A 72089-nucleotide genomic window follows, 5' to 3' on the forward strand; every position below is an offset into this window, starting at 1 on the left:
TGACCAGTTAAAATAATCAAGAGTTTTATACATTTCAGACAGCATGAACGACAGTTATGCAGTTAGTACAACATTATTCGAACAGCTCCCCGCAAAGGGAGGTGACATGTGCTCATACGTTAGCAGAAGTGTTGTCTGCTTTGAGATTATCTTGATGTAAATATTGATTAAAAGCAGTTTTCGTAATATTTCCATTGCTTTAAAGTTAGGTTTTCTAGTCATAGCTTCAATTCTATATGTTTGTTTTAATAACACAATGTTGATGAGTTATTGACGAATTTATTGTTGCGAAAACACTGTTATCGCGATATCGAAAGTAGAATTCATTTACAGCAAATAGCCATGAATAAAAATCGGAAATCGAAAGTAGACGTATTTTCGCAAAATCAACATCAAAAAATGTCTCTTTTTAAAGTTATTCTTTATCTAACACATTAAACGTTTTTGCTAATGGGCTTAGTTTATTGAGATTCCTTAATTAATAACACAATCAAAAGTACAGGGCGAATTGGTATTTCTCTTAACTTCTTATTACATTTTGAACCCTCAGTTTACTCAATTAGACACTTTATAGTACTAGTGAATTTGACTCCGGAAGCGAACTCGAGAGTGTTTGGAATAAATTGTTAGCTTTCTGAACAACCGAGCTTATAATGGTATAAACGAACCAACCTGAATTATATTCAGAAGCAAATAACTTCCTTGTTGAAAAATCTACTTTCTATTTTGAAGGTTTAAAACACTTTTATTTCATCCTTTAAAGCACATCTATCTATACACTGAACACACTCAAACATATTCTCCTTTTTTACCCTATCGAAAAACATAATTACGTTAAAAACACAAACAAAGTCAATTTAATAATACTTCACTGAAACCAAATGCTTCTGCATCGATCTTATTCTATATATAAAATGCTTTTACGAAAATCCTAACGTTTGCACAAGTCATTTAGTTGTCACAGCTAGCGAAATATATTTAAGTCTGAATTTAAAATGTTAAAACATAATATTAGTAATCAATAGAAAAGAGTGGAATTCAAAATTGTAACAATCCTTAAATCTCTGAAGACCGGGGAAAACCAACCTGCATTATATTCAGAAGTTAATTACTTCCTTGTTTAAGTCAGACCTTTTTTGATGGAATGATACGCTTCAATCACTTACTTGATATCTTTTAAACACACATGTATCCAAACATTGCACAAACTATAAAATATTATCTTTTTAAACCCTATTGTACAATCATTCTTACGGCTTTAACACATCGATATTAACAACGAAGGTCAATTGCTGAGGGAGCAGTCAACAGTTTTGATAAGAGATAATAATCAGTGTCTACTTGACTTTAAATGAATGCTTATATATATTTTGCAAAGGCTTTGGACAGTAAACTGCATTTGTATTGTTAGTTTATTCAATGTATGTTTTAAAGATATAGATCAAAGAAAGCATGAACTAAAGCTTTAGTATTTGTTTATATTGAAGGATTACTGTTTTGATACATCTAAGTACAATCTCGCTTTGTGAGAACACGTCTGAAGAGCAATATAATGAAACAATAAATAGCCAATGCCTCCGATGAAGGAAAGTAGAAAACAATTGTAATTAACTATGTGTCTAGGCGGATATAACTATAATGCCGTTTTTGAGGACAATGAATCGAAACATTAAAAGTTGAAATTCAGGCAATCGAGCTTCAAAATAGCCATAATCATGAATCACGATTTGATTCTTAGTAACATTACTCATTTAACTGTTGGAACGCAGTGCTGTGAACGGCCAATGTAGATGGTACACACTAACCTTGAAGCCAAAGGTCTCCGCGTCTAATCCAGTTTGCAACGTTTGACTATATATTGCACTTGTTCTGGAAATAAAAGGAATTAAAAATTTGTAAAAACACATATTATTTTTATAAATATTTTTGTCGATTCACGCTTTCACGTTTGGTCTTTGGGTGGTCGAAACACAAGCATAATAAGTCTAAAGTAACTGATCACAAGTGTCCTATGAAGGACAACGCAACAGCAGTGGATATAAATCTGTATCTGGCAAGGATACGAAATCATAATGCGATTCACCTGTTCCTTGCTTGCAGAGAGAAGCAGTTTGTCCCGAACGAAGGATTTAGTCTTGTGTGTTTTCTTCTTGGTCCGCCAAAATACATGTAGAGTAGTTCCTCTGAGAATAATGCCCATTACATTTTCACAGGCTATGGTCAAATAGTCATATACATAAACGATGTTCAAATGTCTTAAATATAGACAGTCATGTAACTCGAACACGTAAAACATCTTACAAGTTTACATTTTGTTAGTACGACAAGTTTAAATAATCATACGTTTTAAACTTGTCACACAGCAGAAAACGCCGGTTATACGCTACTAAAATATTGATCGAACAGGAAAGGTAACAATTGCTTCATACGTAAACCAAAGTGTTGTCTGCTTCTAGTCTATTCCTGCTGTAAATATTGACTTGTTTTTCGTAATATTTTAAGTGTTTGATAGTACTGTATTGCTAGTTATAGTTTGTACTATTATGTTTGAGTAACACAAATTCGATGAATTGTTCGCGAATTCGTTACCGGTATGTCGAAAGTGTAACGTTGATTTACAGTAAAAAGCCAAGAATGTAAACCGAAAGTAGGCGTATTTTCTGAAAGTCGACAATAAAAAAGGGTTTCTTATGGATTTAAGATATTGACTTATGAATGTAGTTTATTGAGCTTCCTTTAATATTAGTACAATAAAAACTGAGGGAGTATTGTTACTTTTTTGCTTCTTATAACATTATAGTTTCTTACAAAAATATGCGTTACCTTATAAAATTTACACAATTAAAGGATGACGTCATAAACGTACAATGAACGTTCGTTCTCTGTCGTTAAGGCCTAGTTTAAGCCTTCTATAAGTGACCCCCCAAAATCTGTGTATAGTACACAACCTCTGTTAATTGATCTTAATCTACTTGCATTGATCCCTCTTATCAGATCTCCGATCTGAGTATCCTGCTGTGCAGCTTTGGAAGTTTTATTATAAAAATGGACCCTAAATGGCCCTGAGCCAATAAACGAATACACAGGAAATTGGCCCCTACTGTGACACCAGTGCAATTATCAGGATATGCACAGCAGGGGATTATCATGCCAAACATTCCTTAAACTAGGCCTTATAACGACCAATCCATTTACGCTTTTAACGTGATTCGACAATCTACAATCTGTTAAGCAGAACTTAAGCTTTATAATGTTACGATATTCATGTTCATAGAACTGATGGTTTAAGAACCCCACTGCAGGTAAAGTTTTAAAACTGAGGCTTAAGAACAACACGCAAGAGAGTTTCGATGGGTGAATGCGAAACGGTTCTAAGTGACATTAAATAAAGAAGCAGAATAGAACCTTTTTCGCTTTCACTCTTCGGTTTGAAACAATGGAAGCTTACATATGTTAAGCAATGATGTTCCATATTACTTATGTTTTAGAAGGGTACGACATAAGTTTAATGAGTCTGCGGTTTAGGTAACGTCATAATAAATATAATAACTGAGTTTTTTAAAATGGTACGTATGGAAGCTTTAAAGAAAATGTGCTTTAGAACCTGATGTAGCAATATAGCTTTGATTCGCATGAATAAGCATGACAGAAAGAAGGCTTCGTAATGTAAAGCAGGAAAGTAAATTATGGATAAAGACCCATAGAACTGAGACTTAAGAACCGTACACATGATATTGTCATCAAAGTGTAGCTTTAAAATGTCTAGCGTGACCGTTGCATATGACCGAGGCTTTAGAACGTTACAATAGAGATGTTTGTAGAAACTTTGCGAACTAGTTTTATAAAACTGAGGCTTAATATTGTTACGCAATACAGTTTTATATAACTTAGCTTTAGAACACCACGTGAGACAATTGCATTGAAGTATGGGTTTAGAAAATAACAAAAAAAACATTAAACTATGGAGTTTAATTTCTTCCAGTATAATTTAAACATCTGGATCTATATAAAAAAATGATATTTAAAACCATTTAAACAAATGTGATTGAGGTCTACAATGTAAAAATAAATCGCCTCATAAATAAAGACCGCCTCTGCGCTCTAGCTAACTGCAATGCGGTTTTCATGCAAAGATAAAACTCTATTATTAAGTGTATTCGTCAGTCTTTGATTTTCAAATGCTCGATCTATTGAATAGCGAGAACAATAGTATTGCTCGGGTATACTGTACATAAACTAAATAATTTGAAAGGCATTCGACCTAGGAGAACGCTTGAGTACACTTGCATTCAGGCAAGTGCAGATTTTACGATGGCGATTTGAACAGCAGTGTTCAATATAAAATACAGAGGCAAATCGCACAATCAATTGCTCACAGCAATATGTTTTACAGCGTAAAGTATTTAATAGCATCAAGATTTCCCGTTATACATGATACAAATTTCCCTTAAATTCTATTTCTGCATACATATTGACAGCAAGTTTTATATTGACATTGACAATTTCCGATATACTAAAACTGATTTCTGTTGAAAACACTCGTGTCATATTCTATGTCAAAATCTCAGGACAGCAGCCGGTTGTAACCTATTCTGATGTGTGTTTTTCATTTTGGTCGAAATAAGAAATGTACAAGATTTACTCTCCGTACAATGGTCATTACATTTCTACAAGTTTAGCCAACAGTCATATATATACAACGATTTGCTTAAGTACTGCCTAAACCATAGGCAGCATGTCATGAATTACAGACACATTATACTTTTTACAAACGTGTCAACTTGTAAGTAGGACCAGCTAAAATAATCAAGAGCTTTATACATTTAAGACAGCAGGAACGACAGTTATTGCAGTTAGTACAACATTTATCGAACAGCTCCCCGCAAATGGAGGTGACCAGTGCGTATACGTTAGCAGAAGTGTTGTCTGCGTCGAGTCTATCTTGATGTAAATATTAATTAAAAAGCGTTTTTCGTAGTATTTCTATTGTTTTAGAATTAGATTTGCTAGTAATAGCTGCAATTCTATATGTTTGTTTTAGTAACACAATGCTGATGAGTCTTTGACGAATTTACCTGTTGCGAAAACACTATTATACGCGATATCGAAAGTAGAATTCATTTTCAGCAAATAGACAAGAATTAAAATAGGAAATCGAAAGTAGACGTATTTTCGGAAAGTCCACATCAAAAAGGTCTCTTTTTATAGTTATTCTTTATTTAACACATTAAACGTTTTTGCTTATGGGCTTAGTTTATTGAGATTCCTTTATTGATTACTTCGTAAAATTATTACTTCTCTAACTTCTTATAACATTTTGCACCCTCAGTTTGCTCTCACTAGACACTCAGTACTAGTGAATTTGACTCAGGAAGCGGACTCCAGAGTGTTTAAAATAAATTGTTAGCTTTCTGAACAACCGAGCTTTTAATGGTATAAACGAACAAACTTGAATTATATTCAGAAGCAAATCACTTCCTTGTTGAAAAATCTACTTTCTCTTTTGAAGGCTTAAAACACTTATATTTCATCCTCTAAAACACATCTATCTAAACACTGAACACATCCAAACATATTCTCCTTTTTAAACTATCGAAAAAAATAATTACGTTTAAAACACAAAAAAAGAGCATTTTAAAAATACTTCACCGAAACCAATGCTCCTGCATCGATCTTATTATTATATATAAAATGCTTTTACCTAAATCCTAACGTTTGCACAAGTCATTTAGTTGTCACAGCTAGCAAAAATAAGTTTGAATATAAAATGTTAACAAAATCTCATTAATCAATAGAAAAGAGTGGCTTTCAAAATTATTATAACCCTTTAATCTCTGAAGACCGGGGAAAACCAACCTGCATTATATTCAGAAGTAAATTACTTCCTTGGTTAAGTCAGATCTTTTTGATGAAATGATACGCTTGAAACACTTACTTGATATCGTTTAAACACACATGTATCCAAACATTGCATACACTCTAAAATATCGTCTTTTTAAAACCAATTTACAATCATTCTTACGGTTAAACACATCAATATAAGCAAGGAAGGTCATTTGCTGAGGGAGCAGTCAACAGTTTTAGTAAGAGAGAATATTCAGTGTCTACATTACATTAAAGGAATGCTTTTAGATAGTTTTACAAAGGCTTTGGATTGTAGATTGCATTTGTATTGCTAGTGAGTTCAATGTATCTTAATAATTATAGATCATAGAAAGCATTGAACTAAAGATGTATTATTTGTTTAAATTGAAGGATTTCTGTGTTGATACTTTTCAATTTAGTTTTTGTTAGGTACACGTCTGAAGAGAAACAAAATGAAACAAGAAATATCATATGCAACCGATGAAAGAGGGTAGAATCGAATATTATTTAATATGTGTCTGGCGGATAAAACTACAATGCTGTTCTTGAGGACAATAAATCGAAACATTGAAGGTTGAATTTTAGGCATTCGAGCTTCAAAATTGCCAGAATAACCGATTCACGATTTCATTCTTGGAACATTACTCATTTAACTGTCGGGACACAGTGCTATGGACGGCCAATGTAGATGTTACATACTAACCTTGATGTCAATGGTCCCCGCATTTGATCCAGTTTGCAACGTTTGACTATACTTTGCATTTGTTTTAAAAATAAAAGGAAATATCAACATTGTAGAAACACATGTTATGTTTATAAATATTTTTTGTCGATTTCACGTTTGGTCTTTTGGGTGGTTGAAATACAAACATATATGCATCTGAAGTAACTGATCACAAGTGTCCTATGAAGGACAACGCAACAGCAGTGGATAGTATCCTGTATCTGGCAAGGATACAAAATCATGCAATTCGCCTGTTCCTTCGTGCAGAGAGAAGCAGTTTGTCCAAATTGAAGGGTTTATTCGTGTGTGTTTTGTTCTTGGTCGGCCATAATAAATGTAGAAGATTTCCTCTGAGAACAATACCCATAACATTATCACAAGTTATGGTCAAACAGTCATATACATAAAACGATGTTCAAACGTCTTAAAATATAGACAGTCATGAAACTCGGACACAGGTAAAAAGTCTTACAAGTTTACATTTTGTTAGTACCGACAAGTTTAAATAAGCATTAGTTTTATACTTGTCACACAGCAGACACGCAGTTTATACGCCACTACAATATTGATTTAACAGCTCCCCGCAAAGGGAAGTAATAATTGCTGATACATAAACAAAAGTGTGTTCTGCTTCTAGTCTATCCTGCTGTAAATATTAACATGTTTTTCGTACTATTATAAGTGTTTGATAGTACGGTATTGTTAGTTAACAGTTTGTATTATACAAGTGTGAGTAACACAGCAAGTATGTTTGAGTTACACAGATTTGATGAATTGTTGACGAATTAGTTACCGGTATATCGAAAGTGTAACTTTCATTCTCAGCAAAAAAGCCAAGAATATAAACCGAAAGTAGACTTTTTTTCTGAAAGTCGACAATATACATTGCTAGTCTAATTAACTTAAGTGACACTCTGATTCAAATTCCATACATACAAATGTATTACAAACCTAAATTTGAGTGATAAAACTTCAACTACTTAAAAATGCATTTAACAGAAAAATGTAATTACTGAAAACAAGTGTATTTTAAAACTGAATAAACAACAACAAATATATGAAATGATTGGTGATGCTAAAATGTTTACTGTGATCTTCTATCGTTTTATAAGGTAGAAATACCGTGTGTGTTCGTCACCGTTCTTTCAATTTAAAATCGGTATCCGTCATAAAAATCATTCTTTTCGACATTTCCACATCGTTTTAATATATAACACAATTGTATTCATTGTTGTAAATCTTAAGATTTAACATTATTTTAAACTATTAAAACAAGCACATATAATCAATGTCTACAGTGTAAATAATTATCGCCGCATCAATAAAGAAAGCCTCGTTTACACGATCCTCATAACTCTAGACGGCTTTCATTCTAAGATGAATTTCTATTAAGTGTGTGACTTCCAATACATGCTTGATCTATTAAATAAATAGGATAGTATACTCGCTCGGGTGTACTGCACATACACTCAATAATTTAAAAGACAGTCGACCTGGATGAACGCTTGAGTACATTGAATTAAAGTCAGTGCAGATTTTTACGATGTATATTTAAGAGCAGGAAACAATATAAATTACATAAGCAAAACGCACAACCATTTGATTACAGCAAGATGTCTTACAGCGGAAAGTAATTAAAGGCGTCAAGATTACCCATAATACATGATAAGTATTTCCCTTATAGTATGGTACTTTATACATATTAACAGCAAAGTTTTTATTGACATGGACATTTTCCGATTTACTAAATTGATTTCTGTTGGAAACACTCGTGTAATACTCTAAGTTCTGTTGGAAATACTCGTGTAATACTCTATGTCAAAATCTTAGGTAAATGAGAGCAGTTATGTAATATTATACCGTTCTTTTTGAGTGTATGTTACTCTTACTATATCTCAAGTTCATGTCCTTTTGTGCAACATATAATTAAAATAATACTGATGAAATACCTAACGGTTTTATTTGCAATCTCAATTTCTCTTGATACATTTGATTGAATTAAAAAAATTGCTTAATAAAATAATATTATAATTAAAATAATGTATATAACTACCGGGCTTACTTGTTTGATTGATGACAATGTGACCGGCAATCGAACAGTTCAATGATCACGAAATACTCAATGCATAAAAACACTCAATAATATTGCAAATAATAAAATATAGACGGACGCATAATTAACAGTTTAACATGTAAAACAGGATAACTGATTATCAAAATTTATAACAAAACATATTAAATAATGTTTTATGTTTATCATACATTTAAATACAAGTAAATAACATTTGCTTTAATACTATATTGATATATTTTTGCTTACAATTTGAAACCTCTTCAGAAATACACACATTTGTAAAAATTCTATGCTTGGAAGTATACTAGAAAAGTTGAATGAAACGCGTTTTGATTATTATTTTATGAACTGCCATTATAGTCATATTTCTATACTTAAATTAATTTTAAACATATCATTGCATGAACTTGTTTGAAATAAGTAAAGGAATATCAATTGTTAGGAATCATTTTGACACTATTGTATGGTTAAAATTAATAAAAAATACTTTTTATTGGATGATCATATATATTTATGTAGTCTGTATTTATGGGCAGACGATTCACCAATTAACTCTGTATATGATGTAGATATATTCGATATTGTAAGTGATGATATGTATCATTTTGAAAATCAAGGGAAAGTATTGCTAGTTGGAGACTGGAATTGTAGAGTAGGTGATAGGCCAGATCATATTTTGCACGATAATGTAATATCTGATTTAGACTCGGAGGACTATTTACCTGACGAAACTAGAGTACGGGCCTCTCAAGATCAAAGAGAGGAGGAAAACCGGTCGCAATACTTAATCTGCCGGCATAATATTCACGGTACATTCTAAAGGAGGTGTTCACGCAACGAAACCCGCCGCATGTTGATCCAGTCCACTTAATTGATGACCCAGCCGTCAGAACCACGACACTCAGTGGCAAGCAGCAACCCATGCTCTACGCAAAGTGATACCAATTTCCGGCCTGCGTCAGCCGCCGACATCCAGCAATTCGCCACCGGTCCTTCAAAACAATGCGAGAGCTAAGCAAGACCACGGGCAAGGTATAATAACTCCCCATCATTATTAAATACGTCGATCATTCTATGCCTAACCCACACAACACGCGATAACTTCTTCAAAACGTCAGTCTTGGTAAAGCGAATAGTGGCAGAGTTTATCTCTCGCTACGCTTGACCACCCGTAAACAGTTACGGTGTATAAGTACTGTTATTGGGTAAACTTGCATGCAAATATGGGTTATCATGAGATGCTTCTGTTAAAGGTATAAACTACCTCAGCTAGTAATCTACGCTCTGGCTATTATAGTTTAAAGTGTTAATGAATGCATTGCAAGTTAAATTGCAGATGGGACAAATGTTAATATAAAACACAGTTATAGATGCTACTGTTTATTTAAATGGTTACGTTTAACATTCATTTCGGTTAAAATTCCACTGCGACAGATTTAACATTACAATAAATGTGAATAATGAATTGTTGCAAAACTCGTGAACACAATATTCGCGAAAACGCCGTTATTTGCATAATGTAATCAGACAACACTTTGGTGTTCTTTTAACCGACTACACACTATATACCGCAGTTCTTTATCCGCTTTATATATTGAATGTCAATAATGGATAACCGTTTAAAGTGAATGGAAAGGTTCTGACAGTGCATTTTCAGTAATGTTACATCCTGTTGAAAAGGTTCTGACAGTGCATGTTCAGTAATGTTTACATCCAGTTCAACAACGTCACTGACGATCATCGTTTTAAGGCAATGTATACGCAAACAAGTTAGACCCCTTTATTGTACATACACATGTTCAGAAAGTTTCAGAATGTGTCTGTAGAAGTGTGTCTTCAGTTTCGAAGCATACACTTATATCCCCTTTTTACCGTTGCTATCAGAAATCTTGTACAATCGAACCTGATGGATCGAACTCCTAGGTACCGGCCAAAATACATCGAGTCTCGAAAATTTCGAACCAAGTGGAATTTTTTTGCCTTAAGTATAAATAAATCGGTCATTAACATCTTGTTCGATCCATCGATGAGTTCGAGAATGCGTGTTCGAGCCAACGGGGTTCGACTGTATATCATCGCAGGTGCTAAGAACGGACGTAATACTAGAAGGTCACTGAAAAATTCATCCTGTGAAGTGTTAGAAGACCGCAGATCTGACTCCTTTTGCCATTATAAGGTGTTTATTATTATTTTACCATTTGAATTTAACTAAAGCCTCTATACCATCAACTTAGTTATGCAGCATAAATGAGCAAAACATGTAAGCATGCGTTATGTTTCACTTTTAATGATAATTACTTGAAATATACCCACTATATACCCAATGCCATAACTTTGGTACTGTATGTACTGTATAACACGTGTACATATGTTAACACTTGTAATATAATAATAACTATTTAGACTTTACATCGGCAAACACATGTAGCTCTTTGAACGTTGTAAAACCTATTTTGTAATTATCATTTAAGTGTCCTGAAAAGGCTTATTTAAATATTTATAACGACTGAGGTTCTCAAGCACCTTCAGGAGAACGGACTTCTTAATTAAAAACTTACTCAGTGCATCTTGTTATACTTGCGATCGATTGGGTGACTGGGGCAAAAAAACTTGGCATTTGTATGGTTGATAGGCAGGAAAAAGTGATTGACCAATTCACTTTTACAACTACATCTATGTATATTTCTGCTTTCAACAACCTTAGCTACACTATAACTTGATACATTGTTGAAATAACTGGATGATTCATCGTGATACTTTATCCACATCAGTGCCTGCAAAATGACAAATATTTATACATGCTATGTTTTTCGTATTTCTAGAATCCTATCATTGTTCCACAAGCTGACCTCAACCGCGAGACAGTTTAACTATTATATCCGAATTATTTGAAATTACATTCTTCGCTGATTCCCATCATCATTCAGCACAAGCAGATCAATAGTATTTTCAAATGTATACGCAGCTACTAATACGTGTGTATACTCTGATCCTCTTGTATCAATACATACGTTTTTAAACCAGTGTATTTAATTAATGTAATTTATCTGTCATTTTAACGATGACAATATTTGGCTCATTCGTTAGTAGATCTTGGCCATTGCTGCAACCATTTTGATTCTTTTTTGAGCACAGTTTCTTTTATTTATTCACAAATTGACGTCACAATTATACACCGGGCTGATTTTTGTTTGAAGATAAGCGATTCTTATATATAACTAAATTGTATACAGGCGTGTATTAACCACGAAATACATATATTTAAAGATTATCTGTATTTAAAAAGGTAATGTTAAAGTATAAAGATCATAGCTCAATGCAGAACTTAACCCATATTAAAATATTTATACACCGCACGTGCGCTACTGCCGGGGATATTAACAAGTTTAGTCGGCAGGCATCTATCCGGTCTTCAGAGGGCGTGATAGTTAGATAGAGTACTGAATGATTAATACATGTAAACAAATCATAGCCACTAGGTTTAATAATTCGATCATTAGTAAGTATTATATGCATTCTACGTTCTAAGCACCAAATCAGTTTTCGGCATTTTGTTTTTGGTTCGCGTCAATCTTCAATAGCTTAGGACTTAGTTATGTAAAATACGCGTACCACATATAATTTTTACCTCATGAAACACTGCAGAAAACTATATATTTTAATGAAAAAAAAACACGTTATAATTTAAAATTAGTTTCATATTATGACAGTTTGATAGGGTGCACATTAGATCCAATTTTGTTTTCCACCACTTACGGACAAAAATATGATATAAAGGAAACTTTTTTTGATATGGGGCATTTCAATGACCTGAATTTCGCGAGATTTTTGAGAGAAACTGTATAAGGCAATAGTAAAATAAAGCTTCGAATTGAATAATCGAATCAACCTTCGAGTTACTGATGTGATCAAAGGAACTAGCAACAACTTAATATTAATTTGTATGCCTATGTTGTTAAGCACAGGACTACAAATCGTTTGATGGTGTCATGGCAGCGGTACAAATCGATTCAGAAGCATCTTTCAATCTTTTTGTTTATCTTTTATTTTTTCCTTAACTTACACTTTTTTTACAGAGCTTTATATAGTATTTTCATTAAAAATGTAATTACATTGATACATATAAATATTAGCGTCTTAACAAATGTTCTTACTTGCAGTCTAGGCTGATATAGGTGTTTGATTGTACATATTCTTGCAAAATGTTGAAAGTTATATAGCAATTAGATAAAGTCATACAACAGTTAAACATCATTTTTCGCACAAATAAACAAAGTCATTTTATGTTTTGCGTTGAGTCGTCCTGTTCTCCCTCACATATTTTAAACGTTTATTGATTTAACAAGTCCTTTGTACCTGCAATAATTGTTTGCATACCTAGAAACATATTCCACCGATTTGATATGCATAACTATAACTATGTTTGGACTCAAGCTCAACGATGTCATTTTCGAAATGACGTTACGTTCTAATACAAAGTAGTGCGTTTCAAAAACTACAATTAAATATTTCAATGTCTATCGTTTAAACACTTATCATAAAAAAGTATCAATAGCTATTTGTCATCACAGTTATATGATTTATTTATATCTGATAGCATAAATGTAGATCAGATATACTATGAAAACTTCGATATTACAAAATGGAAATTTAAAAACGAGTGGCGAAACCGGTTATTACAGCTTTTTTTGTTCATGATTATTGGCACTGGGTATGTAAAAAATAAGTATACAATTTATATGAATTTGTTTCGCACAATTAAGATGGATACAATTGATTTAAGGTTGTAAGACCAACTTCATTGAAACAATATAGTACAGTAATCATTTATAAGATATCTTGTGTGAGAAGCTGTCAAAATTATCAGCAAACCACTCCTAAGATATCACTATATACTCAGGCATCAACCCGATGACTTTCAGGTATAAGAGTAACATATGAAGGGAATAACATTGCGATGTTTATACTTTTTTTAATACACATTTGTATTATAATTCATTGAAAAGTTGTTCTTACCAGAACATAGTTTGCCCAGTCTTAGTTTGTTGCACTCGACAGCAAAATGAGTGTTTTTGTTATTGTCGTTGATACGAGCTGCTTTTTATTGGGAATTATAGCCTATACCTTTGGTTTTGGACGCCTTACAACGGAGGCATACGGGCGATTTTAATTGCATGTACATATGTTTATAAGAAACAGAGGAGAGAGAAATGACAAACCGTTTAGATATAGAGCTAACAAGTTTGAAACAAGGTGTTGGGGATGCTAGGTCAAGTTGGTACACAAACATGCATTCTATGTCCGTCTTTATTTTCCGATTAATATGTAAATTTAAAATACAGATATGATATCGACTAATACAAGTATGACAATTTTTAACATTCAGAGATTGTAGTATGATACGGCTACACATTGAATACAATAGCATGGTATTATACGATTGCAATGGATACTTGCAGTTCTTTCAAAACAAAACTGTTTCATTGTAAGATAGAATACGACAATATAAGATTTTACATGAAACGTTCGTGTATATACAATTCATATATATCGTATTAAACTGCATAGCATTACTTTTGTTTTGATTAACACAGTTTATCACGTTTGTATTACATTTACCTCACAATCATTTACTAGTATCACTTCCAAACTGTTTATTGCAGTACTATGATTGGTCGTAGATGATAAAGGTATAGAACACCTAACGTTAAACGATATAGGCTTACGAATGCACAAAATATCATTACCTAGATAATTAACGTATGCACTAACGGTTGCAAGTGATATGCATGTTAATACCTGTATTGCTCTAAGTTTTAATGATTTATTTTACATAAAAACACATTGCTTCACACAATATCGCTGAAAATGTAAGAACTAATATCGCTCTAACCTGTGACGTATCTTATCTTTAAATTTGTATTCAGTTTATGACTACTGCGGGTTGTACTAAATACAAAATTTTGATCATTTTTTTCAAATACAATGGAAACTGCATGGTCAAGCCCGGTAGTCAAACACTTAAGTAACAATTGTCTTTAGTTGCAAAGCGCTAGGACCCAAAATACACAAACAACACAGTTGGAACAAAGAGGCATGACAAATATTTATTTATACCAGTTACAATTACCGACCTAAAACGGTCAATGAGAGATAAACTATTTAAGGGTTTACGCTCACCTGTATGCACACAACCTCACTTTGACTTAAAGGGACACTCTTATTCAAATTTAATACATTCACGTGTATAACAAACATGAGTGATAAACCTTTAAATACTTACCAAATACTGCATTGATGGATAATAATAATTACTGATAAAATGATTGTAATCGTGTATTCAATAGCTGAAAACGCAAACAAACAAATAAATGATGGTGAGTGCTAAAAGATGAACTATGATCTACCATCGTCTCATGAGAAATATTGTGTTTTCTGCTACTTTCTTTTAAATTAAACTCGGTGTCCTTCTAAAGAACGACCTGATTCATCATTTTTAGTATATGAAAAACAATAGTAGAAGTTGTGGTAAATTTTATTCGGTAGTACGGGTGCATCTTTAAATAAACATAATAATACCAAGCGCCTGTCAAGGGCGTTATTGGTACCAAATACGTCAACACATTTATGACTCGGTAGGGCATTAAATCGTAATTTTCTTCATCCGAATGCTAACGTAAATAAAACAAACTAGCACATTATGTACGAGTTTGTTAAGGTCGAGCATTCAAAAGATTGGCTTAACCCCCATGGAAAAAAAGCGTTTCATATTTTACTGAATTCTAAACAAATGATAAGCTTGATTTTATTTCTTATGTGAACATTTCGCTTTGGTGCGATGTGTTAATGTTGTTGGGGATGATTTAAGTATGTTGTATTGCAATTTTGAACATTGTCATAGATAAAGTATTGCATGTTTGTATCTGTTTCATGACCATTTATTGCTGCTTTATTAAAATGTGAGCATTCTTATCAGAACAATATAAACCTATAAGATATAGTTGTATTTAATTATATATTCTATATAGGTAGGTATCAGACTTCTTTTATTTTATTTAAAGTTTAATGAAAAGTACATACCGTTTTCAATAAAGCACATCTTCATATATATTAAGCAAGATTTATATTTAAAAATGAAATAGATTATCCTAACGCACTTTTGGAACTATTTTTACGTGAACAGTGATCCGAAATCACTACACGTCATCATTTCAGTAAGCAACAACACTCGCGCTTTTTCAGTAAACGTTTACACACATGAGTTATCTACGTCTGTTTTTCCACACATTGGTAATTGTAGGTATGTAATAAATATATATAATGTTTTACTCGCACGGAAAAAAACGCTGAGTGTAGCCTCGAAACCAGCTCACGCGTGGGTCCTCGGTTCGCATTTTTCTATCCGGACTCGGAGAAATATGATATAAAATATTTTCATGACTTAGATGCAAACTGGTCATTTCTAACTGACATTTAACGAGGGACAGACAACAGAGCATCCTAAAACAGCCGCACAAAACAAGTGTCTAAAATGTCTAAGAAGTACATATAGTGGATTGACAATGTTATTAAAATTAATTACATTAACAAAGCAATTTGAAATCATAAAATTCAGTATGAACAAAATGTGATCAAAACAAATGATATATGACGATTAACATTATAAACATGGTTCACGCTTAGCCAATATGTCTGTCATATAGCTTCCATGTTTATCATCTTATGGAATATAACTTATCTGAAAGTGTATTTAATGACAAAAAAAAATCATAAAGAGTAATAAATTGTAATTTCGATTTAAAACAATAAATATTATCTGATTTGATTTTAGAACATCTTTAGATAAACATCTCCCTTAAATATCCTTTATAACACGTTTTAAACATTACAATACGTTAAATATTTTTAACAATTATACTTTAATAATAAATTAATCCACAGACGACCATGGACAATAGACAGACGACCATGAACGTTTGTTTTTAATATTCAAGTTATACATTCGTCTCTGTTATTCTTTCGTCTGTAAATTCCGCTTATACCGCATACTATAACTCAGCGCAGCTTCGAGCACATTTGAACTTGAAATAATTAACCATATTTAATGTACTACAGTGCTTAAAGTAATATGTATATGTATATATGTATACATGTAGAAATACTCATCATGTTACTGGATATCACATTTAATTCTATAAAATATAAAACGATATGAAAACTACATCAATTATACAATATTGAGACATTGAGAAACAAAATTGTCTAGATGAACAAAATACTGTCACGATCTGACTAATTTTAATACACTTTATAATAATAGCCTACATGCAAATAGCCAAAAACGTATATATTACATATATTACATATATTGATTTAATTTCTAAAAGATGATATTTAATAAAAAAAAAGTTCGATTAAGTTTTCATAAAAAGACTCATGTAGTTGGTAGTAAAGTAATAATTATTTGTATATCTTATGTAAACATGACAAAACAGTTAATAGAAAGAAATCGATGCCGTAATGAAGAGTTCAGTTTTAAATCAACTCTCCCTCTTTTCGACAAGCATTTCAAAACAAAGTTCACTAAATGCACAAAGCAATTTCGATTTTTGGGAGATCGAATCTAGATTGGCATATCATGTTATACACAATCTATATACAATAACAACATGCACCTTTTTAATATATGCCATAATCCTTTGCAGTGGGTGTTTCGACAACATAACACTGATGCAAGTTACCGACCGTCAACTGTCTATGTCTCGTACAGCTCCTCCGTCTGATCTATATTCGCCTCTGTGATACCTTTGGCTGATAGCTCCGCTTTCAATGTATCTGTGTATACATTGTATGACTTCAACCATCTAAAAATAATTTAACTACATATATACAGGTATTCAACGTAATGCGAAGGTGATCCGCAACTTTGTAAGATTCACGGTAGACTATACAGACACTATTTATTTTACATCTGAGGTCACACTCATATAGGAAAGACTCGCGAGTCACATTAGTTGGATAGTAGCGTTAATCATATACAAATACATGTAACTCGTACTTACAACGTATTATATGATAATTTGAACTTTGTTTCAAATGCAACGTATAAATAAAAAAAGCAAACTGGTTCTTCTGTACACATATAGTTGTTCCTTACATCTTTAAATCTGTCTACATTCTACATTATATATAAATATACAATTATAGTGTGTAATTAAAAAGTTTAAATAAACAATATAAATCAGTAACTTGTACAGCTTGAGTACTGGGGGAATATTTGAGGAATTTAAACAAAAGAGCTGCATTGCAGTTTATTTATTTTTTGAAAATTCTTGAATTAAGTGCTGCAGTGTTCAACAATGTTAAATTTCACGGCAACTGTGACAGTGAGATACAGGATGTTTGTTCAATTCAATATAAGATCGTAATTTATTTCATGAGCTTCATGGAAAAACATATCTGTACGAGTGGCGAATCCACGAGTAAAACTATAGTATTTCTTTGATCAATGGTAAAATTAAATAACATGTTACAATAAAATGAAATAAAAAGTTTCTTTTCAGAGTTAAATTAGTATTTTTTTCTAAATATTCATTTCAAAAACGATTTTTCCCTGCCGCTACCCAACGGACGGGGTAAACGCACTTAACGCACTTTTGTATAGTTTATAATTCAGTCTTTTTTGTTTGTGCATTTTTTTTATGAAAACTAACTATTGAACGTTTATTAATGCATCAAATAATAACGAAAACAGTTTTAAATTAGACAGGGCATTAGTACATAACCAAATTACTACGCGGCCAATTATTGAGCTAACATTTAAAAGGTCGTTTTTAACATTTTTGATATTTGGTAACATTGATACAACATCCTATTTATGTTCGAGCTGTTGTTTTTGTCGGTTTTAATGCAAGCAAATGTTCGCACATTCAGCTTGATAGTTTATGAAAAAGTGAAAAACATAGTTACCATTTTTCTAATAAACGGTAAGTTGTTTATTTCCAAATATATCTTTATTTAAACTTATGCAACCTCTTCCAAATCTTAAATGGTTTTGGCAATATTTTGTGGTTCGAAGCTGACATAATAAGATTTGTTAAAGAGCAAGTACCTAAAATGAAATTTTATATAAGTCTTAAAAGTTAATATTTTGAATCCTAATTTTGCAATTTTTTTTCAATGATAAAACTCCGTATTTCATCGAGAGGCATAACATTAAGTATGTTAATCCGCATTTTCTTTACACATAATGTATGTTAAATATGAAATTATTCGCCTCCGTTTTAATGAATAGAGCTTTCTTAATGATTTGGTGACTTGACCGTATTGTATTTGCATTATGATATTTCACTCCTTGAATATCTTGCGTGAAGATAGCCCATAATTAAAATGTTATATTTTAAAAAGATGCAATGCCATAATTTCTGCTATTTTAAAAAACATATCCAGCTGATCATTAAACACACATGATATAAGTCGTAGACATACGGACGGTATACAAGCAATATAAACATTTAACAAGAGTACCATGATGGGATGCTCAACGCTCCCCCGTTTGTGTTCACTATATCAGAGGGCATAACTTAAACGCTATGTGATGAATGGACTTCTAACCCAAGTTAAGAATCTTTATGTGAGTAAGTGTACAGATTTTTGTGCTCATAATATCTACGGTTTTGATATTAAGACTAACGATAAAATATGCATTTAACTCAATCTTAATATTTCGCATGAAACAAAACACATATTTAAAGTTTCATATAATGAGTAAAGAATTGAAAGTGATATTTTTTATCAACAGGTCTTCTTTCTTTAAAAAAAGTTTTTTTAAATGTTTGCAAATATGTAATATTATCAGATTCTGCACTTGATTGTAGAAAGTAACCCTGTGAGTTTGTTTTTAAATTTTAAATAATTAAATTAATTCTGACAGGGTTAATTGGAATCAGAGTTGTAAAATTTGACCAACGGTTTTTGCAATTAAACTGGGATTTAAGATCCCACGGCGCATGCAAAAATTTGTCATTTACGCAATATTCTATTATAACGTATTGTATATTACCAACTGCTACTAAAGAAACAATTTTTGTATGATTATATAAGAATATCAAATTTCATTTAAAGCTCATGTCTTTATATTTAGAACTTGACAAACACACTTAAGAATCTATGGCGTCAGTTATATGACGTCAGCACTTCCGAGCTTATCGTGCGCCTTTTATTTATAGGAGTTCACTGACTGAAAAAAATAATTAATTACAAAAAAACTCATTTGATGAAATGGGTTTGTTTCTCTCACTGATTCGTTTCGCGTAATTACTATGAAATTGGTGGAAAACACGTCCATATTGTTAATGCAGGAAAATCAGGAAATGATTCTTTAACTGACGTTACACAGTGAATGTTACGTTACGAATATGGTCTTCATTTTAAACGAAGTCTACATTCTTTTTAAACCTCATGGACGGTGACGTCGTGCTCCGTGATCCTCGTACATTGATTTTGTATACTATAGATTCCATTATAAACAAAACATGTTGAAAAAAACATTGCATTCAATTACAAGATCATTTGCGATATGTTTTTCGATAAAAATAATTATATTGTATGAATATTGTATTCATAATTATATATCTATGCCTAATACTGAATATTACATAAGAAATTATTCAGTCCGTCATTTTTATAAGAGCCGTAGCTAATATTTTTTTGGTATGAACCAAATCGTATTAATTTTATTCCCGTAATGAGCAATATGTTATCAAGACTTCTAAACGCTGTATTCTACCAAAGAACTATATTGCATGTTTCGGAATCCTTATTTTACATTCTGCACCATTGATAATATATTGAGTGTATACATGCTATACCATTGAAGTAATGTTAAGTAAAAGGAAATGTTTTGAAACAAATACGTTCGACAATTGAGAATTGACACTTCCCTAATGAGCCATCAGTTGTGTTTATTTCTAAAAACATCTTCAGTGAAACATATGCAACTGTCTTTACGATCAATTATTATTTGTCATCATTTACAGATTCTAAAGTGCCGTATTTATTCAGTTGAAAGGGAAGTGAATGCAATTGCTTTAAAAAAAAGTTGATAATTTCACCCCTTAGTTTGAAGTTCAATATCAAATTTATATTTTAACTGCGGTTATTACACTAATAAAACTCCTTAGTTTACCGAAAAACATGAAAATAGCATTCATACGCTGCTTTAGTTATACGTCATGTAAAAATAACTTACTTTACCTATTTTGAACTCCACAACTGACTTATTGAAACGTTATATGCTATTAAAAATGGCTTAACCTAACAATCACTTACAACAGGCTTTGTACATGTGATGTATATAATTATTGTACTTTTAAAAAAAAAGTAATACTAGCCCAAAAAGTTCATACATGGGCCCCTTTAGTCCTTCACGGGCCCCTTTAGTCCTACATGGGCCCCTTTAGTCCTACATGGGCTCCTTTAACGAGATGGCACTCAGAAAATAGTTCTCCTACATTAAAACAGTTAACACCAATGCCTTCATGAACGCTCTTAATTGACTCTTATTTTACATATTATAACATTTACCGGTAATTATACACTAATCCTTCATACAATGAAATGCCATCCAGGACAACCTTTCCTTCCTTTCCCAAGTTGAACATCAGCCCTTTCCTGAACGCCGCCTTTAACATCCTACATAGCAGCTCACCCTTAGTGCCGGTCCTCAAGTATCCTTTGAACGTATGGCCTTTATACGAGCTTCCCGGGCACGGATGATGCGCCTGCGAGAAGGGAAGACAAACGTTGTGTTAGACGTGATGGAATGGATTTAACTACTTAGAACACATTTACCACAGAATGCATTGAATTTGAACAATAATTTGACAGGAAAATATATTGCCAGAAACAACGGAACAATTCTGATTTTAATATAAGCATCCATGATATTTCTGTTCTAAAAGCATGCTTTTCGGCATATAATAATCCCTAAAGTGTACAAATAAGACGGGAGGATAAAAGGAAAAATATAAAAGATGACATTAAAAGCAAAAGTACGGGCATTGTTATATACATTAAAATATAATTTGCGTATGTGGAATAAATTATCAGATATCTACAGGTTAAAGAGTTTTAAGAAAAGTAAACGCAAAACAATCATATAACGTTACTGCATATAGGTTACACTATTTTTTTTTCAATTACCGAAAACAAAGAAAATTGCCATTATGAATTACAAAGCTAATTCGTGTATATGATAGATGCGTAGAGTGAAATACCAATTTTGTGATCGTAGCTTATTATTTGGTTCTACGGAGAAATGAAATGATTTATTCCCGACTTAATAATATATTCTTACTAAAGTTAGAAAATAAAATTTCGGTGATGTAATAAGTATGCTGGTGTTTAATTTATTTTTAAGTAAAATAGAACATATATCTAGTGACATCTATACAACAATAGATTGGACTGTAATACATTATCATGTGTGTTTAAAAAATAAACTCGATTGCGCATTATCACGCATGGGACAAAGATTCCTTTTTTCTACAATATATCCAAATGTTCTACCAGAAAAGAACAATTTGATTCAGTCAGTTTGTGCATCGTTATTTTCCCGCGGCAAAACAGTTGTATTGCAGGTCGATTTTATCAATGTATATTTCCCCTAAAAGCTTTAAATGCATAGCAATAAAATACTTGCATTCCTGATGACATCAACAAATATGACGTACGAGGCAAAATCGTATACTTGTGACATAGATTATGCTTAGTGTGTTGTGTCTTCTACTGTCTTCTTAGTGTAATCTTCCACACTTTCCTAAATATCTTGATTAATGATTATTCAATAAAATTAGTTAATTGTATCACATCTTTTCCCTTTTTGCTTTCAATATAAACATATAATCCATTTAGTATTATGCTAATGAAATTTTCTGTATACCACAGCAATACACTTACATAGATAGAAATTCGTTTGAGGATCATAATGATTGTTTTAATTTATAATTCCCCTTTTCTTATAAACAAATATTTTCGGAAGGCTCCGACTCCATACTCGACATAAAGCGCTTTAACATTAGCCATTTCAAAAATAAAATACGATGTATGATGTTTGCGTGTCATCACATTAAGATAAAAACTATACCTGTTTTAGCTTATGATTTAAAACACTTTTGCTGTATGTTTAGCCATTGAAATACGTTATTTTGCGTTCAGTGTATTGTATAATGTTTATATTCATGTTTGAATGCACATAATGTTTTAAATGGAAACAAACAAACATTTAATAACGATATTGCAAACACGTTATATAATTGTCTACGTTTGAGTTAAATGAATTAGAAGAAAATTATTTTGTCTTGGCTATAAAGGAATAACCTCCAGGTGGCGCTTTATAAGCACGAGTGATTCATACGCACGAGCATTTTGTGCGCATATGGATGTAAAGGCAATCAGCTTTGAGGTACCGATACGTTCAAAACGATAAAATTGCTTGTTAAAATTGAGGTCGTACCGGGCAGAAGGCAGTAGTCCGTGTATATTGCAGTGACCGGACAAGGCATGATTTTAATCATCTTACAGAGGGTAAGTCGTATTAAAACATGTGTGTTGTATGTATTTGAAACGACGCGTACATGTACAACATGAAGATTCAGATTATGCAGTGGAAATATGGGACATGTAGAAATTATGAGTTAATTCAGTTTAATTGTGTTAGAGGAATTTTTCTCCATTTTAAAATCAGTGCTTCAAGTTTTACTAAGACAGTGGATGTTTAGTTTATAAGATACTATTAAAGAATATTTAGGTGAGATTTTTTTTTTTTTTTTTTTTTTTGGGGGGGGGGTGCGAGAAACACGTAGGAGAACAATGCAACACAATGTGATCGGGGTTACACGGATCCCGCGGTTCTACCACGTGGCTGTGAACAGATGAGCTGTTTCACCTCATGGCAGCTGTTTTTAGTTGACGTCACTTCCTGTTCAAGTGCCGCGCTCCGATGGTGTTCCCCCGCCTATTGTGATTTTCTGGTGTAATATTACCTGTCAGCGTCAGCCGTAGTTTTGGCCATATAGTCAATACATAAAGATAAGTATTATAAATAAAATTTAATCTTTTCTGAATTGAACGAGAACGATTTGAAGCATTGCCGATTTCTTCTGGATTTTTCGGTTTAGAAGATTTTAAATTCAGAATGTTGGCATTAAAGCTGCACTCTTACAGATATACCATATTTACAACTTTTCTTTATTTTTTGTCGTGGAAACAGCAAATTCTTATATAACTGGTTTCCATCGATGTTCGCAAAACATGGCCCGTTCTAAGACAAAAAATAAAAAGTTAGAAGTTGTCAAAACGTTCAATCTGTGAGAGTGCAGCTTTAAACTAAAAACAAATTTCAAAAAATACTTCTTTAATTTTATTATAAGTTGAATTGTTAACAAACTGAGATTATAAGTAAGAATGTTTCATGTAAGTTTCAGGGATTTGTTCTGTGTTCGCTAATAAATACAAATATTGTTTCTTTACTTGTTTTTGTAATTGACTAAGTACATCTGCCTTGGCTGCCATTATATAATTGCTAGACAGATGAGTTGCCAATCTTGGCTGACACGCTATTATAATATGTTTTCCTTAGACAAAAATGGGATGTGTGGATTGTGTTTAGTTCTGAAACAGTTTGAATGCATCTAATCATTTCTTAGGATATGTTAATTCATTGGCTGTAAATGTAATTGATTGGTTTGTTTTGACAACAGTGATCTTTTTGACACACCTTGCGGAAATAATTCTGGAGTATTTGGTTTAGAAGATTTAAAAATTCAGAATGTTGGAATTAAAATTAGTATTTTAAAGAATATTAATTTAATAATATCATACAAGTCGAGTTGCTAATAAACTGTGAGATAAGTAAAACTGTTGTGTGTAAGATTCAGTGATTTGCCCTGTATTTGCTTATAAATACCGATAGTGTACTTTTTATAATTGGACATTTGGCTCGGCTGCCATTATAATTGCTAGACAGATGAGTTGCCTGTCTAGGATGACTTGCGATTATTAAATGTGTTCCTTAGAAAAAAAAGGTCTTGTGGATTGTGTTTAGTTTTGTTAAAAATTGAATGCATCTGATCATTTCCTATGATATTGTTATGATGTGTTATTGAAATATTGTTGTGCTTCAACGCCAATTATTTGAAATAATTTACTTGTAGCATTTCAGTCACTGAATTTTACTTTATAAGAATACATATATATTTTGCAATATTTAAATGTTCATTGCATATTAATTTTACAATGTTCATCAGTTGTACACAATTATGATACGCTTAATGTTACAACACTATAGAATGATTGAATAATTAAGGGAGATAATCTAACGTTCATATGAGTGGCATCGCTGATTCACGGCGGAAACGCCAGAGGTGAATAAGTAATAATTAGATGATATGAAGTAAATTTTCGATGATTGAGAAGGAGCGAGGTGAGTTTCAACCTCATAGGTTGTCTTATTGTCAATAATGCAGGGAGTGTGTAGTGAATGAGTGGCAGAAGGCAGACATTAAAACACGCGCGAAAGTTGAAATTTTGAATTGTTAAGCTTAGCACTTAATGATTGCTTGTCAGCAGTTTCGTTGGATGAAAATCAAGGCTGTATTCTAATCACAGTATACGGTGGCTTCACAAGTTACGGTACTAGTTATCATGCAAATATTGTTATTAAGTTATAAAAATCGGCATTGATGATTCATGGCAGAATCGCAAAGATGAATCATATTTAACACTGTACACGGTGGAATAAACTGTGCTATGTAAATACTGGTCTGCATGGAAGTTATAAAAAACGGCAGCGCTAATTCATAGCGGAATCGCCGGAGAAGTATATGTTTACTTCACCAGTACTAGTTAAATGTAAAAATGTTGTTTTATTGATTCATGCTAATGATATAATTCTAAGTCATAAGCCATGTTTGTTTACCGAATTGATTTATGTGAATACGTTATAAATGATGTTTCTGTAGAAACCTTTATGTGTATACGCCTATTTTCGCAGAAGCACAAGGAAGACACTTTACCAGAAGGATTGGCGGGCAAAGTGGATCTTCTCCCGTACCTACCATAGAAGTGGATGGCCACAAGTATTATTCATCAATACGGAAGTAGTTCTTTCAGTTAGGAAGTTAGATTTAACTTACGGTTTAGGGAGAAGGGATATTATGCCTGCTTAAGGTTTTACTTTGCAAAATATGTATTTTCACTAATAAGAAGTGCTTAAAGGGCTTGGTTTTAGTAACTGCTGGTTTCATCTGTACTGGCTTTCGTACATAAATTTTGCATGTGATGTATTTGATACTAATTTATAACACAAAAACAATGATTACATATATCGTGACAGTTCGATGATTATCATAGCTAGAACTAGTTCCAGGTTGTGTCAAGTTTTACTAAAGATTCCTCGATCTAAAATGAAGGATGAGTGTATCAAAATTTATATTGTCTATACATACTTATGCTGTTTATTGATATCTTATACGAACATGTGAGATGAATTTATTACGACACTTGCAACTCATATTGACGATATTTACAAATATAGTGATCATTGATTAAGATCTGCTGTCGAGACGTATGTTGTCAACAATGGAGTTAAGGACAGAATGTCGAACATCATGGATTTTGTTTAAGTGATCTAGCAAAAATTGATAATTATGTGTAAAATTTTCTTTGAATTTGTCTTTGGCAATAAGTTTGTAAATAGAAGTTTAAAATGTCATTACCAATCTACAATGGGTTAATTTGAAAAAGATCATCATATTAAATTGATGATTAACATCAGATTTCCCGTTCTTTTAATTTCATCGGTTTCCCAAGTGTTTCTCTGAGACCAAAATAATAATATTGAAAAAGTATGTTTTGTTTGTTGTTTTCTATAGTAGGTTATAAAATGGTATGCAGGGAAATACGTTTGAGTAAAACGAATTGAAAGAAAGTTAATTTTCCTTGTTTATAATGGAATAACCGGCAGATGGCGTTTTATAAGCACGAGTGATTCATGCAAACGAGTTTTTCGTGCGCATATGAATAAATGGCATTCGGCTTTGGGGAACTGATACGTTCACATCAATTCAATTGATTGTTTAATTTTATAAGAAAATGATTATGGTGATAGTTGTCTGTTATTATATAAATAATATATTTGTTTTGCACTTGTCTGCAACAAACATAGCGATGTAATATACACCTGTACAATTTGATATTGTACGTATACATGAATCATCTAAATGATATGTTTTCCATACATCATTGTTAAAGAGCTTATGGGTAATGAGGCCCAATAACTTATGCAACAAGACAAATCATGTTATCTATATGCCAAACGGGCAGAGGTTTCTGGGTTTTCCAAAGGTTATATCGCAGTTTTTTCTCGGCCAGTCGACCACGAATATAATCTTCATTTTTGTCAAGTATGTTGTTATAAATACATACTTTTCACATGTTGCAAGTTCTTGCTGAATGTGTTAATCGGTTACCAAAGTGCTTCTCTGAGTCTTCCAAAATAATATCGTTGAAATACAATTGATTTTGTTGATTTCTATAGGAGGTTATAGAATGGTATTCAGTGAAACGATTTTTCGATTACTTTGCTTGTCCATGCCGCTTCAACTGAATTCTCATCAAACCAGCTAATCCTTATATAATAAAAATATTACACACCACTGAGGGTCATATGACATTATAAGGACCGGTCTGTAAGCCACCGAACGCCTCGGTCCATATACACGGGGCTGTCTGGCCGGTCCTTATAATGCCACATGGCCCGAAGTGGTGTGTTATATTTCTTATATTATACCGAACACTTTTAACCATTTAATAATTTTAAAACACCTTTGATGTGTTTTACAAACAAATCTGATAATGTTTACTTGCGAAAAACATGTCTTTGTGAAAATTGCAAGCTGCGCTAACCAGTTTTGTGACGTAAAAGCGGTCCATATTATATGACGTCAGCGGTCCATATTATATTTTTGGCGAAGTCCAGACCGGTCAAAAACATTACATGGACCGCTGACGTCATAAAAACTGGATTTCTATTAAAATACATCGATATACGAACCGATCAGCTTTAAATAAACAAAGAAGGGACACAGTATGTAATGAGGCTACTAGCACAGTATAAAACATCGCATTCACGCACTAGTGGCTATCATCAGATGTGATTTAATAGATTTTAATGATGTGTCTAATGTTATTTTTAAAATAATCGACATATGCTTTCAAATCAAACGATACATATAGACGTGGCATTTTAACAACAAACATTTTTTTAGCTTTACAATTACCATTACATTACGGTACACAGAGCAGTTTTGTAATGTATACAGATGATATTTCGTGATTTAAGTGTTAGATCGTATTTTATTTCACAAGTTTCATAGAAAAGCATTTTCTTCACGTGTGATATAAAATACAGTCTTACACTGTAAGGTGAATACTAAGTACATCGTTTTTATGTGTGGATATATTGCTTTTATTAATTGAAATTGAAAAAAAACAACGTTGTACTAAATGATGTGTTAGAAAAAAACGATTTAAAGAGAGTATTGTGTGTTCAAATCGTAGCATTAACTTTATAACATTTACAAAACGTGAGTTAGTAATGAAATGTAGGTCATATTTAAATGATAATTTAGTTTAACTTACGAAAAGGCTTATACAATCCGTGACGAGTAATGTCAGATAAACAGTTGCATCGGTTGAAATGTTATATTTAGCACAAGCACACCTGTGGAGTTATGACATGACTCTGATCTGTACAATATTATAACTTAAAATTAAGCTTGGACAATGCCTCTTATGATTTAACGTCAGTATTTTTTGCTGAATTGTTCCCACTGACTGCCTTTTTGCCTTGGTGTTAGTCTTTGGCAGATCTTTTTTCTATCGAAATAACACTTTCCGGAGTTAAGGAACACCATTAAAATACAAAACAAACATAGCATTTTTTAGTAGAGAATAAGTCTGATAAGGGCAGTATTTCGCCAAACCGTATGTAAAAGTTTTTACGTATACGGTCATACATTATAACAGTATTATATTGTTTTTTGCAAATACTTGTTAGCATCAAACACGTGATTATAAATAAGAAATTTACACAAAATGATTACCGTCTGAATGCCATCCGGAAATGTGAATACTAATTTAATTCCAACGAAGTCGTACGTGACATTAACAGTTCCCGTTGGTTGAGTCCCTGAGAAACAAAATTACATTGAGAAATGGTAGCTCCATAACGGATTTTAAAACGGATTTGTTTTACGGAAATGGTTTAATAGTAGCAACACAATGATTATTTAAACAAATTGTTTCTGGCGGTTTGATGCACTGCATCTCTTATAACTTTAAGCATTGATTATATCAGTCGCATACTGAACAAATTATATCAGTTAGCATTAAACTAAATATTCAAAACGAGTCACACTAATTCAAGCAATGCTTACTACATACCAATGCAATTACTACTATCATTTTGTATTAATAAATCTGGATATTTTATAATGCGGTGTCAATTTATTCATATTTGGTACCTTTACAATATTCAGTTATTAAAAGACAACTTACAGTTAATTCTGTCTTTGATTTGTGAACCATGTGCCTTGACTTCTGCTCTTTCCTTAAAACAGACAATATATCAATGACAAGAACTCATCATATATGGTTTAGTCACACAGTCATACCTAAACAGGGCATTAAACATTAGCAATGTCATTAAGGTAGGAATTGATGGAAATGATTTGGATTTTGTAAACATGAAAAGCTTGGGTATTGAAATAGTTCAAACCTGAAGTGCTATTTTCCTTACACAAATAGTATGTCAGGGGTAGAAACACAGTTCAATGATAAAAAGCAAGACCATTCGACGATGTTTAAGGAATGAATTGCAGGGTTGATGTCATTATCGGTGTATGAATGCAATTGGGTTGGTCAATGTGTATGGAGTCCGAAGGACTCCACGCGTACTTTGACCAACCCAATTGCGTTCACATCCCCGATAATGACATCAACCCCGCAATTCATTCCTTATATTTACACCAATGGTTCATTATTTCATTCAAGAATTGTTAAAAAATACTTCATTTAAGAAAACCTTTCAGTAATCCGATCTTACCCATTCTGTAAATAGAACGACCCGACTATAACCGGAATTTTTTTTTCAAATGACGTCACAATAACGCGGGAAAAAATCAACCACTTGAAATCACATTAAAACGTAAAATTGAAACACTTCTGGTACCAATATATTTAAAATATAATCAACTAACACTTTTAAAAATGTTGATCTATATTTTACGGGACCTGCAGACACAATACAACCAATAACAAGATCAATAGTTTCATGTATATTGTTATGCAATGAATTACGATCCGAACATATCCGAAGATGTTGCGTTCATCGATTGATGAACGCAATTGCCGAAAGGCAGTTCATTTAAGGAATGGAATATGAGGTATAAATATTGCGAAATAATTCTTTACTGCCAACTATATTGTTGAAACTTTAAAGCTGCGGTTTACTTAGAACTAAATTTAGTTATAATAACATGCATTGTTTCAAAGAAAGAAAATAGTTTGAGTTAGTAAACAACATTTATATATGGTTTATAAACTATGCACATATTCCAAACGTCATTGTTGTAGCTTCGAAAATATAAAGTCAATCAAAAGGGTTTGGGCTAGCTTAGAACCATAGGGGAATAATTTGAACGAACCTAGTAAAGGGCACATGATGACACATAACAAGTTCAAGGGTCGCGGCCTACCGGTTTTAGACAAGAACATTTCCATGATTGTCATGTATATATATATCCTGTATATAAGTAATTTGTGACCCCCGGGACGGGGCCAGTTCCAAATCGAAGGGGCTAATTTGAACAAATTTGGAAGAAAAGCATTATATGATGTTTCATATAATATACAACGGATCTTGGCCAAGTGATTTCAAACAATACTTTCAAACGTGAATGTGTCGAACAAATGTCGAAAATGTTATAACATATCCTAACTAAGGCTTGATAATACAGTTATGTTATTCTTGCAGAAAAAAATGAAGGCGTTTGATTCAATAAATAAAATAATTCACGTAAAAGAAAGTATGTAAGGAAATGTAAGCGATCTTTAAGAAGCTGTCCCCGTTACAATAAACCTAGGAAGGGCTTTGTTTAACATGTATTCCGAATTTTAAAGTATGTACGGGTCAATGTAATCTCTTTTATCACAAGGTGATTAAATGCTTCAACATTATCAACCATTTGTAATCAATAAAATGTCGAACCTTTACGAGAGTGGTGAGGTGTCCAACAATGAGGTCGGTACGAGATAAGTGTATAGTTCAACAAGGTCTGTACGACAGTGTTGTAAAGTCCGTCAACAAAGTATGTACAAGAGTGTTGTATAGTCCAACAACAAGATCTGTATGAGAGTGGTGTATATTCTAACATCGAGGTATGTACGATAGTGGTGTATTTCAAACTACAAGGTATGTACGAGGTTTGTGTAGACCAACAAAGAGGTATGCATGAACGAGGTCTGTACGAGAGCGGTGTATAGTCCATCATTTAGGTCTGTATGAGTATGATGTATAGTCTAACAACGAGGTATGAACGAGAGTGTTGTGGCCAAACAACGAGGTCTGTACGAGAGTGGTGTTGCCCAACAATAAGGTCGGTACCAGAGTTGATTGGCCCAGCAACGAGGTCGGTACGAAAGTAGTGTAACCCAACAACGAGGTCAGTACGAGAGTGGTGTATAGTCCAACAACGAGGTATGTACGAAAGTGGTGTAGTGCATCAATGATGTATGTACAAGAGTGGTGTATAGTCCAACAACGAGGTATGTACGAAAGTGGTGTAGTGCATCAATTAGAACGAGAGTGGTGTATAGCCCAACAGCAAAGTTTGTTGTTGTTGCAAAGTAATGGTGTTGTAAAGTCTAACAATGAGGTATGTACGATAGTGGTGTAGCCTATCAAAGAGGTATGTACGATAGTGGTGTAGTTGAACAATAAGGTCTTTACGAGAGTGGTTTTGACCAAAGACGAGGTTTCTATGTGAGTGTAGTATAGCCCCAAAATGAGGTAATCAGGAGAGCGTTGTAGCCCGACAAAGAGGTCTGTACACGAATGATTTAGTTCATTGCCATGTTCTGTACGAGTGTGGTGTAGCCCCACTACGAGTTATATATGAGAGTAGTGTAGCCAAACAACAAGGTATGTACGAGTGTTGTGTAGTTCAACAGCAAGGCCTGTACGAGAGTGGCGTAATCTAATTACACGGTATGCACGAGAGTGGTGAATATCAACAACACGATATGTACGACAGTGGTTTAAAGTTCAACGACAAGGTATGTACAAGAGTGTTGTAGTCCAACAACGAGGTATGTATGAAATAGGTTTATAGTCCTACAACAAGATATGAACGAGAGTGGTGTATTGTCCAACAACGAGATATGTACGAAATAGGTGTATAGTCCTACAACAAGATATGAACGAGAGTGGTGTATTGTCCAACAACAAGGTATGTACGAGAGTGGTGTATTGTCCAACAACAAGGTATGTACGAGAGTGGTGCATTGTCCAACAACAAGGTATGTACGAGAGTGGTGAATTGTCCAACAACAAGGTATGTACGAGAGTGGTGCATTGTCCAACAACAAGGTATGTACGAGAGTGGTGTATTGTCCGACAACAAGGTATGTACGAGAGTGGTGCATTGTCCAACAACAAGGTATGTACGAGAGTGGTGTATTGTCGAACAACAAGGTATGTACGAGAGTGGTGTATTGTCCAACAACAAGGTATGTACGAGAGTGGTGTATTGTCCAACAACGAGATATATACGATAATTTTGTATAGTTCAACGAGTTCTTTAAGAGTGCAGTGTACAATCGATCAACGAGTAATGCACGTGAGCATTGTATAGTCCAACAACGAGGTATGTACGAGAGTGATGTAGTACAACAACGAGGTCTGTACAGGAGTGGTGTAGTACAACAACAAAGTATGTCGGATAAGATTAGAAACCTGATCCTACTATTAAACCCATAATGTATGCCACATATAAAGGAACGGACACCATCATAAAACGTAAGTATGACTCGATATTTTATCTAATATCACAATTATGAGGGCTTATCCGGAAATGCAGTGCCATATAAATGTGTTTAATCTTCATACGTATTTCGATTATTTTATTAACATATTTTTATGGAGTTATAAGACCGATTCTCTCATCAAACACATGCATGTTTACAAACGAAAGTAGAACATTTTCATCAATTTTCAGCTGATTTTCACTCAAGAAGCCAACATTTTAGATAAAACCACTATTATTGATTGCTTTTATTTTGTCGGGAATACAAATGACCGCCTGTCTACCGGAATAAGCATGTTTTTACTCCGTGATTTACTACAAGTACTCTCCCTGTCTAAGATTTGATTCATTAAACATAATGGTGAAGCTTTCATCTTTTAAAATTCATCTACTTCATGTTTTTTCTCGTTTCGGCTCATCACATAGCATGTTCCTTGTCTGAAAACGTGTAAAATGATCTTACACATCTGAACTGAATCAGTTACGTTTTCTAGGATATTCTTTATAGTTTACACTAGAAACTAGAATAGCTTGGATTTCAGTTTTTTGACCGGTCAGCTTAGGTTTCTTGAATGTCATATATTTATGCATCTATTTGACTAAATACACCTTTGTATTGATATCTTACCTTTTCATATTTCTCTATACACTGTTTCGCCTTCAGTAACTCTTGTTCAAACCCCTTCCTTGTCTGAAAGCATAGCGGCAAAACATTAGCGATTTCTATAAAAATGACTAATCCATTTCTTGTCTTGCAACATATAATTCATTCAAATGGTTCAGTTATATTGCCTTCCCTTTAAATCTTCAAAACAATTGATTGTAACAGGCTACACCTTGTCTGAATTATATAGGTTGTATTTCACTCGTTTCAGCTTATCACACAGTTCCTTCTGCAATCGTGAAAGGATAATATGACGTGAGATATGGATAATGATAACTATTGTATTTTATACAATTAAAGCTGAATATATGGGACCAGGTTCACGACAAAACTAAGACATAAACTAATTTGACCGTATGTTATTCAATATTCCAATTTTACAGTTTTAACAAGAGTCCAATCAGGTGGCCAAAGAGACATTTCCTTAGTTTTAGTAAAAAGGAATCACAAGACCAGCTAGGTTGAAGTTAAATTTATAACTATTTACTATGACCCTACTAGCGTGTCTTATATTTGTAGATTAAGAAACATAAAATACAATCTGCACAGTGACAACGACAAATCCAGCGGGTAAGCAAAAGTATGTATACATGTATACTCTCACAAAATATTATTTTGTTTCATCAAGAGGTATTTAATACATTGGTGGGCAATGCAGCAGCTCATAGAATGTTAATGATTTTACTAAGCATATTATTTTCGTCACACAATCAGTTATAATCGGTATGTTGAATATGAAAGTTAATATTGGAAAGATGTTTTTTGTATATTTCATTTATATTAGAAAAAAAATGTTAAAGCAATTATTAGTTACATTACCAAACGATTGTTCTATCATATATCAAACAAATTGTCTACATGCTCGGTTAAATGGCGACATACGATTCCACACACATGTACATAAAGAAAAATATTCAACAAATTAAAATATGTGCAACAATTGATAATACTTTATCATATTTTCTATTGAACAATGATCTGATACCACATTCGAACGACCAATGACTCTTACAAGTGTGTGCTTTTCTTTTTTATGCCTGAACTTGTAACTCTCGGACAGATCTAAGGCGATTATCCCATATTGTATTGATTAAAAGTGTTTAATGCACTGTGGTTTGTACGTTATGTGTCACTCGCTTAATTCATGGTAGGCCTTAGCACTAATCCTTTATACATTTATTTTATTTATATTTTGTGTAGCTGTTGCTAAGTGTAGGGCCTCATAATAATGCCTTTAAACAGGGCCTTTATTTGTATTTTATTCGTCTTTCACTAAGTGTGTTGCAGGCCTTAGTGTTTTGCCCTTTAACAGGGGCCTTTGTTTGTACGCTAAGTGTCTCTCGCTTAGTGTATTGTAGGCCAAGGTATTGTGCCTTTAAACAGGGCCTTTGTGTGTACGTTATGTGTCTCTCGCTTAGTGTATGGTAGGCGTTGGTATTGTGACTTTTAACAGGGCCCTTGTTTGTACGTTATGTGTCTCTCGCTTAATGTATGGTAGACCTTGGTATTATGCCTTTTAACAGGGCCCGTATTTTAACGTTATTTGACTCTCGCTTAGTGCATGGTAGGCCTAGGTATTTAGCATTTTAAGATGTCCCTTGTTTGTAAGTTATGTGTCTCTCGCATTGTGTATGGTAGACCTAGGTATATTGTGCCTTTCAACAGGAGCCTTGTTTGTAAGTTATATGTCTTTCGCTTAGTGTATGGTGGGCCTAGGTATTGTGCCTTTCAACAGGGCCCTTGTTTTGTATATAATGTGTCTCTCGCTTAGTATATGGTAGGCTTAGGTATTGTGCCTTTCAACAGGGCCCTTGTCTATATGTTTTGTGTCTATCGCTTAGTGTATGGTAGGCCTAGGTATTGTTCCTTTTTAGAGGGCCCTTGTTTGTAAATAATGTGTCTCTCGCTTAGTGTATGGTAGGCCTAAGTATTATGCCATTTAACAGGGCCTTTGTACGTTATGTGTCTCACGCTTAGTGTGTTGTAAGCCTAGGTTATGTGTCTTTCAACAGGGCCTTTGTTTGTACGATATGTGCCTCAAGTTTAGTTTGTGGAAGGCCTATGTATTGTGCCTTTTAACAGGGCCCTTGTTTGTACCTAATGTGTCTTTCGCTTATTGTATGGTAGGCTTAGGCTATGAGTCTTTCTACAGGGTCCTTGTTTGTACGTTATCTGTCTCTCGCTTCGTGCAAAGTTGAGTCAAGGATTGTGCTCCATTTTTGGTTTCTGGGTTTTTCCGATTAATATTCATTGAATTCAGGTTTATAGACAAACAGCAAAACGATCAGCCATTTTACATTTTTGTTAGAGTCAAATATTGAATATTAAGGTTTACTTACAAACACAATAATTGTTACATAACCTGACCAAACAAAAGTTTAAATTTCTAAAAATCCAAAAGCTATATCAATTTGCTCATTCAATAAATATTAAAATCTGCTGCAATTACCATCTCAAAGTTCAAAGTTCTCAAAAAGTATTTTGTTGATCTTTATTTCATCTAATGAATAACATTTTTAACTGTTTTTTGCATGGCAACATGTTTCAGCTATTAATCATGCTTAAATAAGATCACAAGACATGGAAATGCCGATTTTTAAAGAGGGATTTATTCAAAATTTATTTCGAATTGCACGTAGCAAATTATATGTTATCTCTTTTACCAAAAGATGGTTCAACATTCTTAACGAATGTTAATCTATTAAACATATGGTCAATAAAAGCATCATTTGTGGGTAAGTTAATGAAAATTCTTCCTAAATAGATAAACCTGTCGACAAGGCCTAAACAAAATTTGTTTGGTTAGGGTTACATCCTTTTAAAAAAATAGGTTGGGTAGGTAGGCTCTTTTTATTTTTATTTTTTTAATAGGCTTTATATAAGAATGTCATTTTCATCATTGGATAATGGTAATAAAGTTATCTTCTGTATAAGCATTTAAGGGTTTCAACTGCAAAGTGAAAAGTTTAAAAAAAAACACTATAAAAACGGTAGGGTCGGCGTAGGGTAACCCGAACCAAATGTATTTTTTTAACCCAAGCATAATATAATTGAGACAAAGTAATAAGCAAAAAAATGAAAAAAAAATTAAATAATTGCGGAATGACGCTCATACAATCTTAATACCAGTCCTTTATCAACATGTTTGTCAAAGCTTTAGCGAGTTATTTATATAGTTTGTTTTCACTTGTTGCATATTCAATGCAAGTTTTTCAAATGAAACAATAGTTCAAATAATGCTTAATATAATTATAATGGAAACAAATAATTACACATATACCAAAGATTTATTTGCTAGGGTTATTGCGTTTTAACTAAAATAACTATCCCTGTAGATGTAAGATACGATTGATAAAACTTGTTTCTTAAAATATCACATTCTCAAAACTATCTTGGTTATGTTTAACATGTTGCAGCTTATCACATTTCTCATCTGGATACGTGTTCGAATATTCTAACATATGTACTAGTTACAAGTTAAGTTTACTAAACTATTCTATACAAGTTAATATATATTGAAATATATTCGATTAATGTAATATTGCCCACTCTACTCAGCGTCAAAAAGCGTCATGAATAACTTCTATTAGTCAAATACCTTATATAAAGGAATACAGGTTTCTGTGAAAAGGTTTATCTCACCTTTTCAAATTCCTCTATGCCCTGTTTCGCTTTCAGTATTTCTTGTTCGAGTATCTGTCTTTTCTAAAATCATAATGGCGAAATTTTTAGTTAGTTGAGTTATATTGTCAGTACACATAGACTATTTCTTTTATTGCGAACTTATAGAATTGAACAAAACATAATTTATCAAATATATTAGTTTCATTGAAAGGACTAATGTGCACGGTTAAATATACCTGCTTTCCCTGAATAAATCTGTACACGAAGACTTAGGATATTTATATAACAGGTCTCACCTTTTCTGAATTATCTTTGTCTTGTTTCACTTGTTTCAGCTCATCACAAAGTGCATTCCTTGCCTGTTAACATGAGAATAATAATCTAAATTAACTTTAAGTACTAACAACGCTTACTATCATCATATGATATACATATAAAGCTACCTAACAGATACTAGTTTCAGCAACTAATAAAGACTAGCGACTTTCACCGTCTTTAATTTTGAAAATCCGATTAGATAGTATTTTAAATGGTAAACGAATTAATATGATTTAATCATATTTCAGTTAAGCGGCCTAAATGATTTGGACACTAGTATTCGTGTGATATGCAAAAGCCAAAATAAAAAAAAACACAATTTGACAAATACCAATGTAGATTTAAAAAAAAGTATATAATAAGACACTTCGAAATGCGATAGAAAACATGCGTTAATATAATGCCCCCTATTACCTATTAAGAATAAACTAATCATGTATTTATCTATTTAATGTAGTGTGTGTTAAGAACATATGTTTAAGTACAATGGCGGGATACACTTTTACAAACCTTTTCTGACTGATCTAAATCTTGCTTGACTTGACTTAACAGTAAGGTGAACTCCCGCCGAGTCTGAAATCAAACATTCAAATATAGAACAGTATATGGGCTTTTGAAAATGATGCACGTTTTACAACTATTTTCCAATCGGACAGACTGGGTAGGATTATGATTATGTTTAAAAAATGTTACGCAGTCTTATATAATTCGACAGATAGAAATCATAGTTGAAATTTATGAATACATTAAACATTTAGTGCATTGAAATTGATCATTCAACAGTTGGGAAACACTGTTGCTGATGGTCAACGTGCTTTTTGGATGAAAAGCGACATTTGGCCGTTAAAAAATATTACAGTTTGTAGCACATAAGCAACCGACATCACACTCGATACCTTGTTAATTTTTGTGGTGGATGCGACAACATCGTTCGCATTTCCATCGTCGCTCCCATTAACTTCTTCTTGTTGTTCACAAACCTCCTCCAAATCCTGAAACAGGCATTCTAGTATAACATCGTTTTCCTTAAAGCCAAACTCTTTAAAAGTATGTTTGTGTTTGAATTCTTTAAGGTGGGATCTGACGTCCGAAACCTCTTTCTCAAAATGTCTGTTCATTAGATACAGGTGTCCAGCCATATTTTTATCAACAAAACTATCAATTTTACTTTCTGCATCATGACACCACTTGGTTTTCTCATCACACATTTTAGTGATATGCGAATGAGTGGTCAAGTTTTCGTTATGTTTCTTCGTTATTCCGTTTCTAGTGCCACTTGTCAATTCATCTACACGTTGTTTAATTTTATTTCCAAGTCCCATACATTCTTGCACACATTTATCAGCGTTTTTATTGCAATTCTCCTTACTGTGTTCTGCTTCATTTTTCAAAAGCAGAATCTCATTTTTTATTTCCATCAATAATGACTTCATTGTGTTGACTTTCTCGCAGTCAATGTTAACTACTTCATGCAACAAGTCAACGACTTCTTCTACGCAAGAACGATGTTCCGAATGAAGACATCGGCCACAAATCGTGGAATCATGAATTTTACAAAGAAATATCGCCTTTTCTGTCAGATGCTGCTTACATCTTTCTTCTGTGATGTCCCGCAATATATCATTTGGATTTTCTGTACCATCCTCATGCATTTTAACAGCCTCGTGCATAATGACAGTATGCGTTTGAAAAACATTTACTGTCTTGTGAATATCTGCACAAGTTTCACCAACGTATCCGCAACTTTTGCAATATCCAACTGCATTTTCATTACCGCACATTTCACACTGAATCTGCTTTGATGCCATGTCATATGATTATGAAGGTTCAACATATATTGAGTTAAACCAAAACGTTCTTTTATGCGAGAGTTAATTTGAGTTATTGTTTTGGGTCGATCTATTGGTTCATAGTCATCACTACATCGTCATTCAAGTACATGTATCCCTGAAATTAAGAATATTGAAATGATAATCAGGATCATGAGAATACAAAACAATAACAACGAATTTATTAAAAAGCTAACTGCTAGTAACGCTGTCAATGAAAACAATTATTATTAGGACCTTAACGCCATGCCAATCACTTTATCAATCGTAAATCATAAAGGTTTAATATGCGTTTCTGCGTTTCAAATTTTGGACTGTGGAACGATCGATTCCATCAAATATTATATTTTCATGTAAAACTACACCCATGTTTTAGATATTTGAATGATACGTTTGAAAATGTCATGATGGAAGAGTATCAGTTATACCTTGAATTAATTTTTGATCGATTAGTACAGCTATAATCTAAACTTTATTTTGTCCCTATCATGTATCGCACAAACCCAACACGCATCCTGTTTACATGAAGCTGATTGTATGTCAACGCCATGAGATCAAGAGTAGGACAATCCATAACATGATACTAATGCACAATGCAGCAACAGTAAACATACCTATAATTATATATGGAAGCTCGATAACGTCTTAACCAATCGTTTATGACCGATTGAAAACGCATCTTGTGTTTACATGCCAAATGGCTGTCAAATATGTTTTGACGGGGAAATAAACCCGTTCGGTTTTGATTTTTATGCGCTTCTTAATTAGTGCGTTCAGTAAATAAGGCGTCAATTTGAATATATGAATACATGAGCAAAATTGGCATGTCAGTTAGAATTGTATAGGTTTTAAGGGTGTTCAATTCGATGTTTTCAAATTGTGCGGTTACAAGTATGCTCAGGTGCGATTTCTATAACAAAAATGTTAATATTATAACAATATCTGCATTATTTATCTGAATGTGTGCTGTTGGTTAAGACCGTCCTGAGTATAGGGTAAATCACAATTTTTCTCGTATCTATTTTCACATGTATATATATATATATATATATATATATATATATATATATATATATATATATATATATATATATATATATATATATATATTTAGTTCATACAGAATAAATAAATACTATAAAATGAATATGACGGACTTCTTTTAAACTAGACAATACTATGACCGTTAAGTAAAATAGCTTATAACTAGATCCACAATACGAACATGAATTTGAGGAAACCACTCAGATCAGAGCATTATAAACTGACTCATCATTTCTCTTATTGAACGGTCCTTTCACATTATCGGTATTGTTGAATGCACTGGCAAACATGTTAATTCTATATAATCATGTATTGAGTGAATGAAATATACCCCTGGCTGGCAACTGCCCATGCTATTAAAATCAATTAGTCGATAATATACATGTAACACCCTTTTTTATCAAAATTATTCGGTTTAGTCATTAAGTATTAATTATCGACATAACAAGCACTCTGCGTCGGTCTTTCGTGATATAGAAATACTATGACTTCGATCAAAACGTTAGCACAAGTCATTTCAGTCGTCACGGATTATTGAATCGTATTTTAATGGCTGGGTCAAACATGTTAAATAAATCAAAATCAATCGAATGAGTAGCGTTGATTTCAAATCATAATTCCCTTTTTCTTTCCCTATGGTCTATGAAGACCGGAGAAACCAAGCTGCAGTGCATTTATCAAGCTAATAACTTTCTTATTTAAAAAGCATCACCCTTTCAGCTTTGTTACACTTAAAACACTTGTTTGTCATCATTTAAAAACTCATTATTCCGCTTTTTTGAACACACTTCCAAATAAACTAATTTACACATATCGAAAATAATTAAAGCTTTTAGACAAGAGAAAGTATATCAAAATAACAGTAATAGTAAGTCAAATCTTACACGTACGCCTCGATCTTATTTAATGTAACATACCTTTTACTATTTTCCCAACGTTAGCACTGAAGGTAACACAAGCCATCAAATTTAGTGAATATAACCTAAGGTATAAATCGAATACGTTCAAACATTGAATTCATGAAATGAATAGTGTGAATTTCAAAATCGTAAATATGATTACTGAAAACCAAGGTCAACCAACCTGCATTGTATTTAGAAGCAAATTACTTCCTTGTTTAAGTTAAATCGCCTTTATTGTTCTGTTTCGCTTAAAACACTTATTTGTAATCATTTAATAAACACTTTTATCCAAATATTGAACACACTCACAAATTACCTCTTTTTTAAACCATATTTAAAGTAATTATAAATGATAAACACAAGCAGGTTTATCAATGTAAACAACTGACGTTAGTTATTATGGGGGCAGTCAACAGTTTAGTTAAACGACGATATTCAATGTTTTCATGTCACTTAAGGAATTTTTAAGAAATGATATCAATCACTTGCAATCGAAAACAGCTTTAATTAAGGGAATAAATATGTTGTGGTAGTATGGATTCTTTATTTATTTCATTAAGGGACACACCCAGAAGTATAATATAGTTTGTAGATTTTTGATATTGATCGTGAAAAGCATTAACCTAAACTTGTTTATTTGTTTAATTAAAGGAATCATGTATAGATAATTCTAAGCACATTCTCGCTTTGTGAGAACACAGGTGATATAAATAGAATGATACAAGAAACAGCAAATGCCTCAGATGTAACGAAGTAGAATTGAACATTGATGAATATGTGTATGTCGGTTATAATAATGAAGTTTCTGAGGCCATTAAATCGAAATTTGGAAGATGAAACCCAGGATATCGAGCGCCATTTAATATAACCCGAATAATTAAATCACGGGTTATTCTTGGTAGCATAACTCATATAACTGTCGGGACAAAGTGCTTTTGACGGCAAACGTGGATGCTGCATGCTAACTTTGAAGTCAATGGACCGTACATTTTGTTTGCAACGATTAACAATTATTTGCAATTGTTATGAAAATCAAATGAAAATTAAAAACAACATTCTCAATACCATATGTTTTTTATTAATTATCTGTTGATTTTCGCTTTCACGTTTGTTTTTTGCTTAGTCGAACCTTCGCGCTATAACACCAATGGATATGAAGTATCTGATCACAAGTGTCCGATGAAGGACGACTCAACAGCAGAGGACAACTCAACAGCACAGGATACAATCCTGTATCTGGAAGATTTACTCTCCGTACAATGGTCATTACATTTTTACAAGTATAGTAAACAGTCATATACATACAACGATGTGCTTAAGTACTGCCGAAACTATAGCAGAATTTCATGAACTACAGATATATTATACTTTTTACAAACGTGTACACTTGCAAGCAAGACCAGTTAAAATAATCAATAGTTTTATACATTTCAGACAGCATGAACGACAGTTATGCATTAAGTACAACATTAATTGAACAGCTCCCCGCAAAGGGAGGTGACCAGTGCTCATACGTAAGCAGAAGTGTTGTCTGCTTCGAGATTATCTTGATGTAAATATTGATTTAAAAGCGTTTTTCGTAATATTTCTATTGTTTTAAAGTTAGGTTTGCTAGTAATAGCTTCAATTCTATATGTTTGTTTTAGTAACACAATGTTGATTAGTTATTGACGAATTCATTGTTGCGAAAACACTGTTATCGCGATATCGAAAGTAGAATTCATTTACAGCAAATAGTCAAGAATAAAAATCGGAAATCGAAAGTAGACGTATTTTCTGAAAGTCAACATCAAAAAGGTCTCTTTTTAAAGTTATTCTTTATTTAACACAATAAACGTGCTTATGGGCGTTGATTCCTTTTCTAATAATACAATGAAAAGTACAGGGCGAATTGTTACTTCTCTAACTTCTTATACCATTTTGCACCCTCAGTTTACACTCACTAGACACTTAGTACTAGTGAATTTGACTCATTAAGCGGACTCGAGAGTGTTTTAAATAAATTGATAGCTTTCTGAACAACAGAGCTTTTAATGGTTTAAACGAACCAACCTGAATTATATTCATAAGCAAATACCTTTCTTGTTGAAAAATCTACTTTCTCTTTTGGAGGTTTAAACACTTATATTTCATCCTTTAAAGCACATCTATCTAAACACTGAACACACCCAAACATATTCTCCTTTTTGAACATATCGAAAAAAATAATTACGTTAAAAACACAAACAAAGTCAATTTAAAAATACTTCACTGAAACCAATGCTTCTGCATCGATCTTATTCTATAAAATGCTTTTACTAAAATCCCAACGTTTGTACAAGTCATTTAGTTGTCGCAGCTAGCGAAATGTATTTAGGTTTGAATTTGAAATGTTAACAAAATCTTATTTATCAATAGAAAAGAGTGGATTTCAAAATTGTAATAACCCTTTAATCTCTGAAGACCGGGGAAAATGAACCTATATTATATTCAGAAGTAAATGACTACCTTGGTTAAGTCAAATCTTTTTGATAAAATGATACACTTGAATCACTTACTTGATATCGTTTAAACACACTTGTATCCAAACATTGCACAAACTCTAAAATACCATCTTTTTAAAACCTATTTACAATCATTCTTACGGTTAAACAAATCACTATAAACAAGGAAGGTCAGTTGCTGAGAGAGCAGTCAACAGTTTTGGTAAGAGAGAATATTCCGTGTCTACATGATATTAAAGGAATGCTTTTAGATACAAAGGCTTTGGATAGTAGACTGTATATGTATTGTTTGTGAGTTCAATATATCTTAATAGTTATAGATCATAGAAAGCATGAACTAAGGATGTATTATTTGTTTAAATTGAAGGATTTCTGTGTTGATAATTTCGTTTTGTGAGTACACGTCTGAAGAGAAACAGAATGAAACAAGAAATTGCATATGCCTCCAATGAAAGAGGGTAGAATCGAATATTAATTAATTTATGTCTAGAGGATATAACTACAATGTTGTTCTTGGGGACAATAAATCGTAACATTGAAGGTTGAATTTCAAGCATTCGAGCTTCACAATTGCCAGAATGACCGAATCACGATTTCATTCTTGGTAACATTACTCATTGAAATGTCGTGACACAGTGCTATGTTAAAATTTAAAGATTGAGTTAAAATAACTGAATCACGATTTCATTTTTGGTAACATTACTCAATTAACTGTTGGGACACAATGCTATGGACGGCCAATGTTGATGCTACATTCTAACTTTGATGTCAATGGTCCCTGCATTTGATCCAGTTTGCAACGTTTGACTATACTTAGCATTTGTTTTCTGAAAATAAAAGGAAATAAAAACATTGTAGAAAACACATGTAATGTTTTTAAAAAAAATTGTCGATTTCACGTTTGGTATTTTGGGTGATCGAAATACAAGCATATATGAATCTGAAGTAACTAATCAAAAGTGTCCTATGAAGGACAATGCAACAACATTGGATAGTATCCTGTTTCTGGCAAGGATACACACTCATAATGCAATTCGCCTGTTCCTTGCATGCAGAGAGAAGCAGGTTATCCAAAACGAAGGGTCAATTCCTGTGTGTTTTCTTCTAGGTCGGCCATTATAAATGTAGAAGATTTCCTCTGAGAACAGTACCTATAACATTATCACAATTTATGATCAAACAGCCATATACATAAACGATGTTCAAACGTCATGAAATATAGACAGTCATGAAACTCGCACAAGTAAAAGTCTTACAAGTTTACATTTTGTTAGTACGACAAGTTTAAATAAACATGAGTTGTCACACGGCAGACACGCAGTTTATACGCTACTACAAAATTGATCGAACAACTCCCCGCAAAGGGAAGAAATAAATGCTCATATGTAAACAAAAGTGTTGTCTGCTTCTAGTCTATCCTATTGTTAATATTGACATGTTTTTGGTACTATTTTTAGTGTTTGATAGTACGGTATTGTTTGCTTTAGTTTGCATTATACAAGTGTGAGTTACATAGCAAGTGTGTTTGAGTAACTCAGATTTGATGAATTGTTTACGAATTTGTTACCGGTATAACGAATGTGTAAAAAGCCAAGAATATGAACCGAAATAAGACGTATTTTCTGAACTTCGACAATAAACATTGTTTAGACTAATTAATTTAAAGTGACACTCTCATTCAAAATCAATACATACACATTTTTTACAAACATAAATTTTGAGTGATAAAGCCTTAACTACTTTTAAAAAAATGTATTTAACAGAAATTTTAATTACTGAAAACAAGTGTATCTAAAAGCTGAAAACACAAATATATTAAATGATTGGTGATGCTAAAACATTTACTGTGTTCTTTTATCGGTTAATAAGGTAGAAATACCGTGTGTTCGTCACCTTTCTTTCAATTTAAACTCGCTATTCTTCATAAGAATCATGCATTTCGACATTTCTTCATCATTTTTATATATAAAACAATTGTATTCATTGTGGTTAATCTTATTTGTGAGTAAGAGTGCATCTTTTACATATTGGCTCATGGGTGTAGTTTATTGAGCTTCCTTTATTATTAGAACAATGAAACCTGCATGAATAATTGTTACTTCTTTATACTTTTTAAACATTATTTTCCCTCAGTTTGGGCTCTTCATTTCTCTGCAGAACGTTAAATAAAAACAGTATACTGTACATAGAAGATCTTGAATAAATCATATAACGCGCTTTAGAATGTAACGAAGGTCATGCACATATAACTGATGGTTTGAGAACCCCACGCTGGAAAAGTTTATAAGATTGAGGGTTAAGATCAGCAAGCAAGAGAGTTTATAAGAATGGAAGCTTTAAAATGTTCAGCAGAGATGTGTCATATTACTTATGCTTTAGAAAGAGACGACGATAAGTTTAATGTGTTTGCGGTTTAGTAAGTAATGTCATTTTAAATATTATACTGATATTTTGAAACGTGATGTATGAACAGTTTATAGAACAGGTGCTTTATTACCTAATGCAGCAATGTAGCTTTATTTCGCGTGATTAGGCATCAATGAAATGAGGCTTTAAAATACAAAGCAGGAAAGTAATTCATGGATAAAGACTCCTAGAGGTGGGACTTTAGAACCGTACACATGCCATTGTCATCAAAGAGTAGCTTTAAACGTCAAACGTGACTGTTGAATATGTCTGATGCTTTGGAATGTTACGAAAGAGATGTTTGCAGAAACTTTGCCAAATGTTTTATAAAATGGAGACTAAACACAGTTAAACAAGAAAGTTTCATATGACTGAGGTTTAAGAACACCACTCAAGACAATTTATTAAAGTGAGGCTTACGAACGTAACAAAGAACATCAAACTATGGAGTTTAAGTTATTTCTGTACGATTTGAATATCTTAAATATATTGTGAAAAGGTACATCACTTTTCCTTTCATAAAATATTATTTTAAGCTATTAAAACAAGCACATATAATCAATGTCTACAGTGTAAATAATTATCGCCGCATTAATAAAGAAATCCTAATTTACCCGATCCACCTAACTGCTAGACGGCTTTCATTCTAAGGTAAAATCTCTATTAAGCTATTTCCCTTAAATTATATAACTTTATAAATATTAACAGCAAATTTTGTATTGACATTGACATTTTCCGATTTACTAAATGAATTTCGGTTGGAAACACTCGTGTGATACTCTATGTTATGTTGGAAACACTTGTGTGATACTCTATGTTCTGTTGGAAACACTCGTGTGATACTCTATGTTCTGTTGGCAACACTCGTGTGATACTCTATGTTCTGTTGGAAACACTCGTGTGATACTCTATGTTCTGTTGGAAACACTCGTGTGATACTCTATGTTCTGTTGGAAACACTCGTGTGATACTCTATACTCTGTTGGAAACACTCGTGTGATACCGTATGTTTTGTTAGAAACACTCGTGTGATACTCTATGCTCTGTTGGAAACACTCACGTGATACTCTATGGTCTGTTGGTAACACTCGTGTGATACTCTATGTTATGTTGGAAACACTCGTGTGATACTCTATGTTCTGTTGGAAACACTCGTGCGAGACTCTATGTTCTGTTGGAAACACTCGTGTGATACTCTAAGTTCTGTTTGAAATACTCGTGTGATACTCTATGTCAACATCTCAGGTAAATGAGAGCAGTAATGTAATATTATACCGTTCTCTTTGAGTGTATGTAACTCAAATTATATCTCAAGTTCATGTCCTTTTATGCAATATATAATTTATTCTCTTGATACATTTGATTGAATTAAAACGACTAATTAAATAATATAATTATTATAATGTATATAAGGACCTGGCTCATTTGTTTGATTGATGACAATGAGACCGGTAATCGAACTATTCAATGATCACAAATTATTCAATGCAAAAATATACAAACTCAAGCATGAAAACACTCAATTATATTGCAAATAATGAGATATGGACGGATGTATAATTAAATGTTTTACACGTAACACTAATAATCATAATTTATAACAAAGAATATTAAAAAAAAATGTTTTATATTTATCATACATGTAAACACAAGTAAATAACATTTTCTCTAATACTATATTGATGTATTTCTGCTAACAATTTGATACCTCTTTAGAAATACAAATATTTGTAAAAAATATCTATGCTAGGTAGTTTACTAGAAAAGTTGAATGAAACGCGTTTTAATTATTATTTTATGAACTGTCTTTATAGTCATATTCTTATACTTAAAATAATTTTAAACATATCAGTGCATGGACTTGTTTGAACGGTAGCAACCTCACAACACATGCTTCATACAAAAGTATACAGTCTGATTGGTCGCGTCGATTTTGAGCCAACGGGATTCAACTGTACATTTTAACGTATTTCGCAAAAGTGATGCACCAGTCTTTACAGAGTAATTCAGATTAATGGTAAATCGATAATCCCGGTTATGTATGCAATTGATGTGCTTAGATTAACCATTATCATAATCTGTCCCGCCGGTCCTGTACACGTGCATTACTTACATTTTGGCATCATGATGACGAAATAAACATGACGCGTGCGTTCCAAACAAGTTAACTAAATTTATCAATTACATGTTTAAAAAATGCAGAATTTACGTCATTTGTGCTCAAGAGATTTGACTTGTTGCTAAATAATTAACTGTGTTGTTGCTTATGGAAATATACATTTCAGGCTTAATACTAATCATGGCCATATAAATGTTAGGTTTCCTGTCAACCCCCCCCCCCCCCCCCGAAAAACACACAAAGAAAACAAAAAGAAAACACGACCAGTTCTGTTTTCAAATGTCCAATGTAATCAAACTTTAATTTTTTACATCATGTTTTCACCAACACTACCTAAAAAACAAAGTGAACATTTTACGAAAAGTAATTGGCTACCTAGTTCCAAACTCTACGAAGCTCCCTTCTCTTCTTCTTTGAATGTTATTTCCAATTTCAAGCTCTAATCAGCACGCCGGCGCTATTATCATTAAACTGCACAGCGCAGCCATTCATTAAACTAATGCTAACTTAGACTTAAGTGAGTTTGTGTTCAGTTTTCTTTTACATGTTACGTTTTCGATTATCATTATTTACATTAAAGAGTTTAAAATCAATATAATGTTTATTATTATCTGGATATTTATATTCTTATTGCCCGGTAGGTCAGTTTTAATATGAGCCTAACGCTAAACATACAATGAAATCAGTATGGCCTAATATAGTTCAATAACCGACATAGCAAAACTAAGGTAAGTAAGTATGGCCTAATATAGTTCAATAACCGACATAACAAAACTAAGGTTAGTCGGTATTGCCTAGTACAGTTCAATAACCGGCATGAAAAATCTAAAGATGGTCGGTATGGCCTAATACAGTTCAATAACCGAGGTAACACAACCAAGATAAGTTGGTATGGCCCAGTACAGCTCAGTAACATAACAAAACAATATATACAATACAGGATAGTCGGTTTGGCCTTATATAGTTCAATAACCGGCATAAAAAACTAAGGTAAGTCAGTGTGGCCTTATACAGATCTGTAACCGACAAAACAAAACAAAGGTAAGTCGGTATGGCCTAATACATTTCAATAATTCAATCACCGACAAAATGAAACTAAGTTAAGAAATTTTAAAAAACAGGTACATGATCTAGCATTGAATATTTTAAATAAAGCGGTAATATCAATTTTGTTTGTAACATAGCTCGTATATATATTATAACTACAAATATTTAAAAAATCATACCGCAGTGTTTGCTTAATCACATAAACGTGTACGGTAACACTCTAGAACGTAATTGGGAATGTAAAATGTACAAGTAAGGTAGATATTTACCTGTTCCTTTCATCCTCAATATTTGCACAAGATAAGCGGGTTAAGTTATGATCCAAGGGTAAACATATCATATCACCTCGATAGAGTGCACGTAACTAGGTCAGTAATAAACTCATGGGAGAAAACTAGGGTGAATGTTATTAAATGGATATCTTCAGTAATCTGCCCTGATATCATTTTAATATTTTCAATTACCGTTTTCACGGTAGGATATGGATCAGAAAACCCGTTTTTATGGGATTGTAAGTGTATCATTTTTTCAATGCGTCCGTCTAATCCTAACAAAACATAGATATCCTGACTGACAGTTTATTTCTGACATGAATATTTTATTTCGCGAAAAAACATAAGATTTACAACGAAATATTTCAACGTGTACATATATAAAAGCACTTCATACAAACGATAACAATCCAGAAACACAGCACGTAATAATTGTTTTTAAAACTTATTTTTATTTTTTAGTGTCTTATGGATTTCAATTAAAAGGCAAATCTGCCACATTTACTTCTAATCAGATTTCTTTCATTTATATGATTAGCAGTCATCGCATTTTGAAATGGGCCGTTCATCTTTTTTCTTATATTCATTTATTTTCAGCATTTATGATAATTTGACAAGGAAAAGTTATTTTTTATTTTTTCCTCAATTTCTTTAACTTAAGCTTAGCAACTAAAGTAGCTTAGATTTAACCCCTTTTTATTTTATCCTAATTTAATGTTACCGAAAATAATGTCCTTTTAAAGTCAAGATAGTATGTTAATCGTGCACGTATGTAACAAAACCAAAACCAGTTAGCTTAGCTTATTCCTGCTTCCTTAAGAATTTTCGAGACAGTTATATACGAGCGCTACCATCTGGTTCTGTATTAACATGCCGATGACGACATTACTATATACATCTCCTCAATAGCTAATCGGATGTCATAAATGCCCATGTACTATGAACGTTCATCATAAATACGTTGAAAAGCACCTGTATTGTTTGTGCTGATATTTACAAGTGTTTTACACGGTATAGTTGTAGCCCCACGTTTTTCATAGATGTTGGCAGTGATTACAAGTATTAGAACTAAACTTGGCGACATTTATATGATCAGGCACGGCTGAATGATCTTTCTTTGACGAAATGTACGTGTTTATTATTTAACATTTTGAAGTTTCTTGTAACCTTAATAACATTATGAGGGTTGAATAATAAACCGAAATAAAACACCGGACTAGGAGTAAAAAGGTACAGTTAATATTTAATTGATCTAATTTTGATTTATTTCTCAATGTTCATGTCGTGTCCTGTTTAACTCATGAAAAGGAATATACCCATATAGGTTCATTAACTTTTACTGCATGGACATCTTCTCGTCCTCATCAAATTCAATTTGTTTTTGAAGATACAATCACGATAGGAAATATGTGTTCATCAAATGAAGACCGATGGAATTACGATTTCACTCTCAACTGGATTGTGTATGCACTTCCACGTTGAAATAAATTTAAATGACTTCAAACACGTTTCGTATAACTGACTATATTAGGATGCAGTGCAGGTCGATTGTTCTGGTCAATACCAATGACGAGAAAAGCATGACAAAGCATTCCAATCAAAATGACACGGGCGTATGGTTCATTAACCGTGATGAAAGCATTTTTGCAAAACCGATAGACGCACATAACCTTAACAAATATGTGTTTCAAACTGATTGCGTCAGAGACATGCCGTCACGCTTTTTGTAATCGTAAAGTAGTATTGATATTAAGACATAGTGTCATAAAATACATATTTTTGTTATTTTTTATTTTAAGATTGTGCCTTCATACTGCCCCACAAAATAACCAATATAGCGGCACAGGTATTATATGATGAAATGAATACCTCAAAAGCAATGTAAACAATGGACTTTGCATATTAATTTATATCTAAACAGATACATCTAAAGCCATATATTTTAAGACGAAAATAATATAACAGCGAAACCAGATAATGTATATGATTGAAAGCATTACATTTTGGATGAGTGTCATACATGATCAATAAGAAATTCCAGATCAGACTATTGATAATGTAACTATAAACGAAGCACAATTATCAGGAAACTTGAATGTTACATCGGCTCAAGGTCGTCGGAAATGGTATAAATACGATATGACTAAGCTTTGAAATAAATATATGATGATGCTGGTGGCCAAAATATTGGTAAAATGTACGTGCATGTATACTTAATAAAGGGAGATATTCTTCTTTAAGACAATGGATATAGTATTAACGGATAGATTTATTCTTGAGCTGCAGGATGGATGATAAAAAGTCAGGGGGTCATATAATTTTCTGCGTTTGAGTGAAACGAATTAGAAGAAAATTATTTTCCCTTGTAATGGAATAACCGCTAAATGGCGTTTTATATGCACAAGTGGTTCATATGCAAAAGTATTCCGTACGCATATGAATGTAAAGTCATTCAGCGCTTGTATGCCGATACGCTCACTTCGATACAATTGATTGTAAAATTACAAACAAATGTTTAAGGTGAAGGTTTTCTGTTAATATGCAATTTCATCATATGAATGATCTTTTTGTTCTCACTTGTATACATAGCGTTGTAATTGGCACTTTCATAATTTGATATAGTACGTGTACATGAAGCATATAAATGATATGTAATTTTTACCTAATTGTTAAGGAGCTTACGGATGATGAAGCCCGACATCTAGTGGTACGATACATATTCTGTTAATCTGAATGTAAACCCTGCCAGTCGACCACGTCTGTAAGCTCCATTTTTGTCAGGCATGTTGTTAATAAGACATTTTTTGCTCATGTTGCAAGTTTATGCTGTATCGGTTTCCCAAATCGCTTCACTGAGACTTCCAAAATAATACCATTGAAAAGTATTGAATTTGTTGTTTTCTATAGGTTAGGTTATAAAGTGGTATTAAGCGAATAATATGCTAAGCTTGGAATTATTGTACAAATAAAGGACCAACTTTACGGAATTATATAAACGTAAATTTGGCGTTTAAAAGTGATGGCATTGTCACGATAAAGGATAAACGTAAAGAACCAATACAGATTGGCGACTTGGCAGTACAAAAGATTCAGCCCCCGCGAAAGGCTTTGTCGCTTCCAAACACGTCCACAATCAAAATGCTGAAGTACTTGAGTATCAAAGTTTCTAGTTGGACATTCATGTGAGGCATTTGCAGGACAAAGTGATAGCTTTAATTCAACATTGACTGACCTGTTCACATCGTTCACTCTCACCGTTTACCCCTCCTATTATTCATATTATATCCACCTTATTCATTCTACTATTCATTTGCCACATATCCCCCCTTTTATTCATCATACCTTATTTTGATAATATTGGAACGTATGTGTGAACGTATGGATGAACACAAGTAGGAAGATGAAGATGGTACTTCTCGGAAATAAATCGAGCTCTGCAAAGATTAACACAATAATAAAACAGCTTTATTTTTCCATTACATCAATTTAAAAAAAAATGTGCCTGAATTAAAATCGAAGAACTATGCAACACTTGAAGTAAAACAGAATTTCAGCATAGTGAAAAACCTAAATTTTAGGCGAGTTTCATGGAACCTTAACATACATTGAGAGAGTATGACAACACATATTATCTATCAACGAGATTAAATTACTTACAACTAAAATTGCAATTACTTATAAAAGTTCGGATACATATTTATAACAACGTTTGCTTCCATGCTTCCATACTGGTTATTTTATTAAAAATGAAAAGCAGATATATATTTTAACGGAAAGAACAATGACAACAAATATAAATAAATTATCTCTTTTAGAATACAGTTGCGAAAAGTCCTTGGTTATTCTATAGCAGATTTGAAGAAGCATCGTAGTAAAAAGTAAAAAATGACTGATTCACGTTAGCAGAAAACAATCGCATATCACTAAGTTTTCTTACTCTAATCATTGAGTTAATAATTGTATTTTCAGCATTCATCAACGCTGAACATTTCGAGGTTGTATATTTGTGTATATGCTAAATATATATGCTATGCAAATGTCACTTATTGTTTTATCAAACTCTTGCCAACCAACACAACCACTCTGGACATGAACAAACAGACCACAGATGAGCTACCATCTCAAAAAAGCGACAACAAAGTGGAAGAAATAATGAACAAGAACAGGAACATTCAACTGATGTTTACAAAAATGATGTGTTGGATAACTGTCGCCTCAGTTGTATCGTACGTTCCTTGCTTTACTCCATTGATTACAACAAATGTTGTATCGTACGTTCCTTGCTTTACTCTATTGATTACAACAAATGTTGTATCGTACGTTCCCTGCTTAACTTCATTGATTACAACAAATGTTGTATCGTACGTTCCCTGCTTAACTCTATTGATTACAACAAATGTTGTATCGTACGTTCCCTGCTTAACTCTATTGATTACAACAAATGTTGTACAAGTACAAGTATCAACCCTTACATAATTGGATATTTTAATGCGGACTTTAGGCGTTTTTTGAAACGCAAAATATTTCGTTGCTCTCAAAGGTAAAAGCACTCGTTGAAATCCTTTGATGTGTATCGATAAATAGTTTTTTGTATGTATATTTAAACACAATACGTGCTCTGAAATTCATTTTCATTTTCTTGTGCTATTACATGAACATCGTTCAAAAGTACGTGTTTTGCAGTGTTATATTTTGTATAACATATTCTTAACTTCGAAACGGTAAAATATTGTCGTGATGTCTTGTTGACATTTTGAACAAAACATCACGACAAAATTTAGTCGGTTTCGGATTTGGATATTCCGTTGCTCTACAGGGTGAACGTATTCTTTCGATTGACTATTTTGGTTATCTGTAAATAATTTTACCATTTTTCTATTAATATGCGATAAATGTTGTAAAATTAACTTGCATTTTCTTTTGCCATTATATGAATATGTTTTTATAGTTAGTGTTCTAACAATATAATATGTGTGTATATATTTATATAAAAACACATGAAAATATCTAACCTGTGACGAGTTCGTATCAGGTGAAGATTTTCCTTTGTCTTAACTTGTTAAGATTTCACGTAAGAATTTTGTTAATTTGCACATTCCTTTTGTAGAATATGTTTTCGATGTTTATTTCAATTGTCACAACTATTGACAAAAGGGACAATTGTATATCTGCCAAGGATAAGATAGTAAACATGATATTCGAATGCTATAACCTTCTGTCATGATTAAACGTTGATGTAATTAAAGATCCTTTACATGTAAATACAATTGTATCACAAAATAATAACGTTTCGTTTATGGCATAAAAAGCTACCATCCATCATTAATATTGACAATTTAAATTGGATTGTGTGTGTAAAGTGTTCCTCCCCACCCCCTATTGCGTACCGAGTACTTGATTTTATTCTTCTCGAATCCTGTGCAAAAATGATATCAAACTGAATTTCGAAACTGCAAACCAAATATTTTTAACTGTTTCCGAGTACCGCGCATACTCTTTTTATCATAATAATTTGAAACGCAGGATTTGGGAAGAAGTAAAGGAGTATAAGGAAATCAAAGAGGCTGGCTTATCCGCTGTCGGAGTTGTTGGACTTCTTCATCTGTAAACATGAATAATAAAAATGCAAGCTACATTTTGATCGACCAAAACTCAACATAAAACCGACTTCATTGGACTCAGACGCAGCAGTTGCGTATGCTTATGACGCTAATGAATATGTTAACGACCTCTGTTTCTTAACGTCACTATACAGAATTGTTAACTGATGTTTTATTGCAATAAAAAACGCATTAAGTTTTTGAAATAAAACAGTATACAAATGATTATTGTATTGCATTATTCTTATTTATTATTTTTTTCTCCTGTATGAACAATTCCATTTTTAATCACTGATCACTAAAAAATTAAACCCGGAAATTGCAAAATAAAGAAATTCAAAAATATATATTCAGTTTAAATATAAACTGTAAATCAAGCTAGGAAGATGTTCTTTATTATCAAAAAATACAATTTTTTAAATGTTTTGAAGTAATATATCACAAGTGGAAAGTAGGTGAAATGCTAAAGGTTACCAATCTGGAAAACAATCGATACGACTGGGTCTGATACATACTAGAATTAAGCAGGCGGAGTACATAACCTGATGAATTCATCTTAACTTTAATGCTTAGTGATTCATGGGTTTAAAACTATAATGCCAAAATAAACCCCAATTTGTAAAATATTCTGCAGGTCGTGATAGACCCTTATCAAACCAAATGCTTTGAATTCATCCTTAGCGTTCAATCTAACATTTATATGTGTGTCTATTTTGTAATGCCTTTATCTACACCCCTTTGCTATAAATATACATGTATTGATTTGACAACATACGAACGAATATCTCATAAATAGATTTTCTATAAATTCGCAAATACATGGAACAACTTAAGCATAAACTTCCTTACATTGTTAAATTTCGAAGTGATTGTTTTACGATGTTCTAAGAATCTGTTAGATTCTCATACCGGCTTTTTGCAGGATCCGCTATGACTAACATCATGAATAAGCGTTTCAAATTAATATACAATTGTTTGTATTTCCGTTTTAATAAATTTCATAATTTAAGGTCATTGTCAAGTAAGCATCTACTTTAGATATCCATATATCCATTTTGAAGTTGAAGCGTTTGAAGGAGCTTCTCAACTAAAGTAACTGAAGCCTGTATTTTATACTACCACGAAAGACAATAAATGCAAAATGGTAAAAATATGATTACTTATTTTAGAAAATTGAGGGATCGATCTGTTATTAAAAAAGAATGATTTGTTTTAAAAATATAGTTTTCTTATTTGGTATAGTCAAACCACGGGAATAATTTCTCACTTAACGAATTAAACTGGTTCAGATTACCACCCAGAACGACACATCAACTTACCACACTATATCCCCCTTCAGCTAAACTCGTCAACTCGTTTAAATAACACGCAGAGACGGTAAAAAAATTGCAACACGATCCATTCCCCGGTACATTATCGTGGAGGAGGCAGATTAACGTCTACAATTAGCTGTTTTTATGGTGTGAGGCACTCCTACCAAACCATATAAACCACCAATTTGAGAAAACTCGTAAATAGTTAAAAGGACTTGCAAAAATGATTATATTTCATGGTAAGTTCGGTTTGGTACTCAATCGGATAAAGTTAGCGATAACCACCTACTTGGTGTTTACGAGATACGTCTGCCTACCGCATCGCATATAGGTTTACAGTTTGGGAAGCACTTGCTTAAGTGGCAAACATTTGCAAAAAAACGTCTGGGTCTGCTACTAAATTGAATGAAACAGGCAAATTACAGTCTGGAATATGAACCAGGGGACACGCATATTTGTTCACCAATAGTGAACAATTTGCTAACTTGTTGAACCAATTGTTAAGCTGGCAATGAATCGCCGCACAACCGTTTCCCGGTAACATCTGGTTCTTATTTAGATATAAAGGTAGAGTTCCACCTGGGTTATGTTGTGAAGGATCACTACCACAAAAAGAGATCACTACTCAATAAACACGTTGCAATCGATCTCCGGCTTATTCAACGTCTCACTAGAGGGAAGACTGAGTACTATTAACAGTTGGGTTAGGAGATGAGACCTACACTTTACGTTAAACCCCACTTTATTTTACGTCCTTTTGCTACTTTGTAAAGTATATTGTACATTACGTTTCATTTAATTAAATATAATGGAAGATAGTGAGATGTACTTGCAATCAATTAAATATATGTTGTTTTACATGCACGATAGGCTTGATCTTTAATCGAGACATTAGCTAATAGTAAACACCACACCCCCCTGATTTGCCGTTGTTTTCCCGTTGTATTTAAATACTTTTCAATGAAGATCACTTTGTCAGAGTTCAATTGTTCATACTGGTGTGGCAGGTATCCAAATCTTGTTCCGGTCTATAAATGAGTATAGTTATGATAAGTTTTTATGACAATATTTTTTTCGTACCGATTCGAACATGTTTGATACCTTATCATAACTACCAATATCTAATCATTACGCTTAAACACCGTAATACAAGGCTCGCCTACTGTGCCCGTCAATATACAATAAACAACTTGCCTTTTTGACATGTTTTATACTCGAAGAAAGGATGTCGGCTGCGTACCAAATGTTGGGCCAGGTATGCTCGTCTTTAACCTGTTATAAGTTCTTATCTAAAGAAAAAAAAGCTACTTGAATTAAACATCAGCTTAAATTTTCTATCAACCGACAGATAAGGCAACAATAAGCTGTTTTGGTACTGTTGTTGTTATAGACACAACAGAGATGTTTTTTGTTGAGTTGTAGACATAAGCGGGTCATGCTGGGTAACTTGATATAATTGGCTTTCCTAAACGTTTTAACCTCAATCCCTTTGGACCGTGATTTGTGTTTAAACCTATACAGCTTACGATTGTGTCAGTATATCATAATTATACCATTATAAGTGTTAATGAATTTCATAGTGTTGTTGCTTGCGCAACACTTCAACTGTTACGCGATAAGTTAGGTTAGGTTTAGCCTAATGTGAAAGGTTCAATGTAACTTTTTCTTTCGATAACTTAAATTTAACCAACCGAATTTAGAATGACAAGTCAGAGCCATAACAAAACTAAAGATAAAATATTAAGAATGGTTACTTAATTTTGACAAAATTCAGAATTTCCAAATTGTTTAGAAACGTGGGTAACACATGCGGGTGTTTTAATAAAAAGTGCACCATATCATCATAAAACATCATATTTGTCATATGATCACATTTATCACTTAAAATATCAATACATATATAATGAGCAAGATCACGAGGATAACAAGAAAATAAAGTGTATAAAAAGCTAGAGGCATGTTAAGTTGTGATTAAATTACGTTTAAACAGATAATTAACAGTCTAACTCCGTATCGATCTTTGTTTCAATCGCAAATAGCTATATCTTTATATGAATTTCTGCGTTTTTGATATTGGATATTTAACGATCGATTTTTTTTTTTTGAGTGTTTTAATGTATATCTACATCAATGTTAAAGATAGTAGAATGAAGAAGAGTATATATTATACCTATATGTTTGATCGATAGGTACAGAAACACCGCATTAACATACAACGTTGTTATGTAAACATAAGGTGTTCCCTTACATACATTGCATCAGATTTACAGCAAGCTGATCGTATGTCAACGCCCTGACATCTAGAGACAGAAATTCCATATCATGACTAACATCACTACCTCAGAAGGAACAGTAAACATACTTATACTTCTATAAAGTGTGAGGAAAAATTGTGTTCTTCATCTGTAAAACATGGGCTCGCCTTCTGATATATTTCTGAATTATGTGTGTTGAATAAAATAGTTGACGACACGTGGTAGATCATTTATGTATGATGACAACATTATATGCAGCTTTAAGCAAAGGCTCGCCTTCTGATACATTTCTGAACTCTGTGTGTTGAATAAATTATGTGACGACACGTGACAGATCCTTTATGTTTTTTGAGAACTTAAGCTGCAATGATGTCAAATCTTGCTCTGGATCGAAACTTTTTTATCTCCTTTTTATCCATTTTTTCTTTGTTATTTGTTAGAGCTTATTTCATTTATAACATTCATGCTTGTTTATTATCTAAACAGTATATATATTTTGGTATTTAATTCCCTAGCTTATGGGCCTTGCGTAACAATGTATAGGATACTGCAGTTTGTGTTTATATATGAGAGTTTCCGTTTAACCGAAGAATGGGAACGACAATGATTAGTCTGGATAATGATGACACAGTATATCTGAAGAACTTTCACTTAATTTAGTCACAACTTTTGCTAATACATCCTTATGAGACAATTTGCTACACTTCGACAAACGGAAATAGCAACAATGGTGTGGATTAAATCGCTTGATCACATCATACACACCATTGTAATATCAGATTGATCAAATTAATTGAATATAATAAATAAAATTCAGTGAGGAAAGATATTCTCAAGTTGTTCTATGTATTTGTGTATTTATATAACCATTGTAATATCAGATTGTTCATAGAAAATAGGTCTAATTACTGCCAACTCACATCGCTATACACATGTTCGAATTAAAGTGAACTTAATGCTAGATTTAGTTCAAAGTTTTCAAAACGACCTTTATTGGGAAAATATATCTCCTAACTTAAAAAAGGGAAAACAGCAACCTCAGGTATATTTACCGAATTCGGAAAATATACAGGAGCCGAAAACACACGTCTCATGTTCAATGATACTATATTTATTTATGTTTATTAGTGGATACATATAATATGAGTATTGAATATCGCTCCTTTTATGAAAGTTTTTCTTCGTTGGGGCTTGTTTAATTAAATAATTAATTGATAGAATCAAATCAAAATAACATGGAAACAAACAATAATTCCATATCTATATGCTACATATCAGAAATACAAAGAGAAGTATAACCATGAACACAAACACAATCAGGTTTTCTGGTTAGCGTAGTGGTTAGCGCACTCGCTTCTCACCACGTTAACCAGAATTCACCCGGTCTGGGCGCATGTGAGTTTGGTTGGTGGTCACCAAGCCGGACAAGTGGGTTTGTTCGGGCACTCCGGTTTCCCCCACACTACAAAACCACACTCTCGCGCAACATCGTGCCAACGAGTAGCAAAGTATAAGTCAGGTCAAAGACAATCGACGTTCCAGGAGTTGACGAAATTGAGTCTTGCGTGGTAAACGAACCATGAGTTGGACTATGCGACATTTAATACTTACTTATTTTACTTATTCGGATACTCATGCGCATACTTACACTTTCAGAATAACTAAATGATTATAATAAGAAGGTGCTTGTAGAGTGATTATTGACCGTTCTTTACACCTTATCTAAAAACAACAATTCCTTCCACAAGCAGCACATCTTTAAAAATGAAAAGTTAGTAAAGCAAACTGTCACATGTATGTCATACGTTTAAGGCCACCCCACTTGCAGAAAGTGAATGGAGTTAGCAAGCATGTTGTTCATCTAAGTTTATACCTGAACGATGGTGTTATACTTCTGTTTATCCAGGCTTTCTCTTTGAACATCAAAATAGACAGAACTACAAATTGAAGCATAATTCATACATTCATTACTTTAAACTCACATAAACATATTCAAACGGCATTGGGTGGGAAACAGCACAGCCTTTATAGTTTCCAACAGTGTTCTTAAGTATTGAACTTTGTAGGACACCGATATTGATTTGAAAACTACACTGATGTGTATATAATGACGACTTTGCGAGAAGAACACAATAACCAACTTATTTTGATTGCTTCGGACACCAATAATCTTTCTTATTTATTAACAACATGCGAGTTGTGTGTGTGTAATACTGATTTCGATAGCTGTTTCATTCAACCGAATAATGTGAACGAAAAGGATTTGCCTTGATATGGATTTTTTTCACTGAAACTTAGTCACATTACAAACGACTACATTTTGTTCTTCTAAATAGGAATTAAGAGTTGACTGAATATTACGAAATAATATTTGGCGATTTGCAACCAAAAAAGCATTTTCAAATCACCTATTTTGTCTCGTACGCAATTAGAGCTAGATCATTTAGAGTGAATAAGGGAGATATATCTGACTTATTTTCCATACCAATTTCATGAGAAACATAATTTCTTTCAAAATTCAAACGCAATTCAGCGATTTCATTGTCGAACAAATAAGGGCAAAATGTTAACTATGATTGAGTACAACAACCATTACTCTGACTTTATAAAAGTATGTTTTGAGGCTGTGCCAACTCATGGGGTTAACAAGTTAAATTAAGTGAATAATCATCATACTAGAAATAAACTATTGCACAATAGTAAGAAAATGATAATTAGTACGATATTAACTTAAACCAATCAAATTGATATAATATATTTTACAAGTATAATAGGACCATATGCAATTAGCAATAACTAATGGCGTGTCTTGCGGCTTAACGTATATTTACTTAATGTAAAACAACAATAACTTGGCTTAACAACTGAGACATACTGGATAACGGATCGGAACGTATACACGTAACATCACTGTCAAACCTTTACACCGTCTGTGCCATCAGCATTGTCAAGGCTGTTATGATGTTAGGACTGTCAAACAAGTATTAAATACACATGCAAAACTCTGATATAAACATACACCTGGCAATTCTTTGTTTTTTCTAAATTAGATAATATAAGATTACGAGAACATGTGAACAATTCAGTAGTCTACCCAACAAAATAAATGTATCAAATACTGTGGTTAAATATTTCATTTATTTCGTAATAAACGTATCAGAAGGTCTTAACTAAATCATACATATATCTTATAAATAGTTATGATGATAATTACAAAACTTTATTTTTCTTCAGGTTCCAATGCTTTGCTCTGACTCTTTTAGAAGAGACGAGATGCAAAGTCATAGAGTGCGTAATAATATTGCCAATGTACTGATGCGCGTAATATATTTAATAATAAGTAATGTTATATCAGATGGAATTTCAGATAAAAATAAAGCTTAAAAGCCTTTGTGAACGAATTGAGCACAGTGTAGGATAATGTATTGTAGGTTAAATATTAAAAAATGGACAGAAATGTATCTGATCTTAATAGTGGTAGATTATATCAAAAAATTAGCATTAATAAGTGTTTCAATTGGACTTGCATGTGTCTGAATTAAACAGTACGAATAATTCATATTATCAAAAGAAAGGTTCATCTCATATTTTTTCTGTGAAAATTTCTCATTATTAGGATACAGCTGTGATATGTTCACATTACATGAACTGGATATAGTAGTTTTGTGTACAAGGTAAAGCAGTTTATCTGTACTAACAATTAGTGATCTGTGGATATTTGTATACTTGTTGTGTAATAGTTATAGTTATAAGTGTATGACGAAACTTTTCAGCATTAAAAATAATTTCTTCAAATTAAAGAAAAAGAGCTCTAATAGCAATAGCTTTGTGGCTCAAATGGAATGCAAATAAGTCACGTTTGGCATACAGGATTTTCTTGGATTCCATAACCAATGGCCTCCCCTGTTTTAAACGAATAAAACAAGCGCATCTCAGATGTGTATACAAATTCTTAAAATGACTGACAAATAAACTCCTCGATTCAGAATTTAGTTTTTGACATTTACAAGCTTTAGTATTAAATAACTGTATTAAATCCTGTTCATGAGCGACAACTCACTTGTATTACTGTGGGTCATGGTTTAAACACCAGGTGTCTTATGGTTTAAGCCAAGAACCACAGTTGTGTTGCGGTATGTATACCTAGATGTCTTTTTAATGCTATACTTATTATTCATGGTGACAAACTTCGATTATTTGCAACAAAAATCTTACGATATCTCATATGGGCAACTTTACCATGTGAACGGTGATCCCCAATGATACTGGTCCGGATTGCGCTGTAGTAATTAGTAAACTATATCGTGAATGAGTATGTCATGTATGACGATACGATTGAGTTAAGCGTTGAAAATTGAATATTTCCCCTGATCAATTTCATGCTTGCACTTTTGAATTTTGAATCTATAGAATATTATACAAGTTGTATTGTAACTTACCGTTACCAAGTGCATGCACTTATTTGTGGACCAATTGAATTTTATTCAGATTGTAAAAAAATCGATTTATTGTAAGGGTCAATTCATTAACGAACTGTTTTATTTAACTTGAATAATTATTTTGAATCTTGTACCAAAAAGTATCATTAGTATCACGACACTACTTTACACGTGCCTTTTCGTCAACCCGGTATTGTATGTTAAGTATTACTTCGAGAAATGTAAGTTAATTTTCAGTGTTATTGTCATTGATAAACTCAGCTTTAAAACATTGTAATGTTCTTTATCGTTCTTACCCATTCTGTAAATAGAACGACCCGACTATAACCGGAAACATTTTTTTTCAAATGACGTCACAATAACGCGGGAAAAGATCAACCACTTAAAATCATTTTGAAACGTTAAATTGAAACACTTCTGGTACCAATATATTTAAAATATAATAAACTAACACTTTTAAAAATGTTGATCTATATTTTACGGGACCTGCAGACACAATACAACCAATGACAATATCAATAGCTTTCATGTACATTGTTATGCAGTGAATTACGATCCGAACATATCCGAAGATGATGCGTTCATCAATTGTTGAACGCAATTGCCGGAAGGCAGTTCATTTAAGGAATGGAAGTTGAGGTGTAAATATTAGTATTTGCACGAAGGTTATAGTTAACTTAGCCAATAAATGAAGGTTTAAATGCATCGTTAAAAAACTTATCGCTTGGTTATAAATTCGCGACCTTACAAATTTGCACTAGGTGGTGAATAATACATTTCTCCAATATGTCAAGACAAATGTTCGAATGACGAGCTGTTTTATAACACGTCATCAGAACTTACACCTGCAAAATGCGATAAGATGATTTGCATTTATTTATTTCATGTAATTGACTCCAGGAACCTTGGAGCAAAATGGTTTAGTTTTATTGTTTTTATTCTGGGGAACAGTTTAATTTTATTTTTAAGAAGTTGTTGGAAGCAGGCCGTTTTGTGACTTATTTTCTCATCCCCGAGATGAGTTGGAGTGGCTGACTGGGAAAAATAGCGAATATAATTAAATCGCAATTGGATGTCATGACAACAGCAGAACAAAACTTGATAAAAAATCGTGTTACCAACTGAGATATATAAACATTTTTCACATGAATATAGCGCGATGCCACTGATGTGCTGGAAAAGTAAAGTTTAAAGGTAAAAAGGAATTTACTTCGTTGCACTATCATAAATTTACTCACTTTACTACAGTAGAACATTGCTATTTCGAAGTCGTCGGGACCCAGCTAAATTCTTCGAAATAACGATTATTCGAAATAAACATTGAGATAAAAAGTTCCACCAACGATTGTCTCCGAAATCAGGCGCATCCGAATTCTACTCTACCGGCGTCACAAATTATTTGTGTCGTGTAATTTCAAATGGCTGCATTATACCATTGTATTTTTGCATTATGTTAAGCGATGTTTAATAAAATCGGGACCGAAATACCGATTAATTCGGTTTATTGGTGTTCGAAATAGCGATGTTCTACTGAATATACTTTCTAACTGTTAAGATGTACAGAACGAAAGTGTAAACAAGAAATATGGAATCTATTTCGTTACATTAACGAAGGACATGGTTCGCACCAATATACGTTATTGAACTATGTCCAAACGCAGCGATATACAAGTATAAACAGTTTTGTGCCAGATAACGCTATTTATAAATCAATCGACTGAAAAACCTCTTTATTTTAACATATAATACATATCATGTCATGCTAACATAGGAAAAGATGACGGCAATAATACACATATCAAGATTTTTTGACAAAAAAAATAATTCGGACACTGTTGATGTCAGTGTACCCAAGATGAAAACGATGTGTTTTATATATGTATTACAAAAAAGGAAAGTATCCCCGTAGTCAGGAAACATAGTTCAACGTGACAAATATTTGAGTGACGATAATATGAAAGCATAACAATTATTCACAAATGAATTATTTGAAGACGTTAACCACGACCTGGATATAACATAAGCACGTGCTTTAAATGAATTTTTATTTATTAAATATGTATTAAAAAATTGGTCAATTAACTGCAGTTTCCTTTAATTGCAATATAATTCTAATCAGTTATTTATTGTGACCAGAGCAACCAAATTGAAATACCGTGATAGAACGGTGAGAAATTTCCTGATACATTTATAGCTCATACTGGGATACACACGTTCCTTGATAAGTGTGATTTATGAATATTAAATTATCAAAATGAAGGTGAGATTGATATTTTTGGCAACGGTAAATATATTGAATCATTCAGTCATTGCTTAAGGTTCAACAAATAAACCAAAGTGTATACGACAATTACATAAGGTGTTTAAAAAAATCAAAATGGATAGATGTTCTTCGGAAACCTTCCCTGAATGCCATTCGAGATATTGGCTGTGGAAAACTGTACCGGTTTTACTTCTTATCACTGGAATTTGTGGAAATATCGTCGATATCATGGTCCTTAAACGGCCCTATATCAGTAAGTTTTCGACCAGCGTCTATTTAATCTGTCTTTCGTTTTCTGACCTAACTTTTTTATGGTCGTCTGTTTTCACCAACATGATTGACTACAGAACTACAATCCGAGTGAAAAACCTGCATACGGTGTTTTGTAAGACAGTGTCATGGATAACCTAAGTAGCTGCAGGCTATTCCGTCTGGTTACTGGTCTTGTCAACGACGAAAAGACTTAATGATCAGATGCCCAGTTTGCGCTAAAACGAAACTCACACAAAAGAATGCTGTGATTGCATCGATGATTTTGCTGGTGTTATGCTTCTTATTCCTTGCCTGGTACACTGTTGGTTATGAACGAAAAACTGCATACCACTGTCATGAACTGTTCTTTCGCCTCTAAGGGATTTGACGAATTTTATTTGATACAATGGAGAGCACTGATACTGATGGTTCTAACCGTAATCTCAATGTTGTTAAGTTTCCGGAAATGTTATAATTATTGTTTCATTATTGATCCTACTATTAAACCCATAATGTATGCCACATATAAAGGAACGGACACCATCATAAAACGTAAGTATGACTCGATATTTTATCTAATATCACAATTATGAGGGCTTATCCGGAAATGCAGTGCCATATAAATGTGTTTAATCTTCATACGTATTTCGATTATTTTATTAACATATTTTTATGGAGTTATAAGACCGATTCTCTCATCAAACACATGCATGTTTACAAACGAAAGTAGAACATTTTCATCAATTTTCAGCTGATTTTCACTCAAGAAGCCAACATTTTAGATAAAACCACTATTATTGATTGCTTTTATTTTGTCGGGAATACAAATGACCGCCTGTCTACCGGAATAAGCATGTTTTTACTCCGTGATTTACTACAAGTACTCTCCCTGTCTAAGATTTGATTCATTAAACATAATGGTGAAGCTTTCATCTTTTAAAATTCATCTACTTCATGTTTTTTCTCGTTTCGGCTCATCACATAGCATGTTCCTTGTCTGAAAACGTGTAAAATGATCTTACACATCTGAACTGAATCAGTTACGTTTTCTAGGATATTCTTTATAGTTTACACTAGAAACTAGAATAGCTTGGATTTCAGTTTTTTGACCGGTCAGCTTAGGTTTCTTGAATGTCATATATTTATGCATCTATTTGACTAAATACACCTTTGTATTGATATCTTACCTTTTCATATTTCTCTATACACTGTTTCGCCTTCAGTAACTCTTGTTCAAACCCCTTCCTTGTCTGAAAGCATAGCGGCAAAACATTAGCGATTTCTATAAAAATGACTAATCCATTTCTTGTCTTGCAACATATAATTCATTCAAATGGTTCAGTTATATTGCCTTCCCTTTAAATCTTCAAAACAATTGATTGTAACAGGCTACACCTTGTCTGAATTATATAGGTTGTATTTCACTCGTTTCAGCTTATCACACAGTTCCTTCTGCAATCGTGAAAGGATAATATGACGTGAGATATGGATAATGATAACTATTGTATTTTATACAATTAAAGCTGAATATATGGGACCAGGTTCACGACAAAACTAAGACATAAACTAATTTGACCGTATGTTATTCAATATTCCAATTTTACAGTTTTAACAAGAGTCCAATCAGGTGGCCAAAGAGACATTTCCTTAGTTTTAGTAAAAAGGAATCACAAGACCAGCTAGGTTGAAGTTAAATTTATAACTATTTACTATGACCCTACTAGCGTGTCTTATATTTGTAGATTAAGAAACATAAAATACAATCTGCACAGTGACAACGACAAATCCAGCGGGTAAGCAAAAGTATGTATACATGTATACTCTCACAAAATATTATTTTGTTTCATCAAGAGGTATTTAATACATTGGTGGGCAATGCAGCAGCTCATAGAATGTTAATGATTTTACTAAGCATATTATTTTCGTCACACAATCAGTTATAATCGGTATGTTGAATATGAAAGTTAATATTGGAAAGATGTTTTTTGTATATTTCATTTATATTAGAAAAAAAATGTTAAAGCAATTATTAGTTACATTACCAAACGATTGTTCTATCATATATCAAACAAATTGTCTACATGCTCGGTTAAATGGCGACATACGATTCCACACACATGTACATAAAGAAAAATATTCAACAAATTAAAATATGTGCAACAATTGATAATACTTTATCATATTTTCTATTGAACAATGATCTGATACCACATTCGAACGACCAATGACTCTTACAAGTGTGTGCTTTTCTTTTTTATGCCTGAACTTGTAACTCTCGGACAGATCTAAGGCGATTATCCCATATTGTATTGATTAAAAGTGTTTAATGCACTGTGGTTTGTACGTTATGTGTCACTCGCTTAATTCATGGTAGGCCTTAGCACTAATCCTTTATACATTTATTTTATTTATATTTTGTGTAGCTGTTGCTAAGTGTAGGGCCTCATAATAATGCCTTTAAACAGGGCCTTTATTTGTATTTTATTCGTCTTTCACTAAGTGTGTTGCAGGCCTTAGTGTTTTGCCCTTTAACAGGGGCCTTTGTTTGTACGTTAAGTGTCTCTCGCTTAGTGTATTGTAGGCCAAGGTATTGTGCCTTTAAACAGGGCCTTTGTGTGTACGTTATGTGTCTCTCGCTTAGTGTATGGTAGGCGTAGGTATTGTGACTTCTAACAGGGCCTTTGTTTGTACGTTATGTGTCTCTCGCTTAATGTATGGTAGACCTTGGTATTATGCCTTTTAACAGGGCCCGTATTTTAACGTTATTTGACTCTCGCTTAGTGCATGGTAGGCCTAGGTATTTAGCATTTTAAGATGTCCCTTGTTTGTAAGTTATGTGTCTCTCGCATTGTGTATGGTAGACCTAGGTATATTGTGCCTTTCAACAGGAGCCTTGTTTGTAAGTTATATGTCTTTCGCTAAGTGTATGGTGGGCCTAGGTATTGCACCTTTAAACAGGGCCCTTGTTTGTTTTTATGTCTCTCGCTAAGTGTATGGTGGGCTTAGGTATTACACCTTTAAACCGGGCCCTTGTCTATATGTTTTGTGTCTATCGCTTAGTGTATGGTAGGCCTAGGTATTGTTCCTTTTTAGAGGGCCCTTGTTTGTAAATAATGTGTCTCTCGCTTAGTGTATGGTAGGCCTAAGTATTATGCCATTTAACAGGGCCTTTGTACGTTATGTGTCTCACGCTTAGTGTGTTGTAAGCCTAGGTTATGTGTCTTTCAACAGGGCCTTTGTTTGTACGATATGTGCCTCAAGTTTAGTTTGTGGAAGGCCTATGTATTGTGCCTTTTAACAGGGCCCTTGTTTGTACCTAATGTGTCTTTCGCTTATTGTATGGTAGGCTTAGGCTATGAGTCTTTCTACAGGGTCCTTGTTTGTACGTTATCTGTCTCTCGCTTCGTGCAAAGTTGAGTCAAGGATTGTGCTCCATTTTTGGTTTCTGGGTTTTTCCGATTAATATTCATTGAATTCAGGTTTATAGACAAACAGCAAAACGATCAGCCATTTTACATTTTTGTTAGAGTCAAATATTGAATATTAAGGTTTACTTACAAACACAATAATTGTTACATAACCTGACCAAACAAAAGTTTAAATTTCTAAAAATCCAAAAGCTATATCAATTTGCTCATTCAATAAATATTAAAATCTGCTGCAATTACCATCTCAAAGTTCAAAGTTCTCAAAAAGTATTTTGTTGATCTTTATTTCATCTAATGAATAACATTTTTAACTGTTTTTTGCATGGCAACATGTTTCAGCTATTAATCATGCTTAAATAAGATCACAAGACATGGAAATGCCGATTTTTAAAGAGGGATTTATTCAAAATTTATTTCGAATTGCACGTAGCAAATTATATGTTATCTCTTTTACCAAAAGATGGTTCAACATTCTTAACGAATGTTAATCTATTAAACATATGGTCAATAAAAGCATCATTTGTGGGTAAGTTAATGAAAATTCTTCCTAAATAGATAAACCTGTCGACAAGGCCTAAACAAAATTTGTTTGGTTAGGGTTACATCCTTTTAAAAAAATAGGTTGGGTAGGTAGGCTCTTTTTATTTTTATTTTTTTAATAGGCTTTATATAAGAATGTCATTTTCATCATTGGATAATGGTAATAAAGTTATCTTCTGTATAAGCATTTAAGGGTTTCAACTGCAAAGTGAAAAGTTTAAAAAAAAACACTATAAAAACGGTAGGGTCGGCGTAGGGTAACCCGAACCAAATGTATTTTTTTAACCCAAGCATAATATAATTGAGACAAAGTAATAAGCAAAAAAATGAAAAAAAAATTAAATAATTGCGGAATGACGCTCATACAATCTTAATACCAGTCCTTTATCAACATGTTTGTCAAAGCTTTAGCGAGTTATTTATATAGTTTGTTTTCACTTGTTGCATATTCAATGCAAGTTTTTCAAATGAAACAATAGTTCAAATAATGCTTAATATAATTATAATGGAAACAAATAATTACACATATACCAAAGATTTATTTGCTAGGGTTATTGCGTTTTAACTAAAATAACTATCCCTGTAGATGTAAGATACGATTGATAAAACTTGTTTCTTAAAATATCACATTCTCAAAACTATCTTGGTTATGTTTAACATGTTGCAGCTTATCACATTTCTCATCTGGATACGTGTTCGAATATTCTAACATATGTACTAGTTACAAGTTAAGTTTACTAAACTATTCTATACAAGTTAATATATATTGAAATATATTCGATTAATGTAATATTGCCCACTCTACTCAGCGTCAAAAAGCGTCATGAATAACTTCTATTAGTCAAATACCTTATATAAAGGAATACAGGTTTCTGTGAAAAGGTTTATCTCACCTTTTCAAATTCCTCTATGCCCTGTTTCGCTTTCAGTATTTCTTGTTCGAGTATCTGTCTTTTCTAAAATCATAATGGCGAAATTTTTAGTTAGTTGAGTTATATTGTCAGTACACATAGACTATTTCTTTTATTGCGAACTTATAGAATTGAACAAAACATAATTTATCAAATATATTAGTTTCATTGAAAGGACTAATGTGCACGGTTAAATATACCTGCTTTCCCTGAATAAATCTGTACACGAAGACTTAGGATATTTATATAACAGGTCTCACCTTTTCTGAATTATCTTTGTCTTGTTTCACTTGTTTCAGCTCATCACAAAGTGCATTCCTTGCCTGTTAACATGAGAATAATAATCTAAATTAACTTTAAGTACTAACAACGCTTACTATCATCATATGATATACATATAAAGCTACCTAACAGATACTAGTTTCAGCAACTAATAAAGACTAGCGACTTTCACCGTCTTTAATTTTGAAAATCCGATTAGATAGTATTTTAAATGGTAAACGAATTAATATGATTTAATCATATTTCAGTTAAGCGGCCTAAATGATTTGGACACTAGTATTCGTGTGATATGCAAAAGCCAAAATAAAAAAAAACACAATTTGACAAATACCAATGTAGATTTAAAAAAAAGTATATAATAAGACACTTCGAAATGCGATAGAAAACATGCGTTAATATAATGCCCCCTATTACCTATTAAGAATAAACTAATCATGTATTTATCTATTTAATGTAGTGTGTGTTAAGAACATATGTTTAAGTACAATGGCGGGATACACTTTTACAAACCTTTTCTGACTGATCTAAATCTTGCTTGACTTGACTTAACAGTAAGGTGAACTCCCGCCGAGTCTGAAATCAAACATTCAAATATAGAACAGTATATGGGCTTTTGAAAATGATGCACGTTTTACAACTATTTTCCAATCGGACAGACTGGGTAGGATTATGATTATGTTTAAAAAATGTTACGCAGTCTTATATAATTCGACAGATAGAAATCATAGTTGAAATTTATGAATACATTAAACATTTAGTGCATTGAAATTGATCATTCAACAGTTGGGAAACACTGTTGCTGATGGTCAACGTGCTTTTTGGATGAAAAGCGACATTTGGCCGTTAAAAAATATTACAGTTTGTAGCACATAAGCAACCGACATCACACTCGATACCTTGTTAATTTTTGTGGTGGATGCGACAACATCGTTCGCATTTCCATCGTCGCTCCCATTAACTTCTTCTTGTTGTTCACAAACCTCCTCCAAATCCTGAAACAGGCATTCTAGTATAACATCGTTTTCCTTAAAGCCAAACTCTTTAAAAGTATGTTTGTGTTTGAATTCTTTAAGGTGGGATCTGACGTCCGAAACCTCTTTCTCAAAATGTCTGTTCATTAGATACAGGTGTCCAGCCATATTTTTATCAACAAAACTATCAATTTTACTTTCTGCATCATGACACCACTTGGTTTTCTCATCACACATTTTAGTGATATGCGAATGAGTGGTCAAGTTTTCGTTATGTTTCTTCGTTATTCCGTTTCTAGTGCCACTTGTCAATTCATC

General features: G+C 32.8%; 3 protein-coding genes across 12 annotated transcripts in view; all 3 read right to left on the minus strand.

Annotated features, from left to right (window-relative positions):
- The window catches only part of LOC128241477 (uncharacterized), a 135851-nt gene extending 129787 nt beyond the window's left edge, over positions 1-6064 (minus strand). The window contains exons 1-2 of one of the 3 annotated variants that reach the window (XM_052958423.1): positions 5936-6064; positions 1806-1869 (exon numbers count right to left, since the gene is read on the minus strand). The gene's annotated coding sequence lies outside the window, so the exon portion shown is untranslated. Of the gene's footprint in view, positions 1-672; positions 1062-1166; positions 1272-1805; positions 1870-5935 lie in introns of those variants that run through there. The other 2 variants (XM_052958425.1, XM_052958424.1) reach the window with 2 other exon arrangements.
- Positions 6065-13944: 7880 nt separating this feature from the next.
- On the minus strand, positions 13945-43873 carry LOC128241478 (uncharacterized). Of its 8 annotated transcripts, none has more exons than XM_052958438.1 (10): positions 41372-41578; positions 38312-38407; positions 37926-37988; positions 37394-37456; positions 37116-37178; positions 33438-33500; positions 29283-29334; positions 28829-28914; positions 21249-21445; positions 13945-17527 (listed from the first exon to the last, which is right to left on the minus strand). In XM_052958438.1, the coding sequence occupies exons 1-10, from the start codon at positions 41375-41377 to the stop codon at positions 17419-17421; spliced, it is 798 nt and encodes a 265-aa protein (XP_052814398.1). In that variant the 5' UTR covers positions 41378-41578; the 3' UTR covers positions 13945-17418. The 8 variants fall into 8 exon arrangements, with proteins under 8 accessions (XP_052814398.1, XP_052814391.1, XP_052814395.1 ...); XM_052958431.1 differs by lacking the exon at positions 41372-41578 and adding an exon at positions 43728-43873 and having other exon boundaries at positions 13948-17527; positions 38312-39362; XM_052958435.1 differs by lacking the exon at positions 41372-41578 and adding an exon at positions 43442-43567 and having other exon boundaries at positions 13948-17527; positions 38312-39362.
- Positions 43874-66781: 22908 nt separating this feature from the next.
- LOC128241147 (uncharacterized) overlaps positions 66782-72089 on the minus strand; it is an 8191-nt gene continuing 2883 nt past the window's right edge. The window contains exons 2-6 of the mRNA XM_052958118.1: positions 71697-72089; positions 71311-71373; positions 70779-70841; positions 70501-70563; positions 66782-66889 (exon numbers count right to left, since the gene is read on the minus strand). The exon at positions 71697-72089 is cut by the window's right edge and continues 658 nt beyond it. Of these exons, the coding sequence (XP_052814078.1) occupies positions 66782-66889; positions 70501-70563; positions 70779-70841; positions 71311-71373; positions 71697-72089 (690 nt within the window). The remainder of the gene's footprint in view (positions 66890-70500; positions 70564-70778; positions 70842-71310; positions 71374-71696) is intronic.

The sequence above is a fragment of the Mya arenaria genome, chromosome 7, assembly GCF_026914265.1.
Source record: "Mya arenaria isolate MELC-2E11 chromosome 7, ASM2691426v1".
Lineage (NCBI taxonomy): Eukaryota > Metazoa > Mollusca > Bivalvia > Myida > Myidae > Mya > Mya arenaria.

Coding starts and splice junctions, on each gene's coding strand:
- LOC128241478 (XM_052958431.1), bottom strand. CDS start 39,223: ATGGCATCAAAGCAGATTCAGTGTGAAATGTGCGGTAATGAAAATGCA. Junction 37,179..37,393: donor ACAAAGATAATTCAGAAAAG/GTGAGACCTGTT, acceptor TTATGATTTTAG/AAAAGACAGATACTCGAACA. Junction 33,501..37,115: donor GCATAGAGGAATTTGAAAAG/GTGAGATAAACC, acceptor CTATGCTTTCAG/ACAAGGAAGGGGTTTGAACA.